Raw genomic sequence first — 70702 nt, 5'->3', positions numbered from 1 at the left:
CTATTCTTACGATCAATAACCTGACATTTCCCCACATTATACTCCATCTGTCACCTTGTTCCCCAATTGTTTAACCTGTCCATACCTCCTTGCAGCCTCTCTGTGACTCATGCTAATAGGAATAGTTTTAATGAAAGGACTGACTATGTTACTGCAGCATTTCCCTCCCTGGGGAATGATAGAATGATTCTCAGGCCAGTTAACCCAGACACCCTGTCTGTTGCACAAGGTACCCCATCCGTGCTGTGTGGGTTAAGCGAGAGAAACTGCAACTTCTGCAGATTTTGTGACAATTATTTCACAATTGTTACAAATCGACAGCTGAGAACAAAGAAGAGGTAAATGCGTCAGATTAGGAGAAAATTAGTCAGTCACTCAAGCACCAATGAGAAAGTTTATTTAATCCACTGCCTTGAAGTCAATAAACCATCCCAAGCTGATTCACTGGGGCACCTTACAGCAAAATTTGACCCCGGGCGCATAAGGAGATATGAGGAACAGGCGACCAAAAGCTCGGACAAAGAGGGAGATTTGAAAGAGCGTCTTAAAGGAGAGAGAGAGGCGGAGAGGTTAGGAACATAGGCCATTCAGCCCATCGAGCCTGCCCCGCCATTCAATATGGCTGATCATCCACTTCAATGCCTTTTTCCCACACTATCCTCATATCCTCATAGGATGGGGATGGAAACTGCAGGGGATGGGCACAAACGAAATGTGGAGCTTATTCAAGGAGCAGCTACTGCGTGTCCTTGATAAGTATGTACCTGTCAGGCAGGGAGGAAGTTGTCGAGCGAGGGAGCCGTGGTTTACTCAAGAAGTTGAAGCGCTTGTCAAGAGGAAGAGGGTGGCTTATGTTAGGATGAGACGTGAAGGCTCAGTTAGGGCGCTCGAGAGTTACAAGCTAGCCAGGAAGGATCTAAAGGGAGGGCTAAGAAGAGCAAGGAGAGGACACGAGAAGTCATTGGCGGATAGGATCAAAGAAAACCCTAAGGCTTTCTATAGGTATATCAGGAATAAAAGAATGATAAGAGTTAGAACAGGGCCAATCAAGGATAGTAGTGGGAAGTTGTGTGTGGAATCAGAGGAGATAGGGGAAGCGTTAAATGAATATTTTTCGTCAGTATTTACAGTAGAGAATGAAAATGTTGCCGAGGAGAATACTGAGATACAGCCTACTAGGCTAGATGGGATTGAGGTTCACAAGGAGGAGGTGTTAGCAATTTTGGAAAGAGTGAAAATAGATAAGTCCCCTGGGCCAGATGGGATTTATCCTAGGATTCTCTGGGAAGCCAGGGAGGAGATTGCAGAGCCGTTGTTGTTGATCTTTATGTCGTCATTGTCGACAGGAGTAGTGCCGGAAGACTGGAGGATAGCAAATGTTGTCCCCTTGTTCAAGAAGGGGAGTAGAGACAGCCCTGGTAATTATAGACCTGTGAGCCTTACTTCGGTTGTGGGTAAAATGTTGGAAAAGGTTATAAAGAGGTAGGATTTATAATCATCTTGAAAAGAATAAGTTCATTTGCGATAGTCAGCACGGTTTTGTGAAAGGTAGGTCGTGCCTCACAAACCTTATTGAGTTTTTCGAGAAGGTGACCAAACAGGTGGATGAGGGTAAAGCCGTGGATGTGGTGTATATGGATTTCAGTAAGGTGTTTGATAAGGTTCCCCACGGTAGGCTATTGCAGAAAATACGGAAGTATGGGGTTGAAGGTGATTTAGAGCTTTGGATCAGAAATTGGCTAGCTGAAAGAAGACAGAGGGTGGTGGTTGATGGCAAATGTTCATCCTGGAGTTTAGTTACTAGTTACCGCAAGGTTCTGTTTTGGGGCCACTGCTGTTTGTCATTTTTATAAATGACCTGGAAGAGGGTGTAGAAGGGTGGGTTAGTAAATTTGCGGATGACACGAAGGTCGGTGGAGTTGTGGATAGTGTCGAAGGGTGTTGTAGGGTACAGAGGGACATAGATAGGCTGCAGAGCTGGGCTGAGAGATGGCAAATGGAGTTTAATGCGGAGAAGTGTGAGGTGATTCACTTTGGAAGGAGTAACAGCAATGCAGAGTACTGGGCTAATGGGAAGATTCTTGGTAGTGTGGATGAGCAGAGAGATCTTGGTGTCCAGGTACATAAATCCCTGAAGGTTGCTACCCAGGTTAATAGGGCTGTTAAGAAGGCATATGGTGTGTTAGCTTTTATTAGTAGGGGGATCGAGTTTCAGAGCCACGAGGTCATGATGCAGCTGTACAAAACTCTGGTGCGGCCGCACCTTGAGTATTGCGTGCAGTTCTGGTCACCGCATTATAGGAAGGATGTGGAAGCTTTGGAAAGGGTGCAGAGGAGATTTACTAGGATGTTGCCTGGTATGGAAGGAAGGTCTTACGAGGAAAGGCTGAGGGACTTGGGGTTGTTTTCGTTAGAGAGAAGGAGGAGGAGAGGTGACTTAATAGAGACATACAAGATAATCAGAGGATTAGATAGGGTGGATAGTGAGAGTCTTTTTCCTCGGATGATGATGGCAAACACGAGGGGACATAGCTTTCAGTTGAGGGGTGAAAGATATAGGACAGATGTCAGAGGTAGTTTCTTTACGCAGAGAGTAGTAGGGGCGTGGAACGCCCTGCCTGCAACAGTAGTAGACTCGCCAACTTTAAGGGCATTTAAGTGGTCATTGGATAGACATATGGATGAAAATGGAATAGTGTAGGTCAGATGGTCGGCGCAACATCGAGGGCCGAAGGGCTTGTACTGCGCTGTAATGTTCTAATCTAAAAAAAAAATCCCCTAATATCATTTGCATTTAGAAATCTGTCAATCTCTGCTTTATACATACTCAATGACTGAGCGTCCACAGCCCTCTGGGGTAGAGAATTCCGAAGAGTCACAACCCTCCAGGTGTGGTCTAACAAAGGTTCTATACCATTGAAGTTAGACTTCACTACTCCTGTACTCAAATCCTCTTGTGATAAAGGCTAACATACCATTAGCCTTCCGAATTGCATTCTGCACCTGCATGTTAGCTTTCAGTGACGTGTTGTCAAGGACACCCAGGTCCCTTTGTACATCTACACTTTCTAATCTCTTACCATTTAAGAAATACTCTGCACATCTGTTCCTCCTACCAAAATGTATAACCTCACATTTTTCCACATTATATTCCATCCACCACGTTCTTGCCCACTCACTAAGTTTGTCCAAATCCCCTTGAAGCCACTTTGCATCTTCCTCACAACACACATTCCCACCTAGTTTTGTGTCATCTGCGAACTTGGAAATAATACATTTAATCCCCACATCCAAATTATTGATATATATTGTGAACAGCTGGGGCCCAAGCACTGATCCCTGCGGTACCCCAACGTGAGAATGGCCCGTTTATTCCTACTCTCTGTTTTCTGCCTGTTAACCAATCCTGAATCCATACCAGTATATTACCTCCTGTCCCATGTGCTTTAATTTTACTAACCAATCTCCTGTGGGAGACTTTATCAAAAGCCTTCTGAAAATCCAAGTACACCAAGTCCACCTTTATTAATTCTGTCAGTAACATCCTCAAAAAACTCCAATGGGTTCGTCAAACATGATTTCCCATTCATAAATCCATGCTGACTATGCCCAATCAGATCATTATTATCCAAGTATCCATTTATCACATCCTTTAGAATAGATTCTAGCCTTTTCCCAATGCTTGATGTAAGGCTAACAGGTCTGTAATTCCCTGTTTTCTCTCTCCCTCCCTTCTTAAATAGTGGGCTGACGTTTGCTACCTTCCAATCTGCAGGAACTGCTCCAGAATCTGTAGAATTTCGGAAGATGATCACCAATGCATCCACTATCTCCATAGTTATTTCTTTCAACACTCTGGGATGTAGAATATCAGGTCCTGGGGAACTTCTCAACCTTCAGCCCCATTAATTTCTCCAATACAACCTTCTTACTGATACTAATTTCCTTCAATTCCTCATTCCCCCTAATCCCTTGGATCTCTAATTCTGGGAGATTTCTTGCATCTTCCTCAGTGAAGACAGACACAAAGTAATCATTTAGCTTCTCTGCCATTTCTCTATTCCCCATTATAAATTCTCCTGACTCTGCCTGTAATGGACCCAGATTTGTCTCAGCCAAACATTTCCTTTTTACGGACCGACTTTATCGCACTCCGTTTTTGATATTTTTTGCTTGTTTACATTTATATTCTATTCTCAATTTCTTTATCAGTTTCTTGGTCCTCCTTTGCTATATTCTAAAATCCTCCCAATCCTCAGGTTTACTACTATTTCTGGCAACTTTACAGGCCTTTTCTTTAATCTTAGACAATCCTAAACTTCCTTTGTTATCCATGGTTGACTGCCTTTACTTTTGGGGTTTTTGTGCCTTGAAGGAATGTATACTTGCTGTAAACTATGTAATATTTCTTTAAAGACTATCCATTGCCGATGGGACTGTCATACCTTTTAATGTATTTTCCCAATCCACCTCAGTCAACTTATCCCTCATACCTTCATAATTTCCTTTGTTCAAATTTAACGCCCTGGCTTCAGATTCAATGCCCTCACTTTCTAACAGAATGTAAAATTCTATCATATTAAGGCTCAGAGAGGGAGATCCAGAGCTCAGGGCCCAGCAAGCCAATGGTGGAGCGATGGGAATAGGGGGATGGGCATGAGGCTGGAAGTGTAGGAGAGCGGAGATTTGGAGGGGTGTTATGGCTGGAGGAGGTGACAGAGATAGGGAGGGGTCGAGGGGCTGGAGGAGATTACAGAGATAGGGAGGGGTGTAGGGGCTGGAGGAGGTTACAGAGATAGGGAGGGGTCGAGGGGCTGGAGGAGATTACAGAGATAGGGAGGGGTGTAGAGGCTGGAGGAGGTTACAGAGATCGGGAGGGGTGTAGGGGCTGGAGGTGTTTACTGATATAGGGAGGGGTGTAGGGGCTGTCGAAGGTTACAGAGATAGGGAGGAGGGTAGGGGTTGGAGGAGGTTACAAAGATAGAGAGGGGTGTAGGGGCTGGAGGAGGTTACAGAGCGACGAAGGGGTGTTGGGGCTGGAGGATGTAACAGAGAAAGGGAGGGGTGTAGGGGCTGGAGGAGGTTCCAGAGATAGGGAGGGGTTCAGGGGCTGGAGGAGGTTACAGAGATAGGGAGGGGTGCAGGGGCTGGAGGATGATACAGAGATAGGGAGGGATATAGGGGCTGGAGGAGGTTATAGAGATAGGGAGGAGTGCAGGGGTTGGAGGAGGTTACAGAGGTAGGGAGGGGTGTAGGTGCTGGAGGAGGTAACAGAGATAGGGAGGGGTGTAGGTGCTGGAGGAGGTTACAGAGAAAAGGAGGAGTATAGGGGTTGGAGGAGGTTAAAGAGATAGGGAGGGGAGTAGGGGCTGGAGGATGTTACAGAGATAAGGAGGGGTATAGGGGTTGGAGGACGTTACAGAGCGAGGGAGGGGTGTAGGGGCTGGAGGAAGTAACAGAGATAGGGAGGGGAGTAGGGGCTGGAGGATGTTACAGAGATAAGGAGGGGGAAAGGGGTTGGAGGAGGTTAAAGAGATAGGGAGGGGTATAGGGGCTGGAGGAAGTAACAGAGATAGGGAAGGGAGTAGGGGCTGAAGGATGTTACAGAGATAAGGAGGGGGAAAGGGGTTGGAGGAGGTTAAAGAGATAGGGAGGGGTATAGGGGCTGGAGGAGGTTATAGAGATAGGGAGGAGTGTAGGGGCTGGAGGAGCTTACAGAGGGAGGGAGGGGTGTAGGGGCTGGAGGAGGTAACAGAGATAGGGAGGGGTGTAGGGGCTGGAGGAGGTTACAGAGAAAGGGAGGGGTATAGGGGCTGCAGGAGGTTCCAGAGATAGGGAGGGGTGTAGGGGCCGGAGGACGTTACAGGGATAGGTAGGGGTGTAGTGGCTGGATGAGATTACAGAGTTCGGGAGGGGTGTAGGGTGTGGAGGAGGTTACAGAGATAGGGAGGGGTGTAGGGTCTGGAGGAGGTTACAGAGATAGGGAGGGGTGCAGGGGCTGCAGGAGGTTACAGAGATAGAGGGAAGTGTAGGGGCTGGAGGAGGTTACAAAGATAGAGAGGGGTTTAGGGGCTGGAGGAGGTTATAGAGATAAGGAGGGGTGTAGGGGCTGGAGGAGGTTACAGAGCGACGAAGGGGTGTAGGGGCTGGAGAATGTCACAGAGATAGGGAGGGGTGTAGAGGCTGGAGGATGAAACAGAGATCGGGAGGGGTATAGGGGCTGGAGGAGGTTACAGAGATAGGGAGGGGTGTAGGGGCTGGAGGAGGTTATAGAGATAGGGAGGAGCGTAGGGGCTGGAGGAGCTTACAGAGGGAGGGAGGGGTGTAGGGGCAGGAGGAGGTAACAGAGATAGGGAGTGGTGTAGGGGCTGGAGGAGGTTACAGAGAAAGGGAGTGGTGTAGGGGCTGGAGGAGGTTCCAGAGATAGGGAGGGGTGTAGGGGCTGGAGGGGGTTCCAGGGATAGGTAGGTGTGTAGTGGCTGGATGAGGTTACAGAGTTCGGGAGGGGTGGAGGGGCTGGAGGAGGTTACAGAGATAGGGCGGTGTGTAGGGGCTGGAGGAGGTTACAGAGATATGGAGAGGTGTAGGGGCTGGAGGAGGTTACAGAGATCGGGAGGGTGTAGGGGCTCGAGCAGGTTACAGAGATAGGGAGGGCTGTAGGGGCTGGAGAAGGTTACAGAGATAGGGAGGGTGTAGGGGCTCGAGCAGGTTACAGAGATAGGGACTGGCGTAGGTGCTGGAGGAGGTTACAGAGATAGGGAGGGGCGTAGGGGCTGGAGGAGGTTACAGAGATAGGGAGAGGAGTAGGGGCTGGAGGAGGTTACAGAGATAGGGAGGGTTGTAGGGGCTGGAGGAGTTAACAGAGATAGGGAGTGGTTTGGGGGTTGGAGGAGGTTGCAGAGATAGGGAGATGTGTAGGGGCTGGAGGAGGTTACAGAGATAGGGAGAGGTGTAGGGGCTGGAGCAGGTTACAGAGATAGGGAGGGCTGTAGGGGCTGGAGAAGGTTACAGAGATAGGGAGGGTGTAGGGGCTCGAGCAGGTTACAGAGATAGGGACTGGTGTAGGTGCTGGAGGAGGTTACAGAGATGGGGTGGGGTGTTGGGGCTGGAGGAGGTTACAGAGATAGGCAGCGGTGTAGGGGCTGGATGAGGTTACAGAGATAGGGAGGGTTTTAGGGGCTGGATGAGTTTACAGAGATAGGGTGTGGTTTGGGGGCTGGAGGATGTTGTAGAGATAGGAAGGGGTCTTGTGCCTGGAGGAGGTTACAGAGATAGGCAGGGGTGTAGGGGCTGGAGGAGGTTACAGAGATAGGGAGAGGTGTAGGGGCTGGAGGAGGTTACAGAGGTAGGGGGGGGGGTGTGGGGGCTGGAGGAGGTTACAGAGAAAGGGAGGGGTGTAGGGGCTGGAGAAGGTTATAGAGCAAGGGAGGGGTGTTGGCGCTGGAGGAGGTTACAGAGCGAGGGAGGGGTGTAGGGGCTGGAGCATGTTACAGAGATAGGGAGGTGTATCGGGGCTGGAGGAGGTTATCGAGATAAGGAGGGGTGCAGGGGCTGGAGGAGGTTACAGATCGAGGGAGGGGTGCAGGGGCTGGAGGAAGTAACAGAGATAGGAAGGGGTGTAGGGGCTGGAGGAGGTTACAGAGAAAGGGAGGGGTGTCGGTGCTCGAGGAGTTTACAGAGATAGGGAGGGGTGTAGGGTCTGGAGGATGATACAGAGATAGGGAGGGGTATGGGGGCTGGAGGAGGTTATAGACATAGGGAGGATTGTAGGGGCTGAAGGAGGTTACAGAGGACGGGAGGGGTGTAGGCGCTGGAGGAGATAACAGATAGGCAGTGGTGTAGGTGCTGGAGGAGGTTTCAGAGAAAGGGAGGGGTGACGGGGCTGGTGGAGGTTCCAGAGATAGGGAGGGGTGTCGCGGCTGGAGGAGGTTTCAGAGATAGGGAGGGGTGTAGGGGCTGGAGGAGGTAACAGAGATCGGGAGGTGTGTAGGGGCTGGAGGTGGTTACAGAGATAGGGAGGGGTGTAGGGGCTGGAGGAGGTTACAGAGATAGGGAGAGGAGTAGGGGCTGGAGGAGATTACAGAGATCGGAAGGTGTGTAGGGGCTGGAGGAGGTTACAGAGATAGGGAGGGTTGTAGGGGCTGGAGGAGTTAACAGAGATAGGGAGTGGTTTGGGGCTGGAGGAGGTTGCAGAGATAGGGAGAGGTGCAGGGGCTGGAGCAGGTTACAGAGATAGGGAGGGCTGTAGGGGCTGGAGAAGGTTACAGAGATAGGGAGGGTGCAGGGGCTCGAGCAGGTTACAGAGATAGGGACTGGTGTAGGTGCTGGAGGAGGTAACAGAGATAGGGAGGGCTGTAGGGGCTGGAGAAGGTTACAGAGATAGGGAGGGTGTAGGGGCTCGAGCAGGTTACAGAGATAGGGACTGGTGTAGGTGCTGGAGGAGGTTACAGAGATAGCGTTGGGTGTTGGGGCTGGAGGAGGTGACAGAGATAGGGAGGGGTGTAGGGGCTGGATGCGGTTACAGAGATCGGGAGGGTTTTAGGGGCTGGATGAGTTTACTGGGATAGGGTGTGGTTTGGGGGCTGGAGGACGTTGTAGAGATAGGAAGGGGTCTTGTGCCTGGAGGAGGTTACAGAGATAGGGAGGGGTGTAGGGGCTGGAGAAGGTTACAGAGCGAGGGAGGGGTGTAGGGACTGGAGGAAGTTACAGAGATAGGGAGGGGTGTAGGGGCTGGAGAAGGTTACAGAGCGAGGGAGGGGTGTAGGGGCTGGAGCAGTTTACAGAGATAGAGAGGGGTGTCGGGGCTGAAGGAAGTTACAGAGATAGGGTGAGTTGTTGGTGCTGGAGGAGATTACAGAGATAGGGAGGGGTGTCGGGGCTGGAGGTGGTTACAGAGATAGGGAGGGGTGTCGGGGCTGGAGGAGGTTACAGAAATAGGGAGGGGTGTAGGAGCTGGAGGTGGTTACAGAGATAGGGAGGTGTGTCGGGGCTGGAGGAGGTTACAGAGATAGGGAGGGGTGTCGGGGCTGGAGGAGGTTACAGAGATAGGGAGATGTGTAGGGGCTGGAGGAGTTGACAGAAATAAGGAGAGGTGTAGGGGCTGGAGGAGGTTGCAGAGATAGGGTGAGTTGTTGGTGCTGGAGGAGATTACAGAGATAGGGAGGGTTGTCGGGGCTGGAGGAGATTTCAGAGATAGTGAGCGGTGTAGGGGATGGAGGAGGTAACAGAGATAGGGATGAGTGTAGAGGATGAGGGGCTTGCAGAGATAGTGAGCTGTGTAGGGTCTGGAGGAGGTTACAGAGATCGGGAGGGTTGTCGGGGCTGGAGGAGGTTTCAGAGATAGGGAGGGTTGTCGGGGCTGGAGGAGGTTACAGAGATAGGGAGGGGTTTGGGGGCTGGAGGAGGTTACAGAGATAGGGATGAGTGTAGCGGCTGAGGAGCTTGCAGAGATAGTGAGGAGTGTAGGGTCTGGAGGAGTTTACATAGATGGGGAAGGGTGTAGGGTCTGGAGGAGGTTTCAGAGATAGGGAGGGGTGGTGGGGCTGGAGGAGGTTACAGCGATAGGGTGGGTGTAGGACCTGCAGCAGGTTACAGAGATGGGGAGCGGTGTAGGGGCTGGAGGAGGTTACAGAGATAGGCAGGGGTAATGGTGCTGGAGGATGTTTCAGAGATAGGGACGGGTGTTGGGGCTGGAGGAGGTTACAGAGATAGGGAGGGGTGTTGGGGCTGGTGGAGGTTACAGAGATAGGGAGGGTTGTAGGGGCTGGTGGAGGTTACAGAGATGATGTGGTGTGTCGGGGCTGGAGGAGATTTCAGAGTTAGGGAGGGGGTTGGGGGCTGGAGGAGGTTACAGTGGTAGGAAGGGGTCTTGTTCCTGGAGGAGGTTACAGAGATAGTGTGGGGTGTAGGGGCTGGAGCAGGTTACAGAGATAGGGAGGGTTTAGGGGCTGCAGCAGGTTACAGAGATAGGGAGCGGTGTAGGGGCTGGAGGAGGTTACAGAGATAGGGAGCGGTGTCAGAGCTGGAGGAGGTTACAGAGATAGGCTGCGGTGTAGGGGCTGGAGGAGGTTACAAAGATAGGGAGGGTTGTAGAGGCTGGAGGAGGTGACAGAGTTAGGGAGGGGTTTGGTGGCTGGAGGTGGTTACAGAGATAGGAAGGGGTCTTGTGCGTGGAGGAGGTTACAGAGATAGGCAGTGGTGTAGGGGCTGGAGGAGGTTACAGAGATAGGGAGGGGTGTCGGGGCTGGAGGAGGTTACAGAGATAGGGAGGGGTGTCGGGGCTGGAGGAGGTTACAGAGATAGGGAGTGGTGTAGGGGCTGGAGGAGGTTACAGAGATAGGGAGGGGTGTAGGGGCTGGAGGAGGTTACAGAGATAGGGAGGGGTGTCGGGGCTGGAGGAGGTTACAGAGAGAGGGAGGGGTGTAGGGGCTGGAGGAGGTTACAGAGATAGGGAGGGGTGTAGGGCCTGGAGGAGGTTACAGAGATAGGGAGGGGTGTAGGGGCTGGAGGAGGTTACAGAGATAGGGAGGGGTGTAGGGGCTGGAGGAGGTTACAGAGATAGGGAGTGGTGTAGGGGCTGGAGGAGGTTACAGAGATAGGGAGGGGTGTCGGGGCTGGAGGAGGTTATAGAGTTTGGGATGGTGTCGGGGCTGGAGCAGGTGAAAGAGATCGGTAGCAATGTAGGGGCTGGAGGAGGTTACAGAGATAGGGAGGGGTGTAGGGGCTGGAGGTGGTTACAGAGATAGGGAGTTTTTTGGGGGCTGGAGGAGATTGCAGAGATAGGAAGGGGTCTTGTGCCTGGAGGAGATTACAGAGATAGGGAGGGGTGTAGGGAATGGAGGAGGTTACAGAGATAGGGAGCGGTGTAGGGGCTGGAGGAGGTTACAGAGATTATGAGGATTGTAGGGGCTGCAGCAGGTTACAGAGATAGCGAGCGGTGTAGGGGCTGGAGGAGTTTACAGAGATAGGAAGGGGTGTTAGGGCTGGAGGAGGTTACAGAGATATGGTGGGGTGTTGGGGCTGGAGGAGGTTACAGATTTAGGGAGGGTTGTAGGGTCTGGAGGAGGTTACAGAGATAGGGAGGGTTGTAGGGGCTGGAGGAGGTTACAGATATAGGGAGGGTTCTAGTGGCTGCAGGAGTTTACTGAGATAGGGAGGTGTGTCGGGGCTGGAGGAGGTTACGGAGATAGGGAGGATTATAGGGGCTGTAGCAGGTTACAGAGATAGGGAGAGTTGTAGGGGTTGGAGGAGGTTGGAGAGATAGGGAGGTGTGTAGGTGCTGGAGGAGTTTACAGAGATAGGGAGGGTTGTAGGGGCTGGAGGAGGTTACAGGTATAGGGAGGGGTATAGGGGCTGTAGCAGGTTACAGAGATAGGGAGAGTTGTAGGGGTTTGAGGAGGTTCCAGAGTTAGGGAGGGGTGTAGCGGCTGGAGGTGGTTAGAGAGATAGGGAGGTTTGTCGGTGCTGGAGGAGGTTACAGAGATAAGGAGGGGTGTAGGGTTTGGAGGAGGTTTCAGAGATAGGGTGAGTTGTTGGTGCTGGAGGAGATTACAGTGATAGGGAGGGTTGTCGGGGCTGGAGGAAGTTAGAGATTTCGTGAGGGGTGCAGGGGCTGGAGGAGGTAACAGAGATAGGGTGGTGTGTAGGGGCTGGAGGAAGTTACAGAGATAGGGAGGGGTGTAGGTGCTGGAGGAGGTTACAGAGATAGCGAGGGGTGTGTGGGCTGGAGGAGCCTACTGAGATAGGGATGAGTGTAGAGGCTGAGGAGGTTAAAGTGATAGGGTGCGGTGTAGGGGATGGAAGTGGTTGCAGCGATCGGGAGGGGTGTAGGTGCTGGAGGAGGTTACAGAGATAGGGAGGGGTGTAGGGTTTGGAGGAGGTTACAGAGATAGGGAGAGGTGTAGGTGCTGGAGGAGGTTACAGAGATAGAAAGGGGTGTAGGGGCTGGAGGAGGTTCCAGAGATAGGGAGGGGTTTGGGGGCTGGAGGAGATTGCAGAGATAGGAAGGGGTCTTGTGCCTGGAGGAGGTTCCAGAGATAGGCAGGGGTGTATGGGCTGGAGGAGTTTACAGAGATATGGAGGGGTGTAGGGGCTGGAGGAGGTTACAGAGATAGGGAGGTTTTTCGGGGCTGGAGGATGTTACAGAGATAGGGTGGGGTGTAGGGGCTGCAGGAGGTGACAGAGATAGGGAGCGGTGTAGGGTATGGAGGAGGTTTCATAGTTAGGGAGGGGTGTAGGGTCTGGAGGAGGTTTCAGAGATAGGGAGGGGTGTCGGGGCTGCAGGAGGTTACAGAGATAGGGAGGGGTGTCGGGGCTGGAGGAGGTTACAGAGATAGGGAGCGCTGTCGGGGCTGGAGGAGGTTGCAGAGATAGGGAGCGCTGTCGGGGCTGGAGGAGGTTACAGAGATAGGGAGGGGTGTAGGGGCTGGAGGATTTTACAGAGTTATGGAGGGCTGTAGGGGCTGGAGGAGGTTACATATATATAGGGAATGGTGCAGGAGCTGGAGGAGGTTACATATATATAGGGAGGGGTGTCGTGGCTGGAGGAGGTTACAGAGATAGGGAGGGGTGTTGGGGCTGGATGAGGTTGCAGAGATGGGGAGGGTGTCGGGGCTGGAGGAGTTTACAGAGATAGGGAGGTTTTTAGGTGCTGGAGGATGTTACAGATATCGGGAGTGGTGTAGGGGCTGGAGGAGCCTACTGAGATAGGGATGAGTGTAGAGGCTGAGGAGGTTACAGAGGTAGGGAGCGGTGCAGGGGATGGAAGTGGTTACAGCGATAGGGAGGGGTGTATTGTCTGGAGGAGTTTTCTGAGATAGGGAGCGGTGTAGGGGCTGGAGGTGGTTAGAGAGATAAGGAGGGGTGTAGGGTCTGGAGGAGGTTTCAGAGATAGGGTGAGTTGTTGGTGCTGGAGGAGGTTACAGAGATAGGGAGGGTTGTCGGGGCTGGAGGAAGTTATAGAGTTCGGGAGGGGTGTAGGGGCTGGAGGAGGTCACAGAGATAGGGTGAGTTGTTGGTGCTGGAGGAGATTACAGTGATAGGGAGGGTTGTCGGGGCTGGAGGAGGTTACAGAGATAGGGAGGGGTGTAGGGGCTGGAGGAGGTTACAGAGATAGGGAGGTTTGTAGGTGCTGGAGGAGGTTACAGAGATAAGGAGGGGTGTAGGGTCTGGAGGAGGTTTCAGAGATAGGGTGAGTTGTTGGTGCTGGAGGAGATTACAGTGATAGGGAGGGTTGTCGGGGCTGGAGGAAGTTATAGAGTTCGGGAGGGGTGTAGGGGCTGGAGGAGGTCACAGAGATAGGGTGAGTTGTTGGTGCTGGAGGAGATTACAGTGATAGGGAGGGTTGTCGGGGCTGGAGGAGGTTACAGAGATAGGGTGGGGTGTAGGGGTTGGAGAACGCTACAGAGATAGGGAGGGTTGTAGGGGCTGGAGGAGGTTACAGAGATAGGGTGGGATGTAGGGGTTGGAGAACGCTACAGAGATGGGAGGTGTGTAGGTGCTGGAGGAGGTTACAGAGATAGGGAGGGGTGCAGGTGCTGGAGGAGGTTACAGAGATAGGGAGGTTTTTAGGGGCTGGAGGAGGTTACAGTGATCGGAAAGGGTGTAGGGGCTGGAGGAGGTTACAGAGATCGGGAGGGTTTTAGGGGCTGGAGGAGGTTACAGAGATAGGGAGTATTTTGGGGGCTGGAGGAGATTGCAGAGATAGGAAGGGGTCTTGTGCCTGGAGGAGGTTACAGAGATAGGCAGGGGTGTAGGGGCTGGAGGAGGTTACAGAGATAGGGAGGGTTGTAGGGGCTGGAGGAGGTTACAGAGATAGGGAGGTGTGTAGGGGCTGGAGGAGTTTACAGAGATATGGAGGGGTGTAGGGGCTGGAGGAGGTTACAGAGATAGGGAGCGGTGTCGGGGCTGGAGGAGGTTACAGAGATAGGGTGGGGTGTAGGAGCTGCAGGAGGTGACAGAGATAGGGAGGGGTGTAGGGGCTGGAGGAGTTTACAGAGATATGGAGGGGTGTAGGGGCTGGAGGAGGTTACAGAGATAGGGAGGTGTGTAGGGGCTGGAGGAGTTTACAGAGATATGGAGGGGTGTAGGGGCTGGAGGAGGTTACAGAGATAGGGAGCGGTGTCGGGGCTGGAGGAGGTTACAGAGATAGGGTGGGGTGTAGGAGCTGCAGGAGGTGACAGAGATAGGGAGGGGTGTAGGGTATGGAGGAGGTTTCAGAGTTAGGGAGGGGTGTAGGGGCTGGAGGAGGTTACAGAGATAGGCTGCGGTGTAGGGGCTGGAGGAGGTTACAGAGATAGGGAGGGGTGTAGGGACTGCAGGAGGTTACAGAGATAGGGAGGGGTGTAGGGGCTGGAGGAGGTTACAGAGATAGGGAGGGGTTTAGGGGCTGGAGGAGGTTACAGAGATCGGGAGGGGTGTAGGGGCTGGAGGAGGTTGCAGAGATAGGGAGGGGTGTAGGGGCTGGAGGAGGTTACAGAGATAGGGTGGGGTGTAGGGGCTGGAGGAGGTTACAGAGATAGGGAAGGGTGTAGGGGCTGGAGGAGGTTGCAGAGATAGGGAGGGGTGTAGGGGCTGGAGGATATTACAGAGATCGGGAGGGGTGTAGGGGCTGGAGGAGGTTACCGAGATAGGGAGGGGTGTAGGGGCTGGAGGAGGTTACAGAGACAGGGAGGGGTGTAGGGGCTGGAGGAGGTTACAGAGATAGGGTGGGGTGTAGGGGCTGGAGGAGGTTACAGAGATCGGGAGGGGTGTAGGGGCTGGAGGAGGTTACAGAGACAGGGAGGGGTGTAGGGGCTGGAGGAGGTTACAGAGATCGGGAGGGGTGTAGGGGCTGGAGGAGGTTGCGGAGATGGGGGAGGACAGTGCTGCACTCCCTCACTACTGAACATTCGACTTTGCTCCCCGGTGTATCCCGGCCAATTATTGATGTGGATCAGTGACAGTGACTATTTTGTTTGGATTAAACAGCTTAACCTGGTCAGCATTCCCTTGCCTCAACTTGTCTTTTATGCAAATATTTTAGAGACTGGGAACTTATTTCGACAGAATCAGGAGAGGTTTCATTTCAACGTGACCTGAGATGTTAATATTCATTGTGCAGTATAGTGAGTCAGGCAGTGCTTGAAATTGCCTCTGCACATGTGTAATTTTCACGTCTGCATGAGGAGGTCATGTGTTCATCAGCGTGTTCCAAGCAAACATTCCCAGTGCCCAAGGTTCAGTATTGAGGGACTGCTGTCCTGACAGAGGGTCTGTACTGAGGGAGTGCTGTCCTGTCAGAGGGTCAGTACTGAGGGACTGCTGTCCTGACAGAGGGTCTGTACTGAGGGAGTGCTGCACTGTCGGAGGGTCAGTACTGAGGGAGTGCTGCACTGTCGGAGGGTCAGTACTGAGGGAGTGCTGCACTGTCAGAGGGTCAGTACTGAGGGAGTGCTGTCCTGTCAGAGGGTCTGTACTGAGGGAGTGCTGTCCTGACAGAGGGTCTGTACTGAGGGAGTGCTGCACTGTCGGAGGGTCAGTACTGAGGGAGTGCTGCACTGTCGGAGGGTCAGTACTGAGGGAGTGCTGCACTGTCAGAGGGTCAGTACTGAGGGAGTGCTGTCCTGTCAGAGGGTCTGTACTGAGGGAGTGCTGTCCTGCCAGAGGGTCTGTACTGAGGGAGTGCTGCACTGTCAGAGGGTCAGTACTGAGGGAGTGCTGTCCTGTCAGAGGGTCTGTATTGAGGGACTGCTGTCCTGACAGAGGGTCTGTACTGAGGGAGTGCTGTCCTGTCAGAGGGTCAGTACTGAGGGACTGCTGTCCTGACAGAGGGTCTGTACTGAGGGAGTGCTGTCCTGACAGAGGGTCTGTACTGAGTGAGCGCTGCACTGTCGGAGGGTCAGCATTGAGTGACTGCTGTACTGTCAGAGGGTCAGTACTGAGGGAGTGCTGCACTGTCAGAGGGTCAGTACTGAGGGAGTGCGACACTGTCGGAGGGTCAGTAGTGAGGGAGTGCTGCATTGTCGGAGGGTCAGTAGTGAGGGAGTGCTGCACTGTCGGAGGGTCAGTACTGAGGGAGTGCTGCACTGTCGGAGGGTCAGTACTGAGGGAGTGCTGCACTGTCGGAGGGTCAGTAGAGAGGGAGTGCTGCATTGTCGGAGGGTCAGTACTGAGGGAGTGGTGCATTGTCAGAGGGTCAGTACTGAGGGAGTGCTGCACTGTCGGAGGGTCATTACTGAGGGTGTGCTGCACTGTCAGAGGGTCAGTACTGAGGTTGTGCTGCACTGTCGGAGGGTCAGGACTGAGGGAGTGCTGCACTGTCGCAGAGTCAGTACTGAGGGAGTGCTGCATTGTCAGAGGGTCAGTACTGAGGGAGTGCTACACTGTCGGAGGGTCAGTAGTGAGGGAGTGCTGCATTGTCAGAGGGTCAGTACTGAGGGAGTGCTGCATTGTCAGAGGTTCAGTACTGAGGGAGTGCTGCACTGTCGGAGGGTCAGTACTGAGAGAGTGCTGCATTGTCGGAGGGTCAGTACTGAGGGAGTGCCGCACTGTCGGATGGTCAGTACTGAGGAGGTGCTGCAGTGTCGGAGGGTCAGTCCTGAGGGAGTGCCACACTGTCGGAGGGTCAGTACTGAGGGAGTGTTGCACTGTTGCAGGGTCAGTACTGAGGGAGTGTTGCACTGTCGGAGAGTCAGTACTGAGGGAGTGGTGCGCTGTCGGGGGGTCATTCCTGAGGGAGTGCAGCACTGACAGAGGGTCAGTACTGAGGGAGTGCCGCACTGTCGGAGGGTCAGTACTGAGGTAGTTCCGCACTGTCGGAGGGTCAGTACTGAAGGAGTGCAGCACTGTCGGAGGGTCCGTTCTGAGGGAGTGCCGCACTGTCGGAGGGTCAGTACTGAGGGAGTGCCGCACTGTCGGAGGGTCAGTACTGAGGGAGTGCTGCACTGTCGGTGTGTCAATACTGAGGGAGTGCCGCACTGTCGCATTAGCCCACTCACTCAACTTGTCCAAATCACCCTGAAGCCTCTCTGCATCCTCTTCACATCTCACCCTGCCACTCTGTTTTGTATCATCTGCAAATTTGGAGATATTACATTTAGTTCCCCCATCTAAAATATTAATATATATTGTGAATAGCTGGGGTCCTAGCACCGATCCCTGCAGTACCCCACTAGTCACTGCCTGTCATTCGGAAAAAGACCCTTTTATCCCTACTCTTTGTTTCCTGTCTGCCAACCAATTTTCGATCCATCGCAATACACTACCCCCAATCCTATGTGCTTTAATTTTGCACGCTAATCTCTTATGTGGGACTTTGTCGAAAGCCTTCTGAAAGTCCAAATAAACCACATCCACTGGCTCCCCCTCATCAACTCTACTAGTTACATCCTCGAAGAATTCTAGTAGATTTGTCAAGCATGATTTCCCTTTCGTAAATCCATGCTGACTCTGTCCGATTCTACCACTGTTATCCAAGTGCTCTGCTATAAAATCTTTGATAATGGACTCTAGAATTTTTCCCACTACCGACGTCAGGCTGACTGGTCTGTAATTCCCTGCTTTCTCTCTACCTCCCTTTTTAAATAGTGGGGTTACATTAGCTACCCTCCAATCTGTAGGAACTGTTCCAGAGTCTATAGAATCTTGGAAGATGACCACCAATGCATCCACTATTTCTAGGGCCACTTCCTTAAGTACTCTGGGATGTAGATTATCAGGTCCTGGGGATTTATCAGCCTTCAATCCCATCAATTTCCCCAACACCATTTCCCTACTAATACTGATTTCCTTCAGTTCCTCTCTCTCACTAAGCCCTGTGTTCCCCAACATTTCTGGTCTGATATTTGTGTCCTCTTTTGTGAAGACAGAACCAAAGTATGCATTTAGTTGGTCAGCCATTTCTTTATTCCCCATAATAAATTCCCCTGTTTCTGACTGGAAGGGACCTACATTTGACTTCACCAATCTTTTTCTCTTCACGTACCTAAAGAAACTTTTACAGTCAGTTTTTATGTTCCCTGCAAGCTTGTTCTCGTACTCTATTTTCCCCTTCTTAGTCAATCCCTTGGTCCTCCTTTGCTGAATTCGAAACTGCTCTCAATCCTCAGCTCTGTTGTTTTTCCTGGCAAATTTCTATTCCTCTTCCTTGGATCTAATGCTATCTCTAATTTCCCTTGTAAGCAATGGTTTGGCTACCTTTCCCATTTTACTTTTGCGCCAGACGTTTTGCAGTTCATCCATGCACTCTTTAAAGGTTTTCCATTGCCTATCCACCGTCATCCCTTTAAGTAACATTTCCCAATCCATTAGCTCAGACAAAACATAGGTGGGGAGCATGGTTACAATCGAACTGCTGTTAGTCCTGGCCTCCATCCAGAATATTCTATTGAGCTGTGCGTTATTTGATACAGGGTGGCTGTGTGAAAGCTGAAGCAATTTGCACGACTCATACATTTAAACGTAGGCATTAATCCTCGATGATGTGGCCGTGAACAAGGCCAATCGGCCCATTCACCCTGTCCCACATTCCCTCTCACTGCTCCATCCTCCCCCCCACCACCCCCCCCATATCCCAGCAGGTTTTACCCCTTCGAGTATTTCTCCAATTCCCCTTTTGAAATTCCCACTAAATCTGCTTCCACCGCCCTTTCAGGCAGCGCGTTCCAGATCACAACAACTCACTGTGTTAAAAAACATTTCCCCTCATCTCCCCCTCTGCTTCTTTTACCCATAATCTTAAATCTGTGTCCCTCTGGTTACCGACCCCCCTGTCACTGGAAACAGTTTCTCCTCATTTACTCCATCGAAACCCGCTCGTCATTCTGAACGTCCCGATTAAATCACCTCTTAACCTTCTCTGCTCCGAGGAGAACAATCCCAGCTTCTCCAGTCTCTCCACATTGACTGAAATCCCTCATTCCTCGGACCATTACAGTCAGTCTCCTCCGCTCCCTCTCCAAGGCATCGACATCCTTACTAAAATTTGGCGAACAGAATTAGACACATTCAGTGAACTGAGGCCAAAAGAGTGATTTGTAAAGGATTTATTCATAATTATTTACTTGCAAAGCACCACACGTCTGCTGAGAAAATGCATAAAAGAGCAGTGCAATCTTTACTCCATTTATTTAGCAATTTTCTCTCTCATTTAGCTACAACATGTGACAAGATTTTTCTCTCCATTGTTACTTTTAGGATGTCCCTCTGTGAGCTCACGGCAAAGGGTCACCCGGAAAGGTCAGAGGTCAATCATCATAAACGGCCACCTTTCGTCCATTCAGGGGTTGCACAGGCCGGTAGATGTTGCTGTCCCAGGTCAAAGTGTTAACAAATGTCTTGTACTGTTAAACAAGGAGGTCAGTGTTTAGTGTTTGCTCCACAGACCCCATCAGAGATAGTCACTCGAGAAGACATGGCACACTCTGTTCCCCTCTCCCTCCCTCATTCCAACTACAAGTCACAAAATTACACGTTCACACGTCAGAGACTAGGCGCACATAGTCAGAGTGAACCCTCCCAGTGTGAGGACTGATGGAGTGCCGCACTGTCGGAGTGTCAGTACTGAGGGAGTGCTGCACTGTCGGAGGGTCAGTACTGAGGGGATGCTGCACTGTCAGAGGGTCAGTACTGAGGGAGCTCTCCGCTGCACTGTCGGAGGGTCAGTACTGAGGGAGTGCTGCACTGTCGGAGGGTCAGTACTGAGGGGATGCTGCACTGTCAGAGGGTCAGTACTGAGGGAGCGCTGCACTGTCAGAGGGTCAGTACTGAGGGAGCGCTGCACTGTCGGAGGGTCAGTACTGAGGGAGTGCTGCACTGTCAGAGGGTCAGTACTGAGGGAGCGCTGCACTGTCGGAGAGTCAGAATTGAGGGAGTGCTGCACTGTCAGAGTGTCAGAACTGAGGGAGTGCTGCACTGTCGGAGTGTCAGAACTGAGAGAGTGCTGCACTGTCGGAGTGTCAGTACTGAGGGAGTGCTGCACTGTCGGAGTGTCAGAACCGAGGGAGTGCTGCACTGTCGGAGTGTCAGAACTGAGGGAGTGCCGCACTGTCGGAGTGTCAGTACTGAGGGAGTGCTGCACTGTCGGAGGGTCAGTACTGAGGGAGTGCTGCATTGTTGGAGGGTCAGTACTAATGTAGTTCTGCACTGTTGGACTGTCAGTACTGAGGGAGTGTTGCACTGTTGGAGCGTCAGTACTGAGGGAACGCCGCACTGTTGGAAAGTCAGTACTGAGGGAGTCCCGCACTGCTGGAGGGTCAGTGCTGAGGGAGTCCCGCACTGCTGGAGGGTGAGTACTGAGGGAGTGTTGCACTGTCGAAGGGTCAGTACTGAGGGAGTGCTGCACTGTTGGAGGGTCAGTACTGAGGGAGTGCTGCCCTGTCAGAGGGTCAGTACTGAGGGAGTACTGCACTGTGGGGGGGTCAGTACTGAGGGTGTGCTGGACTGTCGGAGGGGCAGTAGTGAGGGAGTGCTGCACTGTCGGAGGGTCAGTACTGAGGGAGTGCTGTAGTGTCAATGTTTCAGTACTGAGGGAGTGCTGGACTGTCGGAGGGGCAGTAGTGAGGGAGTGCTGCACTGTCGGAGGGTCAGTACTGAGGGAGTGCTGTAGTGTCAATGTTTCAGTACTGAGGGAGTGCTGTACTATCGGAGGGTCAGTACTGAGGGAGTGCCGCACTGTCGGAGGGTCAGTACTGACGGAGTGCTGCACTGTCGGAGGGTCAGTACTGAGGGAGCGCCGCACTGTTGGATGGTCAGTACTAAGGGAGCGCCGCACTGTTGGATGGTCAGTATTGAGGGAGCACCGCACTGTTGGATGGTCAGTACTGAGGCAGCGCCGCACTGTTGGAGGGTCAGTACTGAGAGAGCAGGCTCACGGGGCTGAATGGCCTTCTCCTGCCACTATTTCTCATGCTGTTATCTTGCCCGGGCACCACAAGCTCCCTGTCCTCCCCTCCCTCTGAGACTATCGTGAGAGTTGCTAACTGTCCCATACCTGGGAAATACACATGTGCATGGGTTTTTTCACAACCGTCCAGATGACATTTTCCGTGCAGGGTGGAGTAGTGAGAGAACCTTTATACCGATAAAATGTTTCTATTTCCCAGGGAATGATCTTATCGAGATTCAGGGATAGGGTCCTGGTTTGACCTGAAGTAGAATAGAGAAGATTAAAGAGTGTTAGCATTCCCTGGGCTGGAGCCTCACAGATTGTACAAAATGACTTTAAATTCTTGAGGAAACACACTTTAGTAAGGATGTTGAGGCCTTGGAGAGAGTGCGGAATAGACTGACCAGAATTGTCCGAGGGATGAGGGACTTCAGTTAATGGGGAGAGTGTGGAGAAGCTGGGATTGTTCTCCTTCGAGCAGAGAAGGTTAAGGACAGATTTAATCGGGACGTTCAGAATGACGAGGGGGTTTTGATGGAGGAAATCAGGAGAAACTGTTTCTGTTTGGATTGAGGGATAAGGGGAGGAGGTGGGTAGGTGGGAGTGAGGGATCTGCGGAGGAGGTGGGTAAGTGGGAGAGAGGGATCTGCGGAGGAGGTGGGTAAGTGGGAGTGAGGGATCTGCGGAGGAGGTGGGTAAGTGGGAGAGAGGGATCTGCGGAGGAGGTGGGTAAGTGGGAGAGAGGGTTATGGGGAGGAAGTAGGTGGGTGGGAGTGAGGGATATGGGGAGGAGGTGGGTCGGTAGGAATGAGAGGTATGGGCAAAAGGTGGGTAGGTGGGAGTGAGGGATATGGAGAGGAGGTGGGTGGGTGGGAGTGAGGGATATGGAGAGGAGGTGGGTGGGTGCAAGTCAGGGATGTGCAGGAGGAGGGGGAGGGAGTGAGGGATACAGAGAGAAAGTAGGTAGGTGGGAGTGAGGGATATGGGAGGAGGTGGGAGTGAGGGATATGGAGAGAAGGTGGGTAGGTGGGAGTGAGGGATATGGGGAGGAGATGGAAGTGAGGGATATGGGGAGGAGGTGGGTAGGTGGGAGTGAGGGATCTGCGGAGGAGGTGGGTCAGTGGGAGAGAGGGTTATGGGGAGGAAGTAGGTGGGTGGGAGTGAGGGATATGGGGAGGAGGTGGGAGTGAGGGATATGGGGAGGAGGTGGGAATGAGGGAGATGGGGAGGAGGTGGGAGTGAGGGAGATGGGGAGGAGGTGGGAGTGAAGGATATGGGGAGGAGGTGGGAGTGAGGGATATGGGGAGGAGGTGGGTGTGAGGGAGATGGGGAGGAGGTGGGAGTGAGGGATATGGGGAGGAGGTGGGAGTGAGGGAGATGGGGAGGAGGTGGGAGTGAGGGAGATGGGGAGGAGGTGGGAGTGAGGGAGATGGGGAGGAGGTGGGAGTGAGGGATATGGGGAGGAGGTGGGTCAGTGGACTCTGACCTAGTGGAAAGGGAAGTTTTATATTAAATCAGTTACATTTCTCGCAGACCTACCCTTGTAACCCACATGTGGGAGGAGTTTGACAATCGGGTCGAGGGCAGGGTTTGACCGAGATGTCACCTGTTCGAGGAGAGAGAATACAAGGGTGAGAATTATATTCCAAAATGTACAATCTTCCATAATTAAAGAGGGAGCCACTCCATCAGGGACCCTGTTTAAAGAGGGAGTCTCTCCGTCGGGGATCCTGTTTAAAGAGGGAGTCTCTCTGTCAGGGACCCTGTTGAAAGAGGGACGTTCTCCGTTGGGAACCCTGTTTAAAGAGTGAGTCTCTCCATCGGGGACCCTGTTTAAAGGGGGAGTCGCTCCGACAGGGACCCTGTTTAAAGAGGGAGTCTCTCCATCGGGGACCCTGTTTAAAGTGGTAGTCACTCCGTCAGGGACCCTGTTTAAAGAGGGAGTCTCTCCGTCAGGGACCCTGCTTAAAGAGGAAGTCGCTCCGTCAGGGATCCTGTTTAAAGAGGGAGTCTCTCTGATAGGGACCCTGTTTAAAGAGGGACTCACTCCGTCTGGGACCCTATTTAAAAAGGGAGTCTCTCCGTCGGGGGGCCCTGCTTAAAGATGGAGTCTCTCCGTCTGGGACCCTGCTTAAAGAGGAAGTCTCTCCGTCAGGGACCCTTTGTAAAGAGGGAGTCTCTCCGACGGGGACCCTGTTTAAAGAGGGTGTCTCTCTGACGGGGACCCTGTTTAAACAGGGAGTCTCTCCATCGAGGACCCTGTTTAAAGAGGGAGTCTCTCCGTCAGGACCCTGTTTAAAGAGGGAGTCTCTCCGTCAGGGACCCTGTTTAAAGAGGGAGTCTCTCTCCGACTGGGACCCTGTTTAAAGAGGGAGTCTCTCCATCGAGGACCCTGTTTAAAGAGGGAGTCTCTCCGTCAGGACCCTGTTTAAAGAGGGAGTCTCTCCGTTGGGGACCCTATTTAAAGAGGGAGTCTCTCCGTCAGTGACCCTGTTTAAAGAGGGAGTCTCTCCATCAGGGACACTGTTTAAAAAGGGAGTCTCTCCGTTAGGTGCCCTGTTTAAAGAGGGAGTCTCTCCGTCAGGGACCCTGTTTAAACAGGGAGTCTCTCCGTCAGGGACATTGTTTAAAGAGGGAGTCTCTCCGTCAGGGACCCTGTTTAAAGAGGGAGTCTCTCCATTGGAGACCCTGTTTAAAGAGGGAGTCTCTCTGTCTGGGACCCTGCTTAAAGAGGAAGTCTCTCCGTCAAGGACCCTGTTTAAAGAGGGAGTCTCTCTCCGACTGGGACCCTGTTTAAAGAGGGAGTCTCTCCATCAGGGACACTGTTTAAAAAGGGAGTCTCTCCGTCAGGGCCCCTGTTTAAAGAGGGAGTCTCTCCGTTGGGGACCCTATTTAAAGAGGGAGTCTCTCCGTCAAGGACCCTGTTTAAAGAGGGAGTCTCTCTCCGACTGGGACCCTGTTTAAAGAGGGAGTCTCTCCATCAGGGACACTGTTTAAAAAGGGAGTCTCTCCGTCAGGGCCCCTGTTTAAAGAGGGAGTCTCTCTCCGACTGGGTCCCTGTTTAAAGAGGGAGTCTCTCCATCAGGGACACTGTTTAAAAAGGGAGTCTCTCCATCAGGGGCCCTGTTTAAAGAGGGAGTCTCTCCGTTGGGGACCCTATTTAAAGAGGGAGTCTCTCCGTCAGTGACCCTGTTTAAAGAGGGAGTCTCTCCATCAGGGACACTGTTTAAAAAAAGGGAGTCTCTCCGTTAGGGGCCCTGTTTAAAGAGGGAGTCTCTCCGTCAGGGACCCTGTTTAAACAGGGGGTCTCTCCGTCAGGGACATTGTTTAAAGAGGGAGTCTCTCCGTCAGGGACCCTGTTTAAAGAGGGAGTCTCTCTGTCAGGGACACTGTTTAAAGAGGGAGTCTCTCCGTCAGGGACCCTGTTTAAAGAGGGAGTCTCTCTGTCAGGGACCCTGTTTAAAGAGGGAGTCTCTCCATCTGGGACCCTGTTTAAAGAGGGAGTCTCTCTATCAGGGACCCTGTTTAAAGAGGGAGTCTCTCCGTCAGGGACCCTGTTTAAAGAGGGAGTCTCTCTATCAGGGACCCTGTTTAAAGAGGGAGTCTCTCTATCAGGGACCCTGTTTAAAGAGGGAGTCTCTCCATCTGGGACCCTGTTTAAAGAGGGAGTCTCTCTATCAGGGACCCTGTTTAAAGAGGGAGTCTCTCCGTCAGGGACCCTGTTTAAAGAGGGAGTCTCTCTATCAGGGACCCTGTTTAAAGAGGGAGTCTCTCTATCAGGGACCCTGTTTAAAGAGGGAGTCTCTCCATCTGGGACCCTGTTTAAAGAGGGAGTCTCTCTGTCAGGGACCCTGTTTAAAGAGGGAGTCTCTCCATCTGGGACCCTGTTTAAAGAGGGAGTCTCTCTATCAGGGACCCTGTTTAAAGAGGGAGTCTCTCCGTCAGGGACCCTGTTTAAAGAGGGAGTCTCTCCATCTGGGACCCTGTTTAAAGAGGGAGTCTCTCTATCAGGGACCCTGTTTAAAGAGGGAGTCTCTCCGTCAGGGACACTGTTTAAAGAGGGAGTCTCTCTATCAGGGACCCTGTTTAAAGAGGGAGTCTCTCTATCAGGGACCCTGTTTAAAGAGGGAGTCTCGCCATCAGTGACCCTGTTTAAAGAGGGAGTCTCTCTGTCAGGGACCCTGTTTAAAGAGGGAGTCTCTCCATCTGGGACCCTGTTTAAAGAGGGAGTCTCTCTATCAGGGACCCTGTTTAAAGAGGGAGTCTCTCCGTCAGGGACCCTGTTTAAAGAGGGAGTCTCTCCGTCAGGGACACTGTTGAAAGAGGGAGTCTCTCTATCAGGGACCCTGTTTAAAGAGGGAGTCTCTCTATCAGGGACCCTGTTTAAAGAGGGAGTCTCTCTATCAGGGACCCTGTTTAAAGAGGGAGTCTCTCCGTCAGGGACCCTGTTTAAAGAGGGAGTCTCTCTGTCAGGGACACTGTTGAAAGAGGGAGTCTCTCTATCAGGGACCCTGTTTAAAGAGGGAGTCTCTCCGTCAGGGACCCTGTTTAAAGAGGGAGTCTCTCTATCAGGGACCCTGTTTAAAGAGGGAGTCTCTCTATCAGGGACCCTGTTTAAAGAGGGAGTCTCTCTATCAGGGACCCTGTTTAAAGAGGGAGTCTCTCCGTCAGGGACCCTGTTTAAAGAGGGAGTCTCTCTATCAGGGACCCTGTTTAAAGAGGGAGTCTCTCCGTCAGGGACCCTGTTTAAAGAGGGAGTCTCTCCATCTGGGACCCTGTTTAAAGAGGGAGTCTCTCTATCAGGGACCCTGTTTAAAGAGGGAGTCTCTCCGTCAGGGACCCTGTTTAAAGAGGGAGTCTCTCCGTCAGGGACACTGTTGAAAGAGGGAGTCTCTCTATCAGGGACCCTGTTTAAAGAGGGAGTCTCTCTATCAGGGACCCTGTTTAAAGAGGGAGTCTCTCTATCAGGGACCCTGTTTAAAGAGGGAGTCTCTCCGTCAGGGACCCTGTTTAAAGAGGGAGTCTCTCTATCAGGGACCCTGTTTAAAGAGGGAGTCTGTCCGTCAGGGACCCTGTTTAAAGAGGGAGTCTCTCTATCAGGGACCCTGTTTAAAGAGGGAGTCTCTCCGTCAGGGACCCTGTTTAAAGAGGGAGTCTCTCTATCAGGGACCCTGTTTAAAGAGGGAGTCTCTCCGTCAGGGACCCTGTTTAAAGAGGGAGTCTCTCCGTCAGGGACACTGTTGAAAGAGGGAGTCTCTCTATCAGGGACCCTGTTTAAAGAGGGAGTCTCTCCGTCAGGGACCCTGTTTAAAGAGGGAGTCTCTCTATCAGGGACCCTGTTTAAAGAGGGAGTCTCTCTATCAGGGACCCTGTTTAAAGAGGGAGTCTCTCCGTCAGGGACCCTGTTTAAAGAGGGAGTCTCTCTATCAGGGACCCTGTTTAAAGAGGGAGTCTCTCCGTCAGGGACCCTGTTTAAAGAGGGAGTCTCTCCGTCAGGGACACTGTTTAAAGTGCAGTGTGTTCATGCACACGTGCAAGTTTTCCTACCTTGAAGAAGACAGCGAGAACACTAAGTCCCTCGGGAGATTTAACTGCCACTTCTGAACTGCGATATTTGATATTCCAGAACACCAGGTGCATCTGTAACAAGTACAAACAGGTCTCAGAGAGGAAAGATCAGTTTTCCCATCACTCTGTACAATTCTGTCATATTGCCTCTCCGTGACTCTCATTCTTTCCACACTATCTCTCTCTCTGTCTCTCCCTGACTCTGTCTCTCTCATTCTCTCTTCCTCCTCACTCTCTCTTTCTGTGTCCCTCTTTCGAAGACTCTCTCTCATTCTGTCTCTGCCTATCTCTCTGAATCTCTGTTTCTCTCTTTTTCTCTCGCCCTATCTCTTTTTATCTCCCTCTCTCTCTCTCTCTCTCTGTCTCTCTCCCTTTCTCTCTCACCCCAGTCTCTCTCCCTCTCTTTCCCAGTCTCTCTCTCTTTACCCACTCTCACACTCTGTCCCTGCAATCTCTCTCTCTCCCCGCAGTCTCTCTATCTCCCCAGTGTCTCTCTTTGCCCCCAGTCGCTTTCTGTCTCTCTATCTCTCCCCCTAGTCTTTCACTCTCTCCCATGCACCTCTCTCTCCCCCAGCCTCTCTCTCACCCCAGTCTCTCTCTCGCACCCCAGGTCTCTCTCTCTCTCTCTACCCCCAGCCTCTCGCTCTCCCCCAGTGTCTCTCTCTTTCTCCCCCCAGTGTCTCTCTCTACCCCCAGCCTCTCGCTCTCCCCCAGTGTCTCTCTCTTTCTCCCCCCAGTGTCTCTCTCTACCCCCAGCCTCTCGCTCTCCCCCAGTGTCTCTCTCCCTCAGTCTCTCTCTCTTTCTCTCTCCCCAGTCTCTATCTCTCTCTCTCTCTCACCGCCCAGTCTCTCTCTCCCCCAGTCTCTCTCTCCGCAATTCTCTCTCTCTCCCCACCACTTTCTCGCTCCCCTTGCAGCCTCTCTCTCTCCCTGCAGTCTATCTCTCTCCCCCAGGCTCTCTGTTGCCCCAGTCTCCGTCTCTCCCCCCCGTCACTCACTCTCTCCCCAGTTTCTCTCTCCCTCAGTCTCTCTCTCTCCCCAGTCTCTCTCTCTCTCTCTCTGAGTCTCTCTCTCCCCCATTCTCTCTCTCTCCCCCCAGTCTCTCTCTTTATCCCCAGTCTCTCTCTCTCCCCCAGTCTCTCTCTCTCTCCCCCCAGTCTTTCTCTCTCTCCTCCACAGTCTCTCGCTCTCTCCCCCCAGATTCTCTCTCCCCTAGTCTTTCTCTCTCCCCCAGTCTCTCTCTCTTTCCCAGTCTTTCTCTCTCTCACCCAGTCTCTCTCTCTGTCCCATCGCTCTCTCTCTCTCTCCCCCAGTCTCTCTCTCTCCCCCAGTCTCTCTCTCTCCAGTCTCTCTCTCTCTCCCCACCCCAGTCTCTCTCTCTCTCTCTCCCAGTCTCTCTCTCTCTCCCTCTCCCAGTCTCTCTCTCCCCGGGTCTATCTCCCCCCCGTCTCTCTCTCTCCCCCAATCTCTCTCTCTGCCCCAGTCTCTCTCTCTCTCTCCCCTAGTCTCTCTTTCTCTCCCCCAGTCTCTCTCTCTGACCCAGTCCATCTCTCTCTCTCCCCAGTCTCTCTCTCTCCCCAGTCTCTCTCTCTCTGCCCCAGTCTCTCTCTCTCTGCCCCAGTCTCTCTCTCTGTCCCAGTCTCTCTCTCTCCCCCAGTCTCTCCCTCTGCCCCAGTCTCTCTCTCGTTCTCCCAGTCTCTCTCTCTGACCCAGTCCATCTCTCACTCTCCCCCAATCTCTCTCTCTGCCCCAGTCTCTCTCTCTCCCCCAGTCTCTCTCTCTGCCCCAGTCTCTCTCTCACTCTCCCAGTCTCTCTCTCTCTCCCCAAGTCTCTCTCTGCCCCAGTCTTTCTCTCTCTCCCCAAGTCTCTCTCTTCCCCCAGTCTCTCTCTCTGCCCCAATCTCTCTCTCTCCCTAAGACTCTCTCTCCCCCAGTCTCTCTCTCTGCCCCAGTCTCTCTCTCTCCCCCAGTCTCTCTCTCTCTGCCCCAGTCTCTCTCTCTCTCCCCAAGTCTCTTTCTCCCCCAGTCTCTCTCTCTCTGCCCCAGTCTCTCTCTCTCTCTCTCCCCCAGTCTCTCTCTCGCTCTCCCAGTCTCTCTCGCTCTCCCAGTCTCTCTCTATCCCCAAGTCTCTCTCTATCCCCAAGTCTCTCTCTACCCCAGTCTCTCTCTCTCTCGCTCTCCCAGTCTCTCTCTTTCCCCAAGTCTCTCTCTACCCCAGTCTCTCTCTCTCTCTCGCTCTCCCAGTCTCTCTTTATCCCCCAGTCTCTCTCTCTCCCCAAGTCTCTCTCTACCCCAGTCTCTCTCTCTCTCGCTCTCCCAGTCTCTCTCTATCCCCAAGTCTCTCCCTATCCCCAAGTCTCTCTCTACCCCAGTCTCTCTCTCTCTCGCTCTCCCAGTCTCTCTCTACCCCAGTCTCTCTCTCTCTCTCGCTCTCCCAGTCTCTCTTTATCCCCCAGTCTCTCTCTCTCCCCAAGTCTCTCTCTACCCCAGTCTCTCTCTCTCTCGCTCTCCCAGTCTCTCTCTATCCCCAAGTCTCTCTCTACCCCAGTCTCTCTCTCTCTCGCTCTCCCAGTCTCTCTCTGTCCCCCAGTCTCTCTCTGCCCCAATCTCTCTTTCTCTCTCTCCCCACTGAACCCCTCTCTCACCTCCACCGGATATGCCCGATGGTTGATTGTGTGCTCCGAGCCCCGGTCCAGTCTCGATCCGTCTCCGAAGTGGAAGTGAAACTGGAGTAATCTGAAGATTCCCGGGAGCCCGCCACCGTACATCAGCACCGGGTAGTGCGGGACCACGTGGTCTACAGGGAGAGATGGAGTTAGACAGGGCAACAGAGCATGGAGGAGGACATAGGGTGGGAGAGAGGGAGAGGGACACAGAGAGAGACAGAGAGAGGGTCATAGAGCCATTTGCAGCACAGAATGAGGCCATTCAGCCCATCTAGTCCATGCTGGTCTGCTGCAGAGCAATCCACTCAGTCCCACTCCCCCGCTCGATCCCTGTAGCCTGCAAGTTAATTTCCCTCAATTACCCATCCAGTTTCCTTTAGAAATCATTGATCGTCTTCACTTCCACCTCCCTCGTGGGCAGTGAGTTCCAGATCATTACCACCCACTGTGTAAAAAAGTTCTCCCTCACATCCCTTCCCCCCACCCCCCACCGCATCTCTTACCCAAAATCTTCAATCTGTGTCTCCCAGTCCTTGTACCATCAGTTAATGGGAACAGTTTTTCCTTGTTTAACTTCTCGAAACCCGTCAGTATCTTGGACATCTCTATTAAATCACCCCTCAATCTCCTTTGCTCCAAGGAGAACAACCCCAGCTTTTCCAACCTAACCTCGTAACTCAAATCCCCCATCCCTGGAACCATTCTGTGTAAATCTCCTCTGCACCCTCTCAAGGACCCACACATCCTTCCTGAAGTGTGGTGACCAGAACTGGACACAATACTCCAGTTGTGTCCCAACCAGAGCTTTATAAAGGTTCAGCATGACTTCCCTGCTTTTGGCCTCAATGTCTCTGTTCATGAAGCCCAAGATCCCAATCCTCTGGCACCTCCCCCTGTATCAAGGGAAGAATGGGAGATTATGTCAAACCCTTCCACTATCTCCAGAGAGAGGGAGAGACAGAGAAGGACAGACACAGAGAGATAGAGAGACAGAGAAGGACAGACACAGAGAGATAGAGAGACAGAGAGAGACAGACACAGAGAGATAGAGAAATAGAGAGAAAGAGAGAAAGAGTGAGACAGAGACAGACAGACAGAGAGAGACAGACTGAGAGAGAGACAGACTGAGCGAGAGACAGAGACAGACTGAGAGAGACAGAGAGAGAGAGAGACAGAGAGAGAGAGACAGAGAGAGTGAGGGAGACAGAGAGAGAGAGAAAGACAGAGAGAGAGAGACAGAGAGAGACAGAGAGACAGAAAGAGAGCAGAGAGACAGACAGAGACAGAGAGACAGACAGACAGAAAAAGAGACAGAGAGACAGAGAGAGAGACAGACTGAGAGAGAGAGAGACAGACTGAGAGAGACAGAGAGAGAGAGAGAGACAGAGAGACAGAGAGAGTGAGGGAGACAGAGAGAGAGAGAAAGACAGAGAGAGAGAGACAGAGAGAGACAGAGACAGAAAGAGAGCAGAGAGACAGACAGAGACAGAGAGACAGACAGACAGAAAAAGAGACAGAGAGACAGAGAGAGAGACAGACTGAGAGAGAGAGAGAGACAGACTGAGAGAGACAGAGAGAGAGAGAGAGACAGAGAGAGAGAGACAGAGAGAGTGAGGGAGACAGAGAGAGAGAGAAAGACAGAGAGAGAGACAGAGAGAGACAGAGAGAGAGACAGAGACAGAAAGAGAGCAGAGAGACAGAGAGAGAGACAGAGAGAGACTGAGAGAGACAGAGAGAGACAGGGAGAGAGAGAGACAGAGAGAGAGAGAGAAAGGAAAAGTGAAAGACAGAAAGCAAGAGACATTTAACATTTGATAAACAAAGCAAGTTTGAAATTGCAAAGAATAAAGAATTAGTCTTAGCATACCTGTGACCAGGACGTGTGTGTGTGTCAGTGTGTGTGTGTGTGTGTGTCAGTGTCAGTGTGTGTGTGTGTGTGTCAGTGTGTGTGTGTGTGTGTGTGTGTCTATATGTGTGTCAGTGTCAGTGTGTGTGTGTGTGTGTCAGTGTGTGTGTGTATGTGTTGGTGATACTCATTACCACACCAGGTGTTGGATCAGTTAAGTAAGCAGTAGGCCGGGAATGCAGCCTGGACCTCTCTTGCTCCGCGTGTGTGTGTGTTTGTGTGTTTGTTGCAATTCAGTTACTTGTCCGATAACCTCTTTAGCACCACATAACTCCAGTGATTCTCACAGTTATGGCCATTGTTCACCAGAGTCGCCCGTATCCTATGGAAAGGCCTCTCGATGCGCAGTGGCCTCCGGCTGGATTTCTCGATGGCCCTTGACGTCTGGATGTTGATCGGAGACTGCCGCAGGCCCGAGCAGGCCCGGGAAATCCTGGCCCACGTCCTGGGACCTGGAGGGAAGAGAAACAAGCAGAGGCAGGATGACCGGCGGGAAATCCAGGTTGGAGGAGGCGGCTGTGGGGGGGAGTGGGGGAAGGTGGCAGGCTTCTACACTCAGGCCTGCAGTTAGGCCTCAGGCTCCATTGGCGCTTGACGCGCGGGCTGCCGGGGCCTCTCCCGCCTCCATGGCAACGGGGAAGGGGAGGAGGCCGGAGGAGGAGGAGAGGGGAAGCCCTCTTGCTTGAGGCTGCTGAAGAATCCGGAGTAAAGTCAGCCCGAGGCTTGAGGCCTGAGGCCTACCTCGCCCATCAATGTCCATTTTCCCGTTGAAGGGGTCGGGGGAGGGGGGGGGGGGGAGCCGGGGAGCAGCTGACACTGGGGATGGGGAGTGGGGACTAAAGACGTCTTAAAGCATTTCAGTCAACTTACCGCACTTTTTGTTGGTGTAGCACCAATTCCAATTGTCAGCTGAGGGGAGACCACAGAACATTGTCAGCAAAAACCACAAACCCCATCACTATCTCCAACACAACCTCTTCCCCTCAATATCTCTCCTCCACCTCCGCCCCCGCCCCCAACGGCCCCTACCGCACCCTCCTCGAAGCATGAAGAGGCCATTCGGCCCATTGAGCTCCTGCTGGCCCAGAAGGAAGTGATCCCAGCCTGCAGCGTAACCTCCCCCACTCTCCGCTCCAGCTTCGGCCAATAAAGGCAAGTGCCGCGTCTGCTTCCAATGATAACCCGCTCTCCCTGTCCGTCCACCCTCAGGCACCTGCGCCCATGCGCTCCGGGGCCCCTCTGTCCCTCTCCACCTCCCCACTCCATCCCCGTATCCCGATCTCCTCCAATCACCCTCCCCCTACTCCCCCCTCCGCCGCACCGGCAAATCCCATTCGGCCCCTCAGCCCGAGACTCCATCCCTTTCCCATCCAGGGCCTCACTATTCAGAGGCGTGGGATCGCACTATGCACCTGCCTCCAAAACGAAGGCGGGGTGGGGGAGCCTTCCTGAATCCAGATGATCAATCAAGACTGACCCTCGGAGGGACGTGAGGAGGCTGTGCTTACCATGCAGCACTGGACACAGAGCAACAAGCAAAAGGAACCTGAGATGCATCAACTTCTTCATCCTGGGGGTAAAACAGAGAGACACAGAGAGTGAGAAAATTCCTCCCTCAATACCTCCACCCCTACAATACTCCCTATCTCTGTAACCTCCTCCAGTCTTCACACCCCTCCCTATCTCTGTAACCTCCTCCAGTCTTCACACCCCTCCCTATCTCTGTAACCTCCTCCAGTCTTCACACCCCTCCCTATCTCTGTAACCTCCTCCAGTCGTCACACCCCTTCCTATCTCTATGACCTCCTCCAGCCCCTACACCCCTCCCTATCTCTGTAACCTCCTCCAGTCGTCACACCCCTCCCTATCTCTGTAACCTCCTCCAGCCCTAAACCCCTCCCTATCTCTGTAACCTCCTCCAGCCTCTACACCCCTCCCTAGCTCTGTAACCTCCTCCAGGCCCTACACCCCTCCCTATCTCTGTAACCTCCTCCAGCCTCTACACCCCTCCCTATCTCTGTAACCTCCTCCAGCCCCTACACCCCTCCCTATCTCTGTAACCTCCTCCAGCCCCTACACCCCTCCCTATCTCTGCAACCTCCTCCAGCCCCTACACCCCTCCCTATCTCTGTAACCTCCTCCAGCCTCTCCACCCCTCCCTAGCTCTGTAACCTCCTCCAGGCCCTACACCCCTCCCTATCTCTGCAACCTCCTCCAGCCCCTACACCCCTCCCTATCTCTGTAACCTCCTCCAGCCTCTACACCCTTCCCTATCTCTGTAACCTCCTCCAGCCCCTACACCCCTCCCTATCTCTGCAACCTGCTCCAGCCCCTACACCCCTCCCTATCTCTGTAACCTCCTCCAGCCCCTGCACCCCTCCCTATCTCTGTAACCTCCTCCAGCCTCTACACCCTTCCCTATCTCTGTAACCTCCTCCAGCCCCTACACCCCTCCCTATCTCTGCAACCTGCTCCAGCCCCTACACCCCTCCCTATCTCTGCAACCTGCTCCAGCCCCTACACCCCTCCCTATCTCTGTAACCTCCTCCAGCCCCTGCACCCCTCCCTATCTCTGTAACCTCCTCCAGCCTCTACACCCCTCCCTAGCTCTGTAACCTCCTCCAGCCTCTACACCCCTCCCTAGCTCTGTAACCTCCTCCAGTCCCTACACCCCTCCCTATCTCTATGACCTCCTCCAGCCCCTACACCCCTCCCTATCTCTGTAACCTCCTCCAGCCCCTACACCCCTCCCTATCTCTATGACCTCCTCCAGCCCCTACAACCCACCCTATCTCTGTAACCTCCTCCAGTCCCTACACACCTCCCTATCTCTGTAACCTCCTCCAGCCCCTACACCCCTCCCTATCTCTGTAACCTCCTCCAGCCCCTACACCCCTCCCTATCTCTGTAACCTCCTCCAGTCCCTACACACCTCCCTATCTCTGTAACCTCCTCCAGCCCCTGCACGCCTCTCTGAGTGCTCTCTGACGGATCGAGGTGGGGGGGAGTGTTGTTTTGAGATAGTGGGGCTCTTGTCTCTGGGTTGGGGATGGTAATTGTGACTCAGTGAGGGCGAGGGAGAGAGGGAGAGAGGGAGAGACGGCCTGACCATGACCGATGTCTGAGAGTGACCACAGCTTTACACAGAGCTAAACTTTCACAAACTGCCAGATTTCCAGCAGTTTGGGAAGCTGGACATCAGCCAGGCCTGTGCAGGGTTCTCAATACTCTTGGTGTTGGACTCTGTGACAAACTGTAAGCTTCGCTGGGCCCTGATCACCTCCAAGTTGATGAAAGACTCGATCAGGCCCTGTCCAAAACTCCTAACAGCCAGGGTCAGCCACAAACGGAGGCAAATCCACCTGATTCACTGAGAGAAAGCAGCACTGTCACTCAGAGTGGCTCCTTACACTGATAACCTTCACAGCTAGCTTTCTGCAAACTCCTTCAGTCCCTCTCTCTGTCTTTCTCCATCTCTCTCTCTCCGTCACTCTGTCTCTCTCTGTCCCTCTCTCTCTCTCTCTGTCTCTCTCTGTCCCTCTCTCTGTCTCTTTCTGTCCCACTCTCTCTCTCTCTGTCTCTCTCTGTCCCTCTCTCTGTCTCTCTCTGTCCCAATCTCTCTGTCTCTCTCTGTCCCTCTCTCTGTCTCTCTCTGTCCCAATCTCTCTGTCTCTCTCTGTCCCTCTCTCTCTCTGTCTCTGTCCCTCTCTCTGTCTCTCTCTGTCCCACTCTCTCTGTCTCTCTCTGTCCCACTCTCTCTGTCTCTCTCTCTCTCTCTGTCTCTCCATCTCTCTCCGTCTCTCTCTGTCCCTCTCTCCCTCTTTCTCTGTCCCTCTCTCTGTCTCGCTCTGTCCCTCTCTCCGTCTCTTTCCGTCTCTCTCTGTCCTTCTCTCTGTCTCTCTCCATCTCTCTCTGTCTCTCTCCATCTCTCTCTGTCCCTCTCTGTCTCTCTCCGTCCCTCTCTGTCTCTCTCCGTCCCTCTCCATCTCTCTCCGTCTCTCTCTGTCCCTCTCTCCCTCTCTCTCTGTCTCTCTCTGTCCCTCTCCGTCTCTCTCTGTCCCTCTCTGTCCCTCTCTCTCTGTCCCTCTCTCCCTCTCTCTCTGTCCCTCTCTCTGTCTCTCTCTGTCCCTCTCTCCGCCTCTCTCTGTCCCTCTCTCCCTCTCTCTCTGCCCCTCTCTCTGTCTCTCTCTGTCCCTCTCTCCATCTCTTTCCGTCTCTCTCGGTCCTTCTCCCTGCCTCTCTCTCCCCGTCCCTCTCTGTTCCTCTCTCCTTCGCTCTCTCTCTCTGCCCCTCTCTCTGTCTCTCTCTGTCCCTCTCTCCATCTCTTTCCGTCTCTCTCTGTCCTTCTCCCTGCCTCTCTCTTCCCGTCCCTCTCTCTTCCTCTCTCCTTCGCTCTCTCTCTCTGCCCCTCTCTTTGTCTCTCTCTCTCTGTCTCTCTCTTTCCCTCTTTCTCCGTCCCTCTCTCTCTGTCGCTTCCCCTTCCTCTTTCTCCATCTCTCTCTGTCCCTCTCCGTGCCTCTCTCTCTCTGTATCACCCTGTCCCCCTCTTTCTGTCTGTCTTCTACCTATCTCTGTCTGTCTCTCTCTCTGTCCCTCTCTCTGCCTCTCTCCATCTTTCTCTCTGTCCCTCTCCCTGCCTGTCTCTCTCCGTTTCCCTCTGTCCCTCGCTTTCTGTCTGTCTTCTACCTATCTCTCTCTGTCTGTCTCTCTCTCTGTCCCTCTCTCTCTCTCTCTCTCTGTCTCTCTCTGCCTGTCTCTCTCTCTGTTCCCCTCTCTCCGTCTCTCTCTGTCCTTCTCTGTCTGACTCTTCTGCTTCTCTCTCGTCATCTGTCACTGTCCCTCTCCCTCTTTCCCCCTCTCTGTCTCTCTCTCTTTCTCTCTCTATCTCTATCCCCCTCTCTCCATCTCTTTCTGTCCCTCTTGGTCTGTCTCTCTGTCTCTCTCTCTCTCTGCATCTCTCTCTCCCTCTCTCTGTCTCTCGTTCTTTCTCCCTCAGTCTTTCTGCCCCTCTTACTGTTTCTCCTTGACTTTTCATCTGCCTCTCTCTCTCTCCATCTCTCTCTGTCTCTCTCAGTCCCTCGATCTCTGTCCCTTGCTGTCTCTATCACTCTGTCACGCTCTGTCTCCCTGTCTCTTTTTGTCTCTCTGTCTCCCTGTTTCTATCTGTCATTTTCAGCCATTCTCTGTCTCCATCTCTATCTCTCTCTCTATCTCACTTACTGTCTCTCTCTCTCATCCGCTCTGTCTGTCTCTCTGTCTGTCTCTCTTTCTGTCACTCTCTGTCTCTAGGTCTCTGTATCTGTCTCTCTCTGTCTCTGTCTCTCTCTGTCTCTGTTTGTCTCTCTGTCTCTCCCTCCTCACTATCTCTCTCACTATCTGTCTCTCTCTCTCTGTCTTTCTTTCTCCCTCTCTCTCTCTCTCTCCCTCTCTTTCTCTATCTCTGTCTCTGTCTCTCTGTCTCTCAATCCCCCTCTCTCTCTGCCTCCCCCTCTCTTTCTTTCCCCATCTCTCTCCCTCTCCCTCTTTCCCTCTCCCTCTCTCTCTCACCCCCTCTCTCTCTGTCTTTCTCTCTCTCTCTGTCTCTCTCTCCTGCTCTCCTCTGTCACGCTTTCCCTCCCTCTCTCTCCTTCTCTCTCTCTCCCCCCTCCCTCTACCCTCCCTCTATCTCTCTCTCTCTCTGTCTCTCTCTCTTTTTCTCTGTCTCTGTCTGTCTCTCAGTCTCTCCCCCTCTCGCTCTGTCTCTCTCTCTCTCTCTCCCCCTCTCTTTCTCTATCTCTGTCTCTCTGTCTGTCTCTCTTTCTCTCTCTCTCTCTCTCTCCCCGCTCTCTCTCTCTCCCTCTCTCTCTCTCCCTCTATCTCCCTCTCCCTCTCCCTCTCTATCTCTCTCTGTCTCTCTCTCTTTTTCTCTGTCTCTGTCTCTCTCTCTCTCCCCCTCTCTTTCTCTCTCTCTCTCTCTCTCTCTCTCTGTCTCTCTCTCTCTCCCCCGCTCTCTCTCTCCCTCTCTCTCTCTCTCCCTCTATCTCTCTCTCCCTCTATCTCTCTCTCTCCCCCTCCCTCTATCTCTCTCTCCTCTCTGTCTCTCTCTGTCTCTCTCTCTTTTTCTCTGTCTCTGTCTGTCTCTCAGTCTCTCCCCCTCTCGCTCTGTCTCTCTCTCTCTCTCTCCGCCTCTCTTTCTCTATCTCTGTCTCTGTCTCTCTCTCTCTGTCTCTCTGTCTCTCTCTCCCCCGCTCTCCCTCTCTCCCCCTCTCTCTCTCTGTCTCTCTCTCTCCCTCCCCTCTATCTCTCTGGCTCTCTCTCCCGCTATCTCTCTCTCTCCTTCTCTCTCATCTCTCCCTCTCTCTCTGTCTTTCTCTCCCTCGCTCTGTCTCTCTCTCTCTCTGTCTCTCTCTCTCTCCCTCTATCTCTCTCTCCCTCTATCTCTCTCGCTCCCTCTCGCGCTCTCCCTCTCTCCCCCTCTCTCTCTCTCTCGCTCTCTCTCTGTCTCTCTCTCTCTCCCCCCCTATCTCTCTATCTCTCTCTCCCTCTATCTCTCTCTCTCTCATTCTCTCTCTCTCTCCCCCTCTCTCTCTGTCTTTCTCTCCCTCGCTCTGTCTCTCTCTCTGTCTCTCTCTCTCCCTCTATCTCTCTGGATGAACTGAAGCCACACCGAGCAAACCCACTATGAAATATACTGGAACATTCTCTGAAGATAAACCACAATGAGAGAGAATTAAATGTCTCACTCCCTCCTAATTGATGCAGCCACCAACACACTCACAGGGAGAGCAGAAATGCTGGCAGGGCCACCCTGAGACAACTGACACCAGGGAACAATCTCCTTCACCAGGTACGATCCCGGGTCCGTCCAGGTGACTGGTTAACCAACAGGCACTGGGGGAATCTCATACAAAGGATGGGTTCCCTCCAGGATCCATAAACGACAGAAACTTGCATTTACACAGCAAGATCCAGGTAATAAACCCTTCCCGAGGGACTTGACAGGAGTCACTAACGGGCACAATGAGACACTGAGAGAGGCGGACAGGATTAGGGAGGGAATTCCCGAGCTTAGGGCCCCAGGCAGCTGAAGGCACGGCCGCCAATGGTGGAGCGATGGGAATCGGGGGATGGGCAAGAGGCCGGAAGAGTATCCGACAGTGTGGCAGTCCCTTAGGAAGAGGAGGAAGCCATTCAGCCCCTGTTGACCAGAAACTGAACTGGAGTAGCCATATAAATACCGTGTCTACAAGAGCAGGTCAGAGGCTTGGAATCCTGAGGCGAGGAACTCACCTCCTGACTCCCCAAAGCCTGTCCACCATCTACAAGGCACAAGTCAGGAGTGTGATGGAATACTCTCCACTTGCCTGGATGGGTGCAGCTCCAACAACACTCAAGAAGCTCGACACCATCCAGGACAAAGCAGCCCGCTTGATTGGCACCCCATCTACAAACATTCACTCCCTCCACCACCGACGCACAGTGGCAGCAGTGTGTACCATCTACAAGATGCACTGCAGCAATGCACCAAGGCTCCTTCGACAGCACCTTCCAAACCCGCGACCTCTACCAACTAGAAGGACAAGGGCAGCAAATACATGGGAACACCACCACCTGCAAGTTCCCCTCCAAGTCACACACCATCCTGACTTGGAACTATATCGCCGTTCCTTCACTGTCACTGGATCAAAATCCTGGAACTCCCTTCCTAACAGCACTGTGGGTGTACCTACCCCACATGGACTGCAGCGGTTCAAGAAGGCAGCTCACCACCACCTTCTCAAGGGCAATTAGGGATGGGCAATAAATGCTGGCCTGGCCAGCGATGCCCACATCCCATGAATAAAAAAGGTTTATTTGGAGGCCCGCGTTGAGAGAGTAACAGTGAAACCAGGGTCTTGACGTTCGCACCCATGACCCTTGCTCTCCGCCCTGCAGCCCACCCCTTCCTGATGCTGCTATTGGACTTACCTGGGAGCCCACTCTCGGCAGAGTGTCTATCTCTCTCTCTCTGTCTCCTCTCTACTCACCTCCCCAAGGCGCTGAGTCTTCAGACAGCCCCTGCTGATGTTGCTTTCGGTGGTGGTGTTTGTGTTACTACACTGTCCCGGGATGATTCTGACACACACACGCGAACACACACACACACAAATGACTCCTTTCCCTCCCCGACTAATTATACCCTTCGCCAGACCTCAGAACACAACTGCCAGCCTGTCATTTACTGCCCACTCGCACGCGCTCTGTGGTAAACACTCGGTCTCGAGCTTAACCATTCTGTCATTATGTGGTCAGGGTGGACCTGGACCAGGAGGGACACAGCAGTGTCAGAGGGAGCTGCGGCTTCCGGGAGAGAGGTTATCGTTCCAGAAACAGGGAGCAGGAGAGGGAGAGAGAGAGTGGGAGAGAGGCAGAGAGAGAGAAAGGGAGAGAGGGAGAAAGCAGGAGAGAGGGAGAGAAGGAGAGAGGGAGAGAGAGTGGGAGAGAGGAAGAGAGAGAGAGCGGGAGAGCGGGAGAGAAGGAGAGCAGGAGAGAAGGAGAGCGGGAGAGAAGGAGAGCTGGGAGAGAGGGAGAGAGGGAGAGAGGAAGAGAGAGAGCGGGAGAGAAGGAGAGCGGGAGAGAAGGAGAGTGGGAGAGAAGGAGAGCGGGAGTGAAGGAGAGCTGGGAGAGAGGGAGAGAGAGAGCGGGAGAGAAGGAGAGCGGGAGAGAAGAAGAGCGGGAGAGAAGGAGAGTTGTGGGAGGGACAGAGGGAGAGAGAGAGAGGGAGAGAGGGACAGAGGGAGAGAGAGAAAAAAGGAGAGGGAGAGAGCAGGAGAGAGGGAGAGAAGGAGAAAGGGAGAGAGGGAGAGAGAGTGGGAGAGAGGAAGAAAGGAGAGCTGGGAGAGAGGAAGAGAGAGAGAGCGGGAGAGCGGGAGAGAAGGAGAGCGGGAGAGAAGGAGAGTGAGAGAGAAGGAGAGCGGGAGAGAAGGAGAGTTGGGAGAGAGAGAGAGAGCGGGAGAGAAGGAGAGCGGGAGAGAAGAAGAGCGGGAGAGAAGGAGAGTTGGGAGAGAGGGACAGAGGGAGAGAGAGAGAGAGGGAGAGAGGGACAGAGGGAGAGAGAGAAAAAAGGAGAGAGGGAGAGAGCAGGAGAGAGGGACAGAGGGAGAAAGGGAGAGAGGGAGACAGAAGGAGAGAGGGACAGAGGGAGAGAGGCAGAGAAAGAGAAAGGGAGAGAGGGAGAGAGCAGGAGAGAGGGAGAGAGAGAGCAGGAGAGAGGGACAGAGAGAGAAAGGGAGAGAGGGAGAGAGCAGGAGAGAGGGAAAGAGGGAGAGAGGGAGAGAGAGAGCAGGAGAGAGGGAGAGAGAGAGAAAGGGAGAGAGGGAGAGAGCAGGGGAGAGGGAGAGAGTGGGGGAGAGGGAGATGTCAAAATGTCCATTAGGAGCTGAGCTGGTGCCAATTAGAGTGCGGAGTCAGGGGACAGCACAGGGGGCGGGGGAGGGGGGAGGGTCAGGTGGTGATTAATGAGGCAACTCCATGGGCTCCTCATTCCTGGGCAGCAGCCCACAACAGATAGGGTCGAGGGCAGTGTGCATGGTGGTGTCCAGTGAAGCACTCCCTCAGTACTGACCCTCCAACAGTGCAGCACTCCCTCAGTACTGACCCTCCGACAGTGCAGCACTCCCTCAGTACTGACCCTCCAACAGTGCAGCACTCCCTCAGTACTGACCCTCCGACAGTGCAGCACTCCCTCAGTACTGACCCTCCGACAGGACAGCACTCCCTCAGTACTGACCCTCCGACAGTGCAGCACTCCCTCAGTACTGACCCTCCGACAGTGCAGCACTCCCTCAGTACTGACCCTCCGACAGGACAGCACTCCCTCAGTACTGACCCTCCGACAGTGCAGCACTCCCTCAGTACTGACCCTCCGACAGTGCAGCACTCCCTCAGTACTGACCCTCCGACAACACAGCACTCCCTCAGTACTGACCCTCCGACAACACAGCACTCCTTCAGTACTGACCCTCCGACAGTGCAGCACTCCCTCAGTACTGACCCTCCGACAGGACAGCACTCCCTCAGTATTGACCCTCCAACAACACAGCACTCCCTCAGTACTGACCCTCCGACAACACAGCACTCCCTCAGTACTGACCCTCCGACAACACAGCACTCCCTCAGTACTGACCCTCTGACAACACAGCACTCCCTCAGTATTGACACTCCCACAACACAGCACTCCCTCAGTACTGACCCTCCGACAAAACAGCACTCCCTCAGTACTGACCCTCTGACAACACAGCACTCCCTCAGTACTGACCCTCCGACAACACAGCACTCCCTCAGTACTGACCCTCCAACAACACAGCACTCCCTCAGTACTGACCCTCCGACAACACAGCACTCCCTCAGTACTGACCCTCTGACAACACAGCACTCCCTCAGTACTGACCCTCTGACAACACAGCACTCCCTCAGTACTGACCCTCCGACAACACAGCACTCCCTCAGTACTGACCCTCCGACAACACAGCACTCCCTCAGTATTGACACTCCCACAACACAGCACTCCCTCAGTACTGACCCTCCGACAAAACAGCACTCCCTCAGTACTGACCCTCTGACAACACAGCACTCCCTCAGTACTGACCCTCCGACAACACAGCACTCCCTCAGTACTGACCCTCCAACAACACAGCACTCCCTCAGTACTGACCCTCCGACAACACAGCACTCCCTCAGTACTGACCCTCTGACAACACAGCACTCCCTCAGTACTGACCCTCTGACAACACAGCACTCCCTCAGTACTGACCCTCCGACAACACAGCACTCCCTCAGTACTGACCCTCTGACAACACAGCACTCCCTCAGTACTGACCCTCCGACAGTGCGGCACTCCTTCAGTATTGACCCTCCGACAGTGCAGCACTCCCTCAGTACTGACCCTCCAACAGTGCAGCACTCCCTCAGTACTGACCCTCCGACAGTGCAGCACTCCCTCAGTACTGACCCTCCGACAGGACAGCACTCCCTCAGTACTGACCCTCCGACAGTGCAGCACTCCCTCAGTACTGACCCTCCGACAACACAGCACTCCCTCAGTACTGACCCTCCGACAGTGCAGCACTCCCTCAGTACTGACCCTCCGACAGGACAGTACTCCCTCAGTATTGACCCTCCGACAACACAGCACTCCCTCAGTACTGACCCTCCGACAACACAGCACTCCCTCAGTACTGACCCTCCGACAACACAGCACTCCCTCAGTACTGACCCTCTGACAACACAGCACTCCCTCAGTATTGACACTCCCACAACACAGCACTCCCTCAGTACTGACCCTCCGACAAAACAGCACTCCCTCAGTACTGACCCTCTGACAACACAGCACTCCCTCAGTACTGACCCTCCGAGAACACAGCACTCCCTCAGTACTGATCCTCCGACAACACAGCACTCCCTCAGTACTGACCCTCCGACAACAGAGCACTCCCTCGGTACTGACCCTCTGACAACACAGCACTCCCTCAGTACTGACCCTCCGACAACACAGCACTCCCTCAGTACTGACCCTCCGACAACACAGCACTCCCTCGGTACTGACCCTCTGACAACACAGCACTCCCTCAGTACTGACCCTCTGACAACACAGCACTCCCTCGGTACTGACCCTCTGACAACACAGCACTCCCTCAGTATTGACACTCCCACAACACAGCACTCCCTCGGTACTGACCCTCTGACAACACAGCACTCCCTCAGTACTGACCCTCTGACAACACAGCACTCCCTCGGTACTGACCCTCTGACAACACAGCACTCCCTCAGTACTGACCCTCTGACAACACAGCACTCCCTCGGTACTGACCCTCTGACAACACAGCACTCCCTCAGTACTGACCCTCTGACAACACAGCACTCCCTCAGTATTGACACTCCCACAACACAGCACTCCCTCAGTACTGACCCTCCGACAACACAGCACTCCCTCAGTACTGACCCTCTGACAACACAGCACTCCCTCAGTACTGACCCTCTGACAACACAGCACTCCCTCAGTACTGACCCTCTGACAACACAGCACTCCCTCAGTACTGACCCTCTGACAACACAGCACTCCCTCAGTACTGACCCTCCGACAGTGCGGCACTCCCTCAGTACTGACCCTCCGACAGCGCGGCACTCCCTCAGTACTGACCCTCCGACAGTGCTGCACTCCCTCAGTACTGACCCTCCGACAGTACGGCACTCCCTCAGTCCTCACCCTCCGACAGTACGGCACTCCCTCAGTACTCACCCTCCGACAGTGCGGCACTCCCTCAGTACTGACCCTCTGACAGCGCAGCACTCCCTCAGTACTGACCCTCCGACAGCGCGGCACTCCCTCAGTACTCACCCTCCGACAGTGCGGAACTCACTCAGTACTGACCCTCCGACAGTGCAGCACTCCCTCAGTACTGACCCTCCGACAGTGCAGCACTCCCTCAGTACTGACCCTCCGACAGGACAGCACTCCCTCAGTACTGACCCTCCGACAGTGCAGCACTCCCTCAGTACTGACCCTCCGACAGTGCAGCACTCCCTCAGTACTGACCCTCCGACAACACAGCACTCCCTCAGTACTGACCCTCCGACAACACAGCACTCCTTCAGTACTGACCCTCCGACAGTGCAGCACTCCCTCAGTACTGACCCTCCGACAGGACAGCACTCCCTCAGTATTGACCCTCCAACAACACAGCACTCCCTCAGTACTGACCCTCCGACAACACAGCACTCCCTCAGTACTGACCCTCCGACAACACAGCACTCCCTCAGTACTGACCCTCTGACAACACAGCACTCCCTCAGTATTGACACTCCCACAACACAGCACTCCCTCAGTACTGACCCTCCGACAAAACAGCACTCCCTCAGTACTGACCCTCTGACAACACAGCACTCCCTCAGTACTGACCCTCCGACAACACAGCACTCCCTCAGTACTGACCCTCCAACAACACAGCACTCCCTCAGTACTGACCCTCCGACAACACAGCACTCCCTCAGTACTGACCCTCTGACAACACAGCACTCCCTCAGTACTGACCCTCTGACAACACAGCACTCCCTCAGTACTGACCCTCCGACAACACAGCACTCCCTCAGTACTGACCCTCCGACAACACAGCACTCCCTCAGTATTGACACTCCCACAACACAGCACTCCCTCAGTACTGACCCTCCGACAAAACAGCACTCCCTCAGTACTGACCCTCTGACAACACAGCACTCCCTCAGTACTGACCCTCCGACAACACAGCACTCCCTCAGTACTGACCCTCCAACAACACAGCACTCCCTCAGTACTGACCCTCCGACAACACAGCACTCCCTCAGTACTGACCCTCTGACAACACAGCACTCCCTCAGTACTGACCCTCTGACAACACAGCACTCCCTCAGTACTGACCCTCCGACAACACAGCACTCCCTCAGTACTGACCCTCTGACAACACAGCACTCCCTCAGTACTGACCCTCCGACAGTGCGGCACTCCTTCAGTATTGACCCTCCGACAGTGCAGCACTCCCTCAGTACTGACCCTCCAACAGTGCAGCACTCCCTCAGTACTGACCCTCCGACAGTGCAGCACTCCCTCAGTACTGACCCTCCGACAGGACAGCACTCCCTCAGCACTGACCCTCCGACAGTGCAGCACTCCCTCAGTACTGACCCTCCGACAACACAGCACTCCCTCAGTACTGACCCTCCGACAGTGCAGCACTCCCTCAGTACTGACCCTCCGACAGGACAGTACTCCCTCAGTATTGACCCTCCGACAACACAGCACTCCCTCAGTACTGACCCTCCGACAACACAGCACTCCCTCAGTACTGACCCTCCGACAACACAGCACTCCCTCAGTACTGACCCTCTGACAACACAGCACTCCCTCAGTATTGACACTCCCACAACACAGCACTCCCTCAGTACTGACCCTCCGACAAAACAGCACTCCCTCAGTACTGACCCTCTGACAACACAGCACTCCCTCAGTACTGACCCTCCGAGAACACAGCACTCCCTCAGTACTGATCCTCCGACAACACAGCACTCCCTCAGTACTGACCCTCCGACAACAGAGCACTCCCTCGGTACTGACCCTCTGACAACACAGCACTCCCTCAGTACTGACCCTCCGACAACACAGCACTCCCTCAGTACTGACCCTCCGACAACACAGCACTCCCTCGGTACTGACCCTCTGACAACACAGCACTCCCTCAGTACTGACCCTCTGACAACACAGCACTCCCTCGGTACTGACCCTCTGACAACACAGCACTCCCTCAGTATTGACACTCCCACAACACAGCACTCCCTCGGTACTGACCCTCTGACAACACAGCACTCCCTCAGTACTGACCCTCTGACAACACAGCACTCCCTCGGTACTGACCCTCTGACAACACAGCACTCCCTCAGTACTGACCCTCTGACAACACAGCACTCCCTCGGTACTGACCCTCTGACAACACAGCACTCCCTCAGTACTGACCCTCTGACAACACAGCACTCCCTCAGTATTGACACTCCCACAACACAGCACTCCCTCAGTACTGACCCTCCGACAACACAGCACTCCCTCAGTACTGACCCTCTGACAACACAGCACTCCCTCAGTACTGACCCTCTGACAACACAGCACTCCCTCAGTACTGACCCTCTGACAACACAGCACTCCCTCAGTACTGACCCTCTGACAACACAGCACTCCCTCAGTACTGACCCTCCGACAGTGCGGCACTCCCTCAGTACTGACCCTCCGACAGCGCGGCACTCCCTCAGTACTGACCCTCCGACAGTGCTGCACTCCCTCAGTACTGACCCTCCGACAGTACGGCACTCCCTCAGTCCTCACCCTCCGACAGTACGGCACTCCCTCAGTACTCACCCTCCGACAGTGCGGCACTCCCTCAGTACTGACCCTCTGACAGCGCAGCACTCCCTCAGTACTGACCCTCCGACAGCGCGGCACTCCCTCAGTACTCACCCTCCGACAGTGCGGAACTCACTCAGTACTGACCCTCCGACAGTGCAGCACTCCCTCAGTACTCACCCTCCGACAGTGCGGCACTCCCTTAGTACTGTCCCTCCGACAGCGCGGCACTCCCTCAGTACTGACCCTCTGAAAGTGCGGCACTCCCTCAGTACTGACCCTCCGACTGCGCGGCACTCCCTCAGTACTGACCCTCCGACAGCGCGGCACTCCCTCAGTATTCACCCTCCGACAGTGCGGCACTCCCTCAGTACTGAGCCTCCGACAGTGCGGCACTCCTCAGTACTGACCCTCCGACAGTGTGGCACTCCCTCAGTACTGACATTCCTACAGTGCGGCACTCCCTCAGTACTGACCCTCCGACAGTGCAGCACTCCCTCAGTACTGACCCCCCGACAGCGCGGCACTCCCTCAGTACTCACCCTCCGACAGTGCGGCACTCTCTCAGTACTGACCCTCCGACAGTGCAGCACTCCCTCAGTACTGACCCTCCGACAGTGCGGCACTCCCTCAGTACTGAGCCTCCGACAGTGCGGCACTCCTCAGTACTGACCCTCCGACAGTGCGGCACTTCCTCAGTACTGACCCTCCGACAGTGCGGCACTCCCTCAGTACTGACCCTCCGACAGTGCGCACTCCCTCAGTTCTGACCCTCCGACAGCGCGGCACTCCCTCAGTACTCACCCTCCGACAGTGCGGCACTCTCTCAGTACTGACCCTCCGACAGTGCAGCACTCCCTCAGTACTGACCCTCCGACAGTGCGGCACTCCCTCAGTACTGAGCCTCCGACAGTGCGGCACTCCTCAGTACTGACCCTCCGACAGTGCGGCACTTCCTCAGTACTGACCCTCCGACAGTGCGGCACTCCCTCAGTACTGACCCTCCGACAGTGCGCACTCCCTCAGTTCTGACCCTCCGACAGCGCGGCACTCCCTCAGTACTCACCCTCCGACAGTGCGTCACTCTCTCAGTACTGACCCTACGACAGTGCAGCACTCCCTCAGTACTGACCCTCCGACAGTGCGGCACTCCCTCAGTACTGAGCCTCCGACAGTGCGGCACTCCTCAGTACTGACCCTCCGACAGTGCGGCACTTTCTCAGTACTGACCCTCCGACAGTGCGGCACTCCCTCAGTACTGACCCTCCGACAGTGCGCACTCCCTCAGTTCTGACCCTCCGACAGCGCGGCACTCCCTCAGTACTGACCCTCCGACAGTGCGGCACTTCCTCAGTAGTGACCCTCCGACCGTGCGGCACTTTCTCAGTACTGACCCTCCGACAGTGCGGTACTCCCTCAGTACTGACCCTCCGACAGTGCGCACTCCCTCAGTTCTGACCCTCCGACAGCGCGGCACTCCCTCAGTACTGACCCTCCGACAGTGCGCACTCCCTCAGTCCTGACCCTCCGACAGTGCGGCACTCCCTCAGTTCTGACCCTCCGATAGTGCTGCACTCCCTCAGTACTGAGCCATGACAGTGCGGCACTCCCTCTGTACTGACCCTCCGACAGTCTGCCTGGGCCCCAAGCTTTGAAATTCCCTCCCTGAACCTCTCCACCTCTCTCTCTCCTCCTTTCAGGTTCTCTTTGAAACCTCCCTCTTTGAGCGAGCTGTCCAACTATCTCTATATGTGTCTTGGGCTCAGATTTTTGTCGAAGTTGCTCTGCTGTGATATGCTCTGGGATACTTTACCCTGTAAAAGGTGTTTTATATAAATACTTGTGTGTTTGTTGGGTTCAATCTGAAGGTTTGCCATGACAGGCTCTGAGTTTGGGTCTCGGCCCAGTCCCGTGCTCTCACTCTGACCTCAATCAGAAAAACAGGAAAGGTCGTAAATAACCTGTATTTTATCACCATATATTTTTAAACTTTCCTGCGTAGTATCTGCTCTCCTACTCTCTCATTTCCTATAATTTGCACCCTCCTGCTCAGAAGCACAATGGGATTTTTCCTGTTACGTGCCTGGTTTTCATTTTGTTGGTTGTGCTATATTTATTATAGCTCGAGCTAAATAGGGAGATCAAAATCGGAAGAGAGAGAGTGAGAGAGATAGTGAGAGAGAGAGTGAAAGAGAGTGAGAGAGTGAGTGAGAGAGAGCGAGTGAGAGAGACAGAGAGAGACAGACAGAGAGAGTGAGTGTGAGAGAGGGAGAGAGTGTGAGAGTGTGTGTTAGTCTGAGAGAGAGATAGAGAAAGACAGAGAGGAATAGAGAGAGGGAGAGAGGGAGTGTTAGTTTGAGAGAGAGATAGAGGTAGACAGAGAGAGAGGGAGAGAGAGAGTGTTAGTTTGAGAGAGAGATAGAGAAAGAGAGAGAGGCACAGAGAGAGGGAGAGAGAGAGGCAAAGAGAGAGGGAGAGAGGGAGTGTTAGTTTAAGAGAGAGAAAGAGAAAGGGAGAGAGAGAGGGAGCGAGAGTGAGTGTTAGTTTGAGAGAGAGATAGAGAAAGACAGAGAGAGGCATAGAGAAAGAGGGAGAGAGAGAGTGTTAGTTTGAGAGAGAGAGAGAGAAAGACAGAGAGGGAGGCATAGAGAGAGGGAGAGAGAGAGTGTTAGTTTGAGATAGAGATAGACAAAGACAGAGAGAGGCATAGAGAGAGGGAGAGAGAGAGTGTGAGTTTAAAAGAGAGAGAGAGAAAGACATCGAGAAGCATAGAGAGAGGGAGAGAGGGAGTGTTAGTTTAAGAGACAGATAGAGAAAGGGAGCGAGAGAGGGAGCGAGAGAGAGTGTTAGTTTGAGAGAGAGATAGAGAAAGACAGTGAGAGGCATAGAGAGAGAGGGAGAGAGAGCGTGAGGGAGAGAGGGAGGCATAGAGAGGGAGAGAGAGAGGGGCATAGAGAGTGAGAGAGAGAGAGTGAGAGGGAGTGTTAGTTTGAGAGAGAGATAGAGAAAGAGAGAGAGAGGCATAGAGAGAGGGAGAGGGAGCCTGAGGGAGAGAGAGAGGCATAGAGAGGGATAGAGAGAGAGAGTGTTAGTTTGAGAGACAGAGAAAGAGACAGAGGGGTAGAAAGACAGAGAGAGAGAGAAAGGAAGTCAGAGAGAGATAGAGAGAGACAGAGAAAGAGACAGAGGGGTAGACAGACAGAGAGAGAGAGAGACAGAGAGAGAGAGAAAGGGAGTCAGAGAGAGATAGAGAGAGACAGAGAAAGAGACAGAGGGGTAGAAAGACAGAGAGAGAAACACAGAGAGAGAGAGACAGAGAGAGAGAGATAGAGAGAGAGAGAGACAGAGAGAGAGAGACAGAGAGAGAGACAGACAGAGAGACAGAGAGAGAGAGGCAGAGAGAGAGAGAGAGACAGAGACAGAGAGATAGAGAGAGAGAGAGAGACAGAGAGAGAGAGATAGAGAGAGAGAGAGACAGAGAGAGAGAGATAGAGAGAGAGAGAGACAGAGAGAGAGATAGAGAGAGAGACAGAGAGACAGAGAGACAGAGAGAGAGAGACAGACAGAGAGAGGGAGAGAGAGAGAGAGACAGAGACAGAGAGACAGAGAGAGAGAGAGAGAGTGAGACAGAGACAGAGAGACAGAGAGAGAGAGAGAAAGGGAGTCTTAGCTCGAATCGTTTTAAACAGGCTCCAGAAGCTGGCTGAGTATGTCTACCCTGAGGCACAGTGTGGCTTTCGAGCAGAGAGATCCACCATTGACATGCTGTTCTCTCTTCGTCAGCTACAGGAGAAATGCCGTGAACAACAGATGCCCCTCTACATTGCTTTCATTGATCTCACCAAAGACTTTGACCTCGTCAGCAGACGTGGTCTCTTCAGGCTACTAGAAAAGATCGGATGTCCACCAAAGCTACTAAGTATCAAAACCTCATTCCATGACAATATGAAAGGCACAATTCAGTATAGCAGCGCCTCATCAGACCCCTTTCCTATCCTGAGTGGTGGGAAACAGGGCTGTGTTCTCGTACCTACACTGTTTGGGATTTTCTTCTCCCTGCTGCTCTCACATGCGTTCAAGTCTTCAGAAGAAGGAATTTTCCTCCACACAAGATCAGGGGGCAGGTTGTTCAACCTTGCCCGTCTAAGAGTGAAGTCCAAAGTACGGAAAGTCCTCATCAGGGAACTCCTCTTTGCTGACGATGCTGCTTTAACATCTCACACTGAAGAGTGTCTGCAGAGTCTCATCCACAGGTTTGCGGCTGCCTGCAACGAATTTGGCCTCACCATCAGCCTCAAGAAAACAAACATCATGGGGCAGGACGTCAGAAATGCCCCATCCATAAATATCGGCGACCACGCTCTGGAAGTGGTTCAAGAGTTCACCTACCTAGGCTCAACTATCACCAGTAACCTGTCTCTAGATGCAGAAATCAACAAGCGCATGGTAAAGGCTTCCACTGCTATGTCCAGACTGGCCAAGAGAGTGTGGGAAAATGGCGCACTGACACGGAACACAAATGTCCGAGTGTATCAAGCCTGTGTCCTCAGTACCTTGCTCTATGGCAGCGAGGCCTGGACAACATACGTCAGCCAAGAGCGACGTCTCAGTTCATTCCATCTTTGCTGCCTCCGGAAAATCCTTGACATCAGGTGGCAGGACCGTATCTCCAACACAGAAGTCCTTGAGGCGGCCAACATCCCCAGCTTATACACACTACTAAGCCAGCGGCGCTTGAGATGGCTTGGCCATGTGAGCCGCATGGAAGATGGCAGGATCCCCAAAGACACATTGTACAGCGAGCTCGCCACTGGTATCAGACCCACCGGCCGTCCATGTCTCCGCTTTAAAGACGTCTGCAAACGCGACATGAAGTCCTGTGACATTGACCACAAGTCGTGGGAGTCAGTTGCCAGCGTTCGCCAGAGCTGGCGGGCAGCCATAAAGGCGGGGCTAAAGCGTGGCGAGTCGAAGAGACTTGTCAGTTGGCAGGAAAAAAGACAGAGGCGCAAGGGGAGAGCCAACTGTGTAACAGCCCCGACAACCAATTTTATCTGCAGCACCTGTGGAAGAGTCTGTCACTCTAGAATTGGCCTTTATAGCCACTCCAGGCGCTGCTTCACAAACCACTGACCACCTCCAAGCGCTTACCCATTGTCTATCGAGACAAGGAAGCCAAAGAAGAGGAAGAAGACTGCGAGGAACATTCTAGATTGTCCGATTTCCTGATTTGACAGACCCTGTGGTGATGAATTTTGCTCGACTGCCTCAAAAGGTCGATAGCTGTCACCCACGGTGATATGGGACTGGAGTCACGTAGAATCATAGAATTACAGCACATGAACAGGCCATTCGGCCCATCCACTCCGTGCCGGGGTTCCTGCTCGACACCAGCTTCCTCCCACCCTCTCTCCATCTCCCCACTCCCCCATCACCATATCCTTCCATTCCTTTCTCCCTCCTGTGTTGATCCAGCTTCCCCCTTAAATACATCGACACTCTTCACCTCAACCACTCCCTGTGGTAGTGAGTTCCACATTCTCCCCACTCTCTGGGGAAAGAGGTTTCTCCTCAATTCCCCATTGGATTTATTACTGACTGTCTTCTATTGATGGCCCCTAGTTCTGGTCTGGCCCCCACAGAAAAACCAGGAGCTGGAACAGGCCATTCGGCCCCTCGACCCTGCTCCACCATTCAACAAGATCGAGGCTACCCCTGTACATCAACTCCACCTTCTCACTCACTCCCCAGATCCCTCAATCCCTCAGTGTTCAAAAATCTCCCTCCCCTCAGTCTGAATCTACTCACTGACTGAACATTCCCAGCTCTCTCCGGGGTAGAGAATTCCAAAGATTCACAACCCTCGGAGTGAAGACATTTCTCCTCATCTCAGTGTGAAATGTCCGAGCCCGTATCCTGACACTGTGTCCCTGTGTTCCAGACTCTCCAGTCCGGGGGGGTTGGGGATGGTGGGGAAACAGTGTCTCAGTATCTACCCTGTCAAACCCCTTCAGAATTTTACACATTTCAACGTGATCACCTCCCATTCGTCTAAACTCCGGGGAATATCGGCCCAGTCTCCTCAATCTCTCCTCATCGGACACTCCCCTCATCCCAGGAAGCAGTCTAGTGAACCTTCATTGTCTCCCTCGAGGGCAGCTCTGTCCTTCCTTAGGTAAGGAGACCAAAAGACAAGTGGAAAGGTCATGCTTGGTGAAATGTCTCTGTCATGTTAAACAGCTCGATCAGCTGACTCCTCAGCTTCCTCTTCTCCAGCACAGGGTGAAGTGAGATAGCCCAGTGCTAATGGATGGCCAGAATACAGTGATGATTCCTGAGGTACAGGAGAACAAGCTGGCAGGAGTCAGGGGAGACTCTGAGATGTAACAATGGTCAGTCAGAGACACAGAGCCTGTGAAGCAACAGCATTTCATAGAGACTGGGAGACTGGGAGGTTAGCAGCTGTAGTGGGAGCAGGGATCTGTATAGACACAGACACAGACACAGACAGACAGAGACACACAGACAGAGACACACAGACAGAGACACACAGACACACAAACACAGAGACAGACACACACAGACACACAGACACAGACACAGACACAGAGACACACAGACACAGAGACAGACACAGACAGAGACACACAGACAGAGACAGACAGACACACAGACACAGAGACAGACACACACAGATACACAGACACAGACAGACACACAGACACACAGACACAGAGACAGACACACACAGACACACAGAAACACACAGACACAGATACACACAGACAGAGACACAGACACACAGAAACACACACAGACACACACAAAGACACAGACAGACAGACACACACACACAGAGACACGACATACACAGACAGAGACACACAGACACAGATAGAGACACAGACACACAGACAGACACACATACAAACAGACACAGACACACACAGACACACAAACATACAGATACAGATACAGACACACACAGACACAGAAACACACACGCACAGACACCCACAGACACAGACACACACAAAGAACAAAGAACAAAGAAAATTACAGCACAGGAACAGGCCCTTCGGCCCTCCAAGCCTGTGCCGATCCAAATCCTCTATCTAAACCTGTTGCCTATTTTCTAAGGGTCTGTATCTCTTTACTTCCTGCCCATTCATGTATCTGTCGAGATACATCTTAAAAGACGCTATCGTGCCCGCGTCTACCACCTCCGCTGGCAAAGCGTTCCATGCACCCACCACCCTCTGCGTAAAGAAATTTCCACGCATATCCCCCCTAAACTTTTCCCCTTTCACTTTGAACTCGTGTCCCCTTGTAATTGAATCCCCCACTCTGGGGAAAAAGCTTCTTGCTATCCACCCTGTCTCTACCTCTCATGATTTTGTACACCTCAATCAGGTCCCCCCTCAACCTCCATCTTTCTAATGAAAATAATCCTAATCTACTCAACCTCTCTTCATAGCTTGGGCCCTCCATACCAGGCAACATCCTGGTAAATCTCCTCTGCACCCTCTCCAAAGCATCCACATCCTTTTGGTAATGTGGCGACCAGAACTGCACGCAGTATTCCAAATGTGGCCGAACCAAAGTCTTATACAACTGTAACATGACCTGCCAACTCTTGTACTCAATACCCCGTCCGATGAAGGAAAGCATGCCGTATGCCTTCTTGACCACTCTATTTACCTGCGTTGCCACCTTCAGGGAACAATGGACCTGAACACCCAAATCTCTCTGTACATCAATTTTCCCCAGGACTTTTCCATTTACTGTATAGTTCACTCTTGAATTGGATCTTCCAAAATGCATCACCTCGCATTTGCCCTGATTGAACTCCATCAGCCATTTCTCTGCCCAACTCTCCAGTCTATCTATATTCTGCTATATTCTCTGACAGTCCCCTTCACTATCTGCTACTCCATCAATCTTAGTGTCGTCTGCAAACTTGCTAATCAGACCACCTATACTTTCCTCCAAATCATTTATGTATATCACAAACAACAGTGGTCCCAGCACGGATCCCTGTGGAACACCACTGGTCACACGTCTCCATTTTGAGAAACTCCCTTCCACTGCTACTCTCTGTCTCCTGTTGCCCAGCCAGTTCTTCATCCATCTAGCTAGTACACCCTGGACCCCATGTGCCTTCACTTTCTCCATCAGCCTACCATGGGGAACCTTATCAAACGCCTTACTGAAGTCCATGTATATGACATCGACAGCCCTTCCCTCATCAATCAACTTTGTCACTTCCTCAAAGAATTCTATTAAGTTGGTAAGACATGACCTTCCCTGCACAAAACCATGTTGCCTATCACTCATAAGCCCATTTTCTTCCAAATGGGAATAGATCCTATCCCTCAGTATCTTCTCCAGCAGCTTCCCTACCACTGACGTCAGGCTCACCGGTCTATAATTACCTGGATTATCCCTGCTACCCTTCTTAAACAAGGGGACAACATTAGCAATTCTCCAGTCCTCCGGGACCTCACCCGTGTTTAAGGATGTTGCAAAGATATCTGTTAAGGCCCCAACTATTTCCTCTCTCGCTTCCCACAGTAACCTCGGATAGATTCCATCCGGACCTGGGGACTTGTCCACCTTAATGACTTTTAGAATACACAACACTTCCTCCCTCCTTATGCCGACTTGACCTAGAGTAATCAAACATCTGTCCCTAACCTCAACATCTGTCATGTCCCTCTCCTCGGTGAATACCGATGCAAAGTACTCGTTTAGAATCTCACCCATTTTCTCTGACTCCACGCATAACTTTCCTCCTTTGTCCTTGAGTGGGCCAATCCTTTCTTTAGTTACCCTCTTGCTCCTTATATATGAATAAAAGGCTTTGGGATTTTCCTTAACCCTGTTTGCTAAAGATATTTCATGACCCCTTTTAGCCCTTTTAGACACACAGAGACAGACACAGACACACAGACACACACACACACATGCAGATACAGACACATGCATACTGACACAGACACAGACACACGGACACAGACACAGAGACAGACACACAGACACAGACACACAGACACACACACACACATACAGCTACAGACACATGCATACTGACACAGACACAGACACACGGATTATAAACCCACACTGTGCTGGTCTGGACTCATTGCGGGAGTCAGTGAGATGTTTATGATGTAGCTGTCAGATCTGATGTGTTAATGTTCGCTGTATATGAACACAGTCTGGGTCACACTGGGAGATGTACAGGTACAGAATGCAGCACGAACAGACACTGGAATTTAAACAGTGTGTTTCACCGGACATCGTAAAGTGTTTAACAACAAGTCAGGTGCTTTGGAAGTGTGGTCACAGTCGTAATGCAGGAAACAAGGCAGCCAATTTGTGCACAGCAAGATCCCACACACAGCAATGTCAGAATGACCAGATGAGAAAAAAAAACAAAAAAGGGGGCAATCACTTGGCTGGGAGTGTACTACAGGCCTCCAAATAGTGAGGGAGAAATAGAGGAGCAGATATGTAGGCAAATCTCAGAGAGGTGTAAAAATAATAGGGCAATAATAGGAGGGGATTTCAACTTCCCCAATATTAACTGGGATAGTCTTAGTGCAAAAGGCTTAAAGGGGATGGAATTCTTAAAATGCATACAGGAGAGCTTTTTGAGCCAGTATGTAGAAAGTCCTACAAGAGAAGGGGCAGTACTGGACCTAATCCTAGAGAATGAAGCTGGACAAGTGGTAGAAGTATCAGTGGGGGAGCATTTCAGGGATAGTTACCAAAACTCTAAGTTTAAGGTAGTTATGGAAAAGGACAATGACGGACCAGAAATAAAGGTACTGAATTGGGGGAAGGCCGATTTCAATATGATAAAACAGGATCTGGCCAAAGTGAACTGGGAGCAGCTACTTGTAGGAAAGTCTACATCAGACCAGTGGGAGTCATTCAAAGAGGAAATTGTGAGAGTTCAGAGCTACCGTTAAGGTGAAGGGTAGGACCAACAAGTCCAGGGAACCCTGGATGTCAAGGGATATAGAGGATTGGATAAGGAAACAAAGGAGGCTTATGGCAGATTCAGAGCACTGAAAACAGCGGAGGCACTAGAGCAGGACAGAAAGTGTCGGGGGGTACTTAAAAAAGTAATTAGGAGAGCGACGAGGGGGCATGAAAAAACACTGGCGGGCAAGATAAAGGAAAATCCCAAAGTGTTTTATAATTATATTCAGGGCAAGAAGATAACCAGGGAAAGCGTAGGGCCCATTCGGGGCCAAAGTGGCAATCTGTGTGTGGAGCCGGAGGACATAGGTGAGGTTTTAAATGATTACTGTTCACCTGTGTTCACTATGGAGGAGGGTGATGTAGGTGTAGAGATCAGGGAGGGAGATTGTGATATACTTGAACATATTAGCATTGAAAGGGAGGAAGTATTAGCTGTTTTCGCGGGCTTAAAAGTGGATAACTGACCAGAAGGTCATGGAGCAAAGGCAAACAATATGTTAATGGTGTGTTGAAAGACAAAGCATTAGTACAGATAGGGTGTTAATGGACTGAAAACTGAACAGCCACAAGGACAAACACACACATGAACACAAACAAACACTACAGCCTGCCAGACTGAACATTGAGTTCAATAATTTCAGAGCATGACAATTTTATTATTAGTTGTTTTTTCTTTTTTTCTTTTTTTTGTGTTTATTTTATTTCATTTTATCTTGGTTTGTTCAGTTTGCCTACCCACTGTTTTTTTTCATGTTTGTGCTTGTTCATTTTCAGTCCATTAACACCCTATCTGTACTAATGCTTTGTCTTTCAACACACATTAACATATTGTTTGCCTTATCTCCATGACCTTCTGGTCAGCTATTCTGTGACCTTGTCCTATCTACACCTTCTCCTTTGTTATCTCTTGCCCCACCCCCGCTTTACTTGCTTAAAACCTTTCACATTTCTTATATTTGCCAGTTCTGAAGAAGGGTCACTGACCTGAAACGTTAACTCTGCTTCTCTCTCCACAGATGCTGCCAGACCTGCTGAGTATTTCCAGCATTTCTTGTTTTCGTATCAGTTTTCCAGCATCCGCAGTATTTTGCTTTTATTTTAGAGGTTAAGATGGAGCTGTATAAAACACTAGTTAGGCCACAGCTGGAGTACTGTGTACAGTTCTGGGCACCACACTATAGGAAGGATGTGATTGCACTGGAGAGGGTGCAGCGGAGATTCACCAGGATGTTGCCTGGGCTGGAGCATTTCAGCTATGAAGAGAGACTGAAAAGGCTAAGGTTGTTTTCCTTTGAGCAGAGAAGGCTGAGGGGGGACCTGATTGAGGTACACAAAATTATGAGGGGCATTGATAGGGTAGATAGGAAGAAACTTTTTCCCTCAGCAGAGGGGTCAATAGCCAAGGTAAGGGGGAGGAGGTTTAGAGGGGATTTCAGGAAAAACATTTTCACCCAGAGGGTGGTTGGAATCTGGAATACACTGCCTGAAGGGGTGGTAGAGGCAGGAACCCTCACAACATTGAAGAAGTATTTAGATGAGCACTTGAAACACCAAAGCATACAAGGCTACGGGCCAAGTGCTGGAAAATGGGAGGAGAATAGATAGGTGCTTGATGGCCAGCACAGACACGATGGGCTGAAGGGCCTGTATCTGTCCTGCAAAACTATTTGACACTATGACTCCAACAGTTTTTACTGAAGTTGGTTGAGGAACACATATTGGGTCCCTGGACACCAGAGAGAACCAGAGGAGGGTTATGGCACAGAAGTAGGCCATTCAGCCCATCGTGTCTGCGCCAGCAGAAAAAACAAGCCACCAAAACTAATCCCATCTTCCAGTACCTGGTCCGTAGCCTTTCCGGTTACAGAACTTCAGGTGCATGTACAGCTAACTTTTGAATAAGTAGAGGGCATCTGCCCTCAGTACTGACCCTCCAACAGTGCAGCACTCCCTCAATACTGAAGCCCAACAGTGCAGCACCCCCTCTGTACTGACCCTCTGACAGTGCAGCACTCCCTCAGTACTGACCCTCTAACAGTGCAGCACTCCCTCAGTACTGACGCCCAACAGTGCAGCACTCCCTCAGTACTGACCCTCCAACAGTGCAGCACTCCCTCAATACTGAAGCCCAACAGTGCAGCACCCACTCTGTACTGACCCTCTGACAGTGCAGCACGCCCTCAGTACTGACCCTCTGACAGTGCAGCACGCCCTCAGTACTGACCCTCTAAAAGTGCAGCACTCCCTCAGTACTGACGCCCAACAGTGCAGCACTCCCTCAGTACTGATCCTCCGACAATGCAGCACGCCCTCAGTACTGACCCTCTGACAGTGCAGCACTCCCTCAGTACTGACCCTCTGACAGTGCAGCACTCCCTCAGTACTGACCCTCTGACAGTGCAGCATGCCCTCTGTACTGACCCTCTAACAGTGCAACATTCCCTCAGTACTGACACTCCGACAGCGCAGCACTCCCGCAGGACTGACCCCCCAACAGAGCAGCACTCCCTCAATACTGATGCCCAACAGTGCAGCACCCCCTCTGTACTGATCCTCTGACAGTGCAGCACTCCTTCAGTACTGACCCTCTAACAGTGCAGCACTCCCTCATACTGACGCCCAACAGTGCAGCATTCCCTCAGTACTGACCCTCTGAAAGTGCAGCACGCCCTCAGTACTGAACATCCAACAATGCAGCACTCCCTCAGTACTGACCCTCCGACAGTGCAACACTCCCTCAGTACTGACGCCAAACAGTGCAGCACCCCCTCTGTACTGACCCTCCGACAGTGCAACACTCCCTCAGTACTGACACTACGACAGTGCAGCACTCCCTCAGTACTGACCATCCGTCAGTGCAACACTCCCTCAGTACTGACACTCCGACAGTGCAGCACTCCCTCAGTACTGACACTCCGACAGTGCAGCATCCCCTCTGTACTGAACCTCCGGCAGTGCAGCACTCCCTCAGTACTGACACTCCGACAGTGCCGCACCTCCTCTGCACTGACCCTCCGACAGTGCAACACTCCCTCAGTACGAACGCCCAACAGTGCAGCACTCCCTCAGTACTGACCCTCCAACAGTGCAGCACTCCCTCAGTACTAACCCTCCGACAGAACGGCACTCCCTCAGTACTGATCCTCTGACAGTGCAGCACTCCCTCAGTACTAACCCTCCGACAGAGGGGCACTCCCTCAGTACTGACACTCCGACAATGCTGCACTCCCTCAGTGCTGACACTCCGACAGTGCGGCACTCACTCAGTACTGACACTCCGACAGTGCAGCACTCCCTCAGTATTAACCCTCCGACAGAGCGGCACTCCCTCAGTACTGATCCTCTGACAGTGCAGCACTCCCTCAGTACTAACCCTCCGACAGAGCGGCACTCCCTCAGTACTGACACTCCGACAGTGCGGCACTCCCTCAGTACTGACACTCTGACAGTGCGGCACTCCCTCAGTACTGACACTCCGACAGTGCGGCACTCCCTCAGTACTAAACCTCCGACAGAGCGGCACTCCCTCAGCACTGACACTCCGACAGTGCAGCACTCCCTCAGTACTGACCCTCCAACAGAGCGGCACACCCTCAGTACTGACACTCCGACAGTGCAGCACTCCCTCAGTACTGACCCACCGACCGTGCAGCACTCCCTCAGTACTAACGCTACGACAGTGCAGCACTCCCTCAGTTCCATCCCTCCAACAGTGCAGCATTCATTCAGTACTGACCCTCCGACAGTGCAGCACTCCCTCAGTACTAACCCTCCGACAGTGCAGCACTCCCACAATACTGACACTCCGACAGTACGGCACTCCCTCAGTACTGACCCTCCGACAGTGCAGCACTCCCTCAGTACTCACCCTCCGAAAGTGCAGCATTCACTCAGTACTGACCCTCCGCCAGTGCGGCACTCCCTCAGTACTGACCCTCCACCAGTGAGGCACTCCCTCAGTACTGACCCAGCCAGTGCGGCACTCCCTCAGTACTGACCCTCCGAAAGTGCGGCACTCCATCAGTACTGAACCTCCGACAGTGCGGCTGTCCCTCAGTACTGACCCTCCAACAGTGCGGCACTCCCTCGTATTGACCCTCCGGCCGTACGGCACTCCCTCAGTACTGAGCCTCCGACAATGCAGCACTCCCTCAGTACTGACCCTCCGACAGTGCAGCACTCCCTCAGTACTGAGCCTCCAACAGTGCAGCACTCCCTCAGTACTGAGCCTCCGACAGTGCAGCCTTCCCTCAGTACTGACCCTCCGACATTGCAGCACTCCCTCAGTACTGACCCTCCAACAGTGCAGCACTGCTTCAGTACTGACCCTCCAACAGTGCAGCACTCGCTCAGTACTGAGCCTCCGACTGTGCTGCACTCCCTCAGTACAGACCCTCCGACCGTGCAGCACTCCCACAGTACTGACCCTCCGACATTACTGCACTCCCTCAGTACTGACCCTCCAACAGTGTCGCACTCCCTCAGTTCTAACCCTCTGACAGTGCAGCACTCCCTCAGTACTGACTCTGCAACACTGCAGCACTCCCTCAGTACGGACCATCCGACAGTGCAGCACTCCCTCAGTTCTAACCCTCTGACAGTGCAGCACTCCCTCAGTACTCACCCTCCGAAAGTGCAGCATTCACTCAGTACTGACCCTCCGCCAGTGCGGCACTCCCTCAGTACTGACCCTCCACCAGTGAGGCATTCCCTCAGTAATGACCCTTCGCCAGTGCGGCACTCCCTCAGTACTGACCCTTCGAAAGTGCGGCACTCCCTCAGTACTGACCCTCCGCCAGTGCAGCATTCACTCTGTACTGACCCTCCGCCAGTGCGGCACACCCTCAGTACTGACCCTCCACCAGTGAGGCACTCCCTCAGTACTGACCCTCCACCAGTGCGGCACTGCCTCAGTACTGACCCTCCGAGTGTGCGGCACTCCCCCAGTACTGACCCTCCGACAGTGCGGCAGTCCCTCAGTGCTGACCTTCCGACAGTACAGCACTCCCTCAGTATTGACCCTCCGGCCGTGCGGCACTCCCTCAGTACAGACCCTCCGACAGTGCGGCACTCCCTCAGTACTGAGCCTTCGACCGTGCAGCACTCCCTCAGTACTGACCCTTCGACATTGCAGCACTCCCTCAGTTCTGAGCCTCCGACAGTGCAGCACTCCCTCAGTACTGACCTCTGACAGTGCAGCACTCCCTCAGTACTGACCCTTCGACATTGCAGCACTCCCTCAGTCCTGACCCTCCAAATGTGCAGCATTCCTTCAGTACTGACCCTCCAACAGTGTCGCACTCTCTCAGTAATGAGCCTCCAACATTACAGCACTCTCTCAGTACTGACCCACTGACAGTGCAGCACTCCCTCAGTACTGTCCCTCCGACAGTGCAGCTCTCCTTCAGTACTGACCCTCTGACACTGCAGCACTCCCTCAGTACTGACTCTCCAACAGTGCAGCACCTCCTCTGTACTGACCCTCCGACAGTGCAACACTCCCTCAGTACGAACGCCCAACAGTGCAGCACTCCCTCAGTCCTGACCTTCCAACAGTGCAGCACTCCCTCAGTACTGACACTCCGACAGTGCGGCACTCCCTCAGTGCTGACCCACCGACAGTGCAGCACTCCCTCAGTACTAACCCTCCGACAGTGCAGCACTCCCTCAGTACTGACCTTCCAACAGTGCAGCACTCCCTCAGTACTGACACTCCGACAGTGCGGCATTCCCTCAGTACTGACACTCCGACAGTACAGCACTCCCTCAGTACTAACCCTCCGACAGAGCGGCACTCCCTCAGTACTGATCCTCTGACAGTGCAGCACTCCCTCAGTACTAACCCTCCGACAGAGCGGCACTCCCTCAGTACTGACACTCCGACAGTGCGGCACTCCCTCAGTACTGACACTCCGACAGTGCGGCACTCCCTCAGTACTGACACTCCAACAGTGCGGCACTCCCTCAGTACTGACCTTCCAACAGTGCAGCACACCCTCAGTACTGACACTCCGACAGTGCGGCATTCCCTCAGTACTGACACTCCGACAGTGCAGCACTCCCTCAGTACTGACACTCCGACAGTGCGGCACTCCCTCAGTACTGACACTCCGACAGTGCGGCACTCCCTCAGTACTAACCCTCCGACAGAGCGGCACTCCCTCAGTACTGACACTCCGACAGTGCGGCACTCCCTCAGTACTAACCCTCCGACAGAGCGGCACTCCCTCAGTACTGACCCTCCGACAGAGCGGAACTCCCTCAGTACTGACCCTCCGACAGTGCAGCTCTCCCTCAGTACTGACCCTCCGACAGTGCAGCATTCCCTCAGTACTGACCCTCCGACAGTGCAGCTCTCCCTCAGTACTGACCCTCCAACAGTGCAGCACTCCCTCAGTACTCACCCTCCGAAAGTGCAGCATTCACTCAGTACTGACCCTCCGACAGTGCGGCACTCCCTCAGCACTGACCCTCCACCAGTGAGGCACTCCCTCAGTACTGACCCAGCCAGTGCGGCACTCCCTCAGTACTGACCCTCCGAAAGTGCGGCACTCCCTCAGTACTGACCCTCCGACAGTGCGGCACTCCCTCAGAACTGACCCTCCGACAGTGCGGCACTCCCTCAGTATTGACCCTCCGGCCGTGCGGCACTCCCTCAGTATTGACCCTCCGGCCGTGCGGCACTCCCTCAGTACTGAGCCTCCGACAATGCAGCACTCCCTCAGTACTGAGCCTTCGACCGTACAGCACTCCCTCAGTACTGACACTCCGACATTGCAGCACTCCCTCAGTACTGAGCCTCCGACAGTGCAGCACTCCCTCAGTACTGAGCCTCCGACAGTGCAGCATTCCCTCAGTCCTGACCCTCCAACAGTGCAGCACTCCCTCAGGACTGAGCCTCCGACCGTGCAGCACTCCCTCAGTACTGACCCTCCGACATTGCAGCACTCCCTCAGTACTGACCCTCCAACAGTGCAGCACTCCCTCAGGACTGAGCCTCCGACAGTGCAGCACTCCCTCAGTACTGACCCTCTGACAGTGCAGCACTCCCTCAGTACTGACCCTCCAACAGTGCAGCACTCCCTCAGTACTGACCCTCCGACATTGCAGCACTCCCTCAGTACTGACCTCCGACAGTGCAGCCTTCCCTCAGTACTGACCCTCCGACATTGCAGCACTCCCTCAGTACTGACCCTCCAACAGTGCAGCACTGCTTCAGTACTGACCCTCCAACAGTGCAGCACTCCCTCAGTACTGAGCCTCCGACCGTGCTGCACTCCCTCAGTACTGACCCTCCGACCGTGCAGCACTCCCTCAGTACTGACCCTCCGACATTGCAGCACTCCCTCAGTACTGACCCTCTGACAGTGCAGCACTCCCTCAGTACTGACCCTCCGACAGTGCAGCTCTCCTTCAGTACTGACCCTCTGACACTGCAGCACTCCCTCAGTACTGACTCTCCGACAGTAAGCACTCCCTCAGTACGGAGTCTCCGACAGTGCAGCACTCCCTCAGTACTCACCCTCCGAAAGTGTAGCATTCACTCAGTACTGACCCTCCGCCAGTGAGGCACTCCCTCAGTACTGACCCTCCGCCAGTGCGGCACTCCCTCAGTACTGACCCTCCGAAAATGCGGCACTCCCTCAGTACTGACCCTCCGACAGTGCGGTAGTCCCTCAGTACTGACCCTCCGACAGTGCGGCACTCCCTCAGTATTGACCCTCCGGCCGTGCGGCACTCCCTCAGTACTGAGCCTCCGACAATGCTGCACTCCCTCAGTACTGACCCTCCGACCGTGCAGCACTCCCTCAGTACTGACCCTCCAACAGTGCAGCACTCCCTCAGTCCTGAGCCTCCGACCGTGCAGCACTCCCTCAGTACTGACCCTCCAACAGTGCAGCACTCCTTCAGTACTGAGCCTCCAACAGTGCAGCACTCCCTCAGTACTGAGCTTCCGACCGTGCTGCACTCCCTCAGTACTGACCCTCTGACCGTGCAGCACTCCCTCAGTACTGACCCTCCAACATTGCTGCACTCCCTCAGTACTGACCCTCCAACAGTGTCGCACTCCCTCAGTAATGAGCCTCCGACATTGCAGCACTCCCTCAGTACTGACCCTCCGACAGTGCAGCTCTCCTTCAGTACTGACCCTCTGACACTGCAGCACTCCCTCAGTACTGACTCTCCAACAGTGCAGCACTCCCTCAGTACTGACTCTCCGACAGTACAGCACTCCCTCAGTACTGACTTTCCGACAGTGCAGCACTCACTCAGTACGGAGCCTCCGACAGTGTAACACTCCCTCAGTATTGACTCTCCGACAGTGCAGCACTCCCTCAGTACGGACCATCCGACAGTGCAGCACTCCCTCAGTTGTAACCCTCCGACAGTGCAGCATTCTCTCAGTACTAACCCTCCGACAGTGTAACACTCCCTCGGTACTGACCCTCCGACCGTGCTGCACTCCCTCAGTACTGACCCTCCGACCGTGCAGCACTCCCTCAGTACTGACCCTCCGACATTGCAGCACTCCCTCAGTACTGACCCTCTGACAGTGCAGCACTCCCTCAGTACTGACCCTCCGACAGTGCAGCTCTCCTTCAGTACTGACCCTCTGACACTGCAGCACTCCCTCAGTACTGACTCTCCGACAGTGAGCACTCCCTCAGTACGGAGCCTCCGACAGTGCAGCACTCCCTCAGTACTCACCCTCCGAAAGTGCAGCATTCACTCAGTACTGACCCTCCACCAGTGAGGCACTCCCTCAGTACAGACCCTCCGCCAGTGCGGCACTCCCTCAGTACTGACCCTCCGAAAGTGCGGCACTTCCTCAGTACTGACCCTCCGAAAGTGCGGCACTCCCTCAGTACTGACCCTCCGACAGTGCGGTAGTCCCTCAGTACTGATCCTCCGACAGTGCGGCACTCCCTCAGTATTGACCCTCCAACAGTGCAGCACTCCCTCAGTCCTGAGCCTCCGACCGTGCAGCCTTCCCTCAGTACTGACCCTCCGACATTGCAGCCTTCCCTCAGTACTGACCCTCCAACAGTGCAGCACTCCTTCAGTACTGAGCCTCCAACAGTGCAGCACTCCCTCAGTACTGAGCCTCCAACAGTGCAGCACTCCCTCAGTCCTGAGCCTCCGACCGTGCAGCCTTCCCTCAGTACTGACCCTCCGACATTGCAGCCTTCCCTCAGTACTGACCCTCCAACAGTGCAGCACTCCTTCAGTACTGAGCCTCCGACAATGCAGCACTCCCTCAGTACTGACCCTCCGACCGTGCAGCACTCCCTCAGTACTGACCCTCCAACAGTGCAGCACTCCCTCAGTCCTGAGCCTCCGACCGTGCAGCCTTCCCTCAGTACTGACCCTCCGACATTGCAGCCTTCCCTCAGTACTGACCCTCCAACAGTGCAGCACTCCTTCAGTACTGAGCCTCCAACAGTGCAGCTCTCCTTCAGTACTGACCCTCTGACACTGCAGCACTCCCTCTGTACTGACCCTCCGACAGTCTGCCTGGGCCCCAAGCTCTGAAATTCCCTCCCTGAACCTCTCCACCTCTCTCTCTCCTCCCTCTTTTAAACCTCCCTCTTTGAGCGAGCTGTCCAACTATCTCTATATGTGTCTTGGGCTCAGATTTTTGTCGAAGTTGCTCTGCTGTGATACACTCTGGGATACTTTACCATGTAAAAGGTGTTTTATATAAATACTTGTGTGTTTGTTGGGTTCAATCTGAAGGTTTGCCATGACAGGCTCTCAGTTTGGGTCTCGGCCTAGTCCCGTGCTCTCACTCTGACCTCAATCAGAAAAACAGGAAAGGTCGTAAATAACCTGTATTTTATCACCATATATTTTTAAACTTTCCTGCGGAGTATCTGCTCTCCTACTCTCTCATTTCCTATAATTTGCACCCTCCTGCTCAGAAGCACAATGGGATTTTTCCTGTTTCCTGCCTGGTTTTCATTTTATTGGCTGTGCTATTTTTATTAGAGCTCGAGCTAAATAGGGAGATCAAAATCGGAAGAGAGAGAGTGAGAGAGATAGTGAGAGAGAGAGTGAAAGAGAGTGAGAGAGTGAGTGAGAGAGAGCGAGTGAGAGAGACAGACAGAGACAGACAGAGAGAGTGAGTGTGAGAGAGAGAGTAAGTGTGAGAGAGACAGAGACAGAGAGTGAGAGAGAAAGTGAGAGAGAGTGAGACGGAGAGAAAGAATGGGAGAGAGGGTGAGAGAGAGAGTGAGGGGGGGAGAGAGAGAGAGTCAGAGAGAGAGGGAGAGTGGGAGAGTGTGTTCGTTTGAGAGAGAGATGGAGAAAGGCAGAGACAGAGGGATAGAGAAGGAGAGAGAGGGAGAGAGTGTGAGAGTGTGTGTTAGTCTGAGAGAGAGATAGAGAAAGACAGAGGAATAGAGAGAGGGAGAGAAAGAGTGTTAGTTTCAGAGAGAGATAGAGGTAGACAGAGAGAGGGAGAGAGAGAGTGAGAGGGAGTGTTAGTTTGAGAGAGAGATAGAGAAAGAGAGAGAGAGGCATAGAGAGAGGGAGAGGGAGCCTGAGGGAGAGAGAGAGGCATAGAGAGGGAGAGAGGGAGAGAGAGAGGCATAGAGAGGGAGAGAGAGAGAGAGAGGCATAGAGAGGGAGAGAGAGAGAGTGTTAGTTTGAGAGATAGAGAAAGACACAGAGAGGGATAGAGAGACAGGGAGAGAGAGATTGTTTGTTTGAGAGAGAGATGGAGAAAGACAGATAGAGAGACATAGCAAAAGGGAGAGATAGAGAGAGGCATTGGGAGAGGGAGAGAGAGTGAGGGAGAGAGGGAGTGTTAGTTTGAGAAAGAGATGGCGAAAGACAGTCAGCAGCATAGAGAGAGGGAGAGGGAGAGAGAAAGAGGGAGGAAGACAGAGAGAGGGAGACAGAAAAAGAGAGGGACAAAGAGAGAGGGAAAGGCAGAGAGAAATAGAGCGAGAGACAGAGAAAGAGATAGAGTCAGAGAAAGAAAGAGAGAGGAAGAGAGAGAGAGACAGAGACAGAGAGACAGAGACAGAGAGAAAGGGAGTCAGAGAGCGATAGAGAGAGACAGAGAAAGAGACAGAGGGGTAGAGAGACAGAGAGAGAGAGAGAGACAGAGAGAGAGAGAAAGGGAGTCAGAGAGAGATAGAGAGAGACAGAGAAAGAGACAGAGGGGTAGGAAGACAGAGAGAGAGAGAAAGGAAGTCAGAGAGAGATAGAGAGAGACAGAGAAAGAGACAGAGGGGTAGAAAGACAGAGAGAGAGACAGAGAGAGAGAGACAGAGAGAGAGAGAGAGAGAGAGAGACAGAGAGAGAGAGAGAGAGAGAGAGAGAGAGAGAACAGAGAGAGAGAGACAGAGAGAGAGAGAGAGACAGAGACAGAGAGACACAGAGAGAGAGAGAGAGAAAGGGAGTCTTCGCTCGAATCGTTTTAAACAGGCTCCAGAAGCTGGCTGAGTGTGTCTACCCTGAGGCACAGTGTGGCTTTCGAGCAGAGAGATCCACCATTGACATGCTGTTCTCCCTTGGTCAGATACAGGAGAAATGCCGTGAACAACAGATGCCCCTCTACGTTGCTTTCATTGATCTCACCAAAGACTTTGACTTCATCAGCACACGTGGTCTCTTCCGGCTACTAGCAAAGATCGGATGTCCACCAAAGCTACTAAGTATCATCACCTCATTCTATGAGAATATGAAAGGTACAATTCAGTATAGCAGCACCTCATCAGACCCCTTTCCTATCCTGAGTGGTGGGAAACAGGGCTGTGTTCTCGCACCTACACTGTTTGGGATTTTCTTCTCCCTGCTGCTTTCACATGCGTTCAAGTCCTCAGAAAAAGGAATTTTCCTCCACACAAGATCAGGGGGCAGGTTGTTCAACCTTGCCCGTCGAAGAGTGAAGTCCAAAGTACAGAAAGTCCTCATCAGGGAACTCCTCTTTGCTGACGATGCTGCTTTAACATCTCACACTGAAGAGTGTCTGCAGAGTCTCATCCACAGGTTTGCGTCTGCCTGCAATGAATTTGGCCTAACCATCAGCCTCAAGAAAACGAACATCATGGGGCAGGACGTCAGAAATGCCCCATCCATAAATATCAGCGACCACACTCTGGAAGTGGTTCAAGAGTTCACCTACCTAGGCTCAACTATCACCAGTAACCTGTCTCTAGATGCAGAAATCAACAAGCGCATGGGAAAGGCTTCCACTGCTATGTCCAGACTGGCCAAGAGAGTGTGGGAAAATGGCGCACTGACACGGAACACAAATGTCCGAGTGTATCAAGCCTGTGTCCTCAGTACCTTGCTCTACGGCAGCGAGGCCTGGACAACGTATGTCAGCCAAGAGCGACGTCTCAATTCATTCCATCTTCGCTGCCTCCGGAGAATCCTTGGCATCAGGTGGCAGGACCGTATCTCCAACACAGAAGTCCTCGAGGCGGCCAACATCCCCAGCTTATACACACTACTGAGCCAGCGGCGCTTGAGATGGCTTGGCCATGTGAGCCGCATGGAAGATGGCAGGATCCCCAAAGACACATTGTACAGTGAGCTCGCCACTGGTATCAGACCCACCGGCCGTCCATGTCTCCGCTTTAAAGACGTCTGCAAACACGACATGAAATCCTGTGACATTGATCACAAGTCGTGGGAGTCAGTTGCCAGCGATTGCCAGAGCTGGCGGGCAGCCATAAAGACAGGGATAAAATGTGGCGAGTCGAAGAGACTTAGTAGTTGGCAGGAAAAAAGACAGAAGCGCAAGGGGAGAGCCAACTGTGTAACAGCCCCGACAACCAATTTTATCTGCAGCACCTGTGGAAGAGTCTGTCACTCTAGAATTGGCCTTTATAGCCACTCCAGGCGCTGCTTCACAAACCACTGACCACCTCCAGGCGCGTATCCATTGTCTCTCGAGACAAGGAAGCCAAAGAAGAGGAAGAAGACTGCGAGGAACATTCTAGATTGTCCGATTTCCTGATTTGACAGACCCTGTGGTGATGAATCTTGCTCGACTGCCTCACAGGGTCGACAACTGTCTCCCACGGCGATGTGGGACTGGAGTCACGTAGAATCATAGAATTACAGCACATGAACAGGCCATTCGGCCCATCCACTCCGTCCTGGGCTTCCTGCTCCATGCGAGCCTCCTCCCACTCCCTCTCCATCTCCTCACCTCCCCATCACCATATCCTTCCATTCCTTTCTCCCTCCTGTGTTGATCCAGCTTCCCCCTTAAATACATCGACACTCTTCACCTCAACCACTCCCTGTGGTAGTGAGTTCCACATTCTCCCCACTCTCTGGGGAAAGAGGTTTCTCCTCAATTCCCCATTGGATTTATTACTGACTGTCTTCTATTGATGGCCCCTAGTTCTGGTCTGGCCCCCACAGAAAAACCAGGAGCTGGAACAGGCCATTCGGCCCCTCGACCCTGCTCCACCATTCAACAAGATCGAGGCTACCCCTGTACATCAAATCCACCTTCTCACTCACTCCCCAGATCCTTCAATCCCTCAGTGTTCAAAAATCTCCCTCCCCTCAGTCTGAATCTACTCAATGACTGAACATTCCCAGCTCTCTCCGGGGTAGAGAATTCCAAAGATTCACAACCCTCGGAGTGAAGACATTTCTCCTCATCTCAGTGTGAAATGTCCGAGCCCGTATCCTGAGACTGTGTCCCTGTGTTCCAGACTCTCCAGTCCGGGGGGTGGGGATGGTGGGGAAACAGTCTCTCAGTATCTACCCTGTCAAACCCCTTCAGAATTTTACACATTTCAATGTGATCACCTCCCATTCGTCTAAACTCCAGGGAATATCGGCCCAGTCTACTCAATCTCTCCTCATCGGACACTCCCCTCATCCCAGGAAGCAGTGTAGTGAACCTTCATTGTCTCCCTCGAGGGCAGCTCTGTCCTTCCTTAGGTAAGGAGACCAAAAGACAAGTGGAAAGGTCATGCTTGGTGAAATGTCTCTATAATGTTAAACAGCTCGATCAGCTGACTCCTCAGCTTCCTCTTCTCTAGTACAGGGTGAAGTGAGATAGCCCAGTGCTAATGGATGGCCAGAATACAGTGATGATTCCTGAGGTACAGGAGAACAAGCTGGCAGGAGTCAGGGGAGACTCTGAGATGTAACGATGGTCAGTCAGAGACACAGAGCCTGTGAAGCAACAGCATTTCATAGAGACTGGGAGACTGGGAGGTTAGCAGCTGTAGTGGGAGCAGGGATCTGTATAGACACAGACACAGACACAGACAGAGACACACAGACAGAGACACACAGACACAGAGACAGACAGAGACACACAGAAACACACACAGACACAGAGACAGACACACACAGATACACAGACACAGACAGACAGAGACACACAGACAGAGACACACAGACAGAGACACACAGACACAGAGACAGACACACACAGATACACAGACACAGACACAGACAGACAGAGACACACAGACAGACACACACAGACACACAGACACAGAGACAGACAGAGACACACAGAAACACACACAGACAGAGACACACAGACACACAGACACAGAGACAGACACACACAGATACACAGACACAGACACAGACAGAGACACACAGACAGAGACACACAGACACACAGAAACACAGACAGAGACACACAGACACAGAGACACACAGACACACAGACACAGAGACACAGACACAGACACAGAGACACACAGACACACAGACACAGAGACAGACACACACAGACACACAGAAACACACAGACACAGATACACACAGACAGAGACACAGACACACAGAAACACACAAAGACACAGACAGACACACACACACACACA

General features: G+C 53.1%; 1 protein-coding gene across 1 annotated transcript; it reads right to left on the bottom strand.

The window, feature by feature from the left end:
• Positions 1-19007: 19007 nt before the first annotated feature.
• On the bottom strand, positions 19008-43383 carry LOC137345270 (carbonic anhydrase 2-like). Its single transcript, XM_068008747.1, has 9 exons — positions 43359-43383; positions 32512-32573; positions 31874-31912; positions 31291-31455; positions 29077-29228; positions 26411-26503; positions 22403-22469; positions 20969-21123; positions 19008-19319 (listed from the first exon to the last, which is right to left on the bottom strand). Exons 2-9 carry the CDS (start codon positions 32570-32572, stop codon positions 19224-19226), a joined length of 828 nt encoding a protein of 275 aa, XP_067864848.1. The 5' UTR covers position 32573; positions 43359-43383; the 3' UTR covers positions 19008-19223.
• Between the last annotated feature and the right edge of the window lie 27319 nt (positions 43384-70702).

The sequence above is a fragment of the Heterodontus francisci genome, chromosome 28 (assembly GCF_036365525.1).
Source record: "Heterodontus francisci isolate sHetFra1 chromosome 28, sHetFra1.hap1, whole genome shotgun sequence".
NCBI classification, from domain to species: Eukaryota; Metazoa; Chordata; class Chondrichthyes; order Heterodontiformes; family Heterodontidae; genus Heterodontus; species Heterodontus francisci.
The sequence above is the reverse complement of the archived record's forward strand: the minus strand, read 5'-3'. Positions and strand labels throughout refer to the sequence as shown.

Excerpts from the sequence above, each read along its gene's own strand:
- LOC137345270 (XM_068008747.1), bottom strand. The coding sequence starts at position 32,572 with ATGAAGAAGTTGATGCATCTCAGGTTCCTTTTGCTTGTTGCTCTGTGT. Across the intron at positions 31,913-32,511 it reads TCTGTGTCCAGTGCTGCATG|CTGACAATTGGAATTGGTGC; the intron begins GTAAGCACAGCC and ends GTCTCCCCTCAG. Across the intron at positions 22,470-26,410 it reads TTCTCGCTGTCTTCTTCAAG|GTGACATCTCGGTCAAACCC; the intron begins GTAGGAAAACTT and ends CTCCTCGAACAG.